The following is a 72,089-nucleotide window of genomic DNA, read 5'->3' as shown; positions in this document are numbered from 1 at the left end:
ATGGTTTAAAAATGGCCAGTTGAACATCAGGTTAAAATGATCCTGGTCAAGGTGACTTGGAGCTCACTGCAGTCATTCCAGTGAATATTCATTGAGTGGAATGGCTGATCCTTGTGAAATCGATGGATGTCACCAAATTGAAGGTCATATGCTTCTGTCTGCTGGAACTTTGAACACAATCACTAAAACAACCTGGTATCACCATAAATACATCATGTTGCTACAAGATAATGCAAGAGTGCATACTGCTCACCACACAACTTCCACACTACAGGAACTCAGCTGGAAGTTACTGCCCCACACCCCCTTACAGTCCTGTTCTTGCTCCAAATGATTTTCACATCTTTACACCCCTAAAGTAATTCCTCATAAATCAGTATTTCAGCAACAATGAAGAGGTTAAGCAAGCAGTCTGATCATAGTCTGATATGCTGAGTAATATTTCTACACTGCTACAATCACTAGTGAAATGCTTGGATAAGTGTGTATGCATAGAGGAAGATCAAGAACTAAAGTCATTTATAAATGTCCAAATAAATTCCATTATTCTGAAAAATCCAAAGTATCAGTTTGACTTGAACAATCCTCGTACATTCAGACTATGGAAGACAGCAACTGATCCACCGAAAAGTGTCTGTACACAACACCTAATATCATTTACATTCTGTTTTGCATCCTATGAAATGCCTTTCATCTTGGTGAAACTGTTACACTTCTATCACCTTTCTTTATGTGGTAGCTCTTTAGTTGGCAAGATAGTAATCTTCTGAAGGGTCTTGTCGAAAATTAAGCTTGAACCTGTCTGACAGTATGTTAGGTCTTGACTTAAATTAATGCTTCATGCAGAAGGCGTATTCTCACCTCTGGAAAGGTTCATACAAATACAGATATTTCAGTATGCATGCTCCAAAGCTACAGAATTCTTTCATTAATAATAACAGCTGACATTACTGGTGTACAACACAACATATTGAGGTTTTCTGCAGTTTATATTCACTTATTATTTAGAGTATATACAGTGTGATAGTTCATGTTTAATTGACTTTAATTTATCCTTTACTGGGTTTAATATACCATGAATTTGATCTAATAAGTTAATTGTTAGATAAGTAATTTGTTCTATTGTTGTGGATGTTAAAATTGCTATGGAAACAGCAGAGAACACCAACTGCCTCCCTAGATGATGACGAATGGTAGCAAAAATTCATCAGCTTTCTCACCTTACAGTACAATGAGGTTGACGTGGATGCCAAGATATTGCCTCTAATGAATATGACCTAGATTTCCATCCTATAAGTAGAATGGAAGAATAACATGATTTTGTTGAAGGTTAATCTTGTAAGTGTAGCTTTATTTAGAAAAAAAGATATTTTAGCTACTATTTTTCACTGGCATAATGAGCGTTGTGAGGCCTGGTCCTTTATTTACCACTTATTTTCTTATAGAACTTTTGTTAAAGTCAGGAATATATGTGTATATATATTATTGTATGCATATTCATATATAAAGAAGTTAAAACAAGAAAATAATCACCCTGTTGGAAAAGCATATTGAGTTGTCAAATAGCAATCTCACAAACATAGGTTCTGGAGTTGGGTTAGTGCTTGATACATGTTATTCCTTTTTGAGTGATCTTTCTTCAATTTAATCTAATCACCATTCATCCTTATCATAGTGATTAACCTAAAGAGGAAGAAAAACAATATAGAATACAGAAGACCTTAATAAGGCTGTGCATCAGATAGTTATGTTACACACAGACACACACTTGAATGCAGTGGCGGTGCCAGGATGTGAGGGAGTGGGGAAAAAAAAATAGGGGGTGCAATGCTGAAAGTAAGGAAAACATTAAAAATATGCATGCAACCTTTCAAAACTGGGGAAGCAAGGTGCCAAAACTTGGGAGGGGGGAGGGGGGAGGGGACAGGACAGTTTGCTTTCCCTTGGTAGATAAGGAGGCAAAAATAGCAAGAAGCGGGGGCCAACTGCACCCCTAATCACCACCACTGATTAACATAAATTACTCACTGAAATAACGTCGTCGCCTTGTAGTCAAGGGGTCCCGGGTTTGATACCCAGTGGAGCACATAGTGGTTCGGATCCCACATTAAACTGTAGGTCCAGTCCCAATTAGCCATTCTGTGCATAAAGTGGACTTAAAACACCAACTCAACCAACTCACTGAAATGAAATTATATTTGTGCAATACGAGTATATAACTTTTGATTGACATTCATTTTTCAGGGAGGCTGTGCCCCCCTTTCCTCTCCCCCTGGACATCCATGATAATGTGCATTAAGTCTTATACTCCAAGAAAGTGGTAATACAATGTAAACATTCAGATATAAACCGTTTATCAACAATAGAAAAAAACAACATAACTCATATTAAGCTATAGGCAATTATCGAAAACCACAAACATACCACTTCAAGAAACAAAAGAAGAAAAATTCATAACAACAATGCTGACAAAAGAAAGAAAAAAGGGTCGCTGATCTTTTTAGAGGCTGCCACCAGTAGAGGAAAGTATGTACTCATACATCGGCATCTCTTTCAGTGCTTGCTGTTACATACGATAATAACGGTCTTACTTCAGTAGGCTACCAAACAGTCTGTGCTCAATATGACGACATGACATAATATGACATTCTAAGTGTTAGTGTTTTCAGTTGAACATAGGAGGTGCTGAAGGGGTTGCGGATGAAAATTAAAGGGTGCGCAAGCACCCCCTGGTGCTGCTCCTGCTTGTATGAATATAAATATGTACATATACATAAAATACAGCAGATGATTGGCAAGATATGGGGAGCAAAAATTCATATAATAATAAAAACTAGCAATTATGTAATATTGAGTTAGGCAGAGGTGAGAATATCATCTTAGTTGTTATTTGTGAGTGCTTGTATGCAAATATTGCTCATCTAGCAGTTGTTTCTCTTATTTTGTTTTTAACATTGGAAAGATTGGGAGGAATTATGGAACATTCCCTCTCTAGCAGAGTAATAAGTAAAAGTGGTGCCAAAACTCACTTGTTAGTGCTTGAAAACCTAAAATGTTGATTATCCCCTTTTTTCATAATTTTGAATCTTCATTCTGAATATTGATTTTGAAAAATATATTTCCAGGAGTTTCTACTTGCAAGAACATATGAATAAATCAACATAGATGGAGTTTTTATTATCTAGTTATGTTCAGCATTTTGCTTCATGAGAAGAATCAGATTTGTTATGCAGTACACACAAAGTGAAAACATGTATTTGAAAAAAAAAAGCCTCTAATTCTTCACTTATATGCATATCTCATTAGAATTCATGAGAAAAATAATATCTGAGGAATTAATAATTGATAGTCAAAGTTTACTATTGTGGGTTTAATTTTAAATTGATAAGCTTGTACCAGGCACTCATGGTTTTTAAGTCGTAATTAAGTAATGTTTTCTGGCTGTTTCATTGAAAAGGGAAAATTTATTTTTGTCCGTTGTCTGTGTAAAAATGAACTGTATCATGTTTGATCACAGTTGGTAAATCTCCTTTGATAAATATAGAAGTGAGGCTTGTAGAGATTCCTGTGTGGTAGCAGACTTCAGTGGCAGTGTATTGGGGAAAAGATGGGATGTGGCTGAGTTTATTTATATGCTCTGTTGTCTGTTTTCATATCTAACATTCTTTTAACAAGACTAACCCCATATACTAATGAAATTATAGGTGATTATTAATGTGGATTTAAACGTAACAGATAAAGTACAGATATTTTTTTTTTCTCATCAGACAGACACTTGAGAAAAAGTGGGAATATAATCAAAACGTCCATCAGCTATTCATTGATTTCAAAAGAGCATATGATTCAGTCAAAAGAGATAAATTATATAATATATTAGTCGAGTTTGGAGTACCTAAGAAGCTCGTTAGTATGATAATAGTATGCACCAGTGAAACAGAAAGTAAAATTCGTGTGGGTATTAATATGTCTGACAAATTTACAATTCATGATGGGTTAAAACAAGGAGATGCATTATCTGCATTGCTCATTAATTTTGCCTTAGAATATGCTGTTAGGAAGGTAAAAGAAACTAAAGAAGGACTAAAATTAAATGGTGTGACTCAGTTGTTAGCATATGCAGATGATGTAGACTTACTGGGGGATGATATAAATACAATTAAGAATAGTTCTAAAATATTTATCAAAGCAGCTAAAGAGATAGGTTTGGAAGTTAGCAAAGAGAAAACTAAATATATGCTTACAGGCCAAAACCAAGTGTTAGGTAATAATCAAAATCTAATTATTGATAACAAGTCGTTTGAACCAGTTTCCAAATTCAAGTACTTAGGAGCAATACTAACAAATGAAAATTATATTAAAGAGGAAATAAAAAGCAGGCTTAATTCAGGAAATGCATGTTACTTTTCTCTTCATAAAATTTTGTCTGCTCATTTAATATCTAAGAAACTAAAAGTTAAAATATACAAAACAGTAATTTTGTTTGTATTATTATATGGATGTGAAACTTGGTCCCTTACATTGAAAGAGGAACATAAATTGAGAGTATTTGAAAATAAAATCCTTAGGAAAATATTTGGACCTAAAAGGGATGACGAGACAGGTGAGTGGAGAAGGTTACATAATTTAGAAGTACATAATTTGTATTCATGTCCAGATATTATTAGAATAATTAAATCAAGAAGACTTAGGTGGGCAGGCCATGTGGCACAAATGGGAGAGGAAAGAGGAGTTTACAGGATTCTTGTTGGGAAACCTGATGGTAAGAGACCTTTAGGAAGACCAAGACGAAGATGGAGGGATAACGTTGAGATGAACCTAAAGGAAATCGGTAGGGATGAAAAAGAGTACGTAGATCTTGCTCAGGATAGGAACAGTTGGAAGGCCTGTGTTTCTGCAGCCATGAACCTTTGGGTTTAAGAAGGCTAGAGAGTCAGTTGTCTGTTTTCAAGATACAATCCAAATCATCTGTTTTCTATTGATTGTAGCAAATCTCCAGCTAGGTGAGAGTATGCTGGAAATTTGATTGGTATAATGAAAGCAGATTAAATCACTTGTGTGATTGCAAATTTGTTTGTGAACATTTTTTGAGTAATTTGGCAAATATAAGTGAGAAACTTATTAGTCAAAGTTGTTGTTCTTTTGTATCACAACAGCATGCCCTGTTTTCAAACTGACTGAATATGGACCAGATTGGAATGAGAAATAGATGGGATGTGTCAGGGGATCTAAGAGGTGTCGCAGTAATAGTTTGATGACTTTGTATTTTTATTGAATCATTACCAGAAGCATGCTATCATACATGATTTATTGTTTTAATTGGGCCTGTCCACAACCAACTTTATTGGAGGCTGGAGCCTTCAATTTGGCAACCTTGTAAACCGTGACATGATGAAACGAACAAAAACTGGAGATTTTGCTCATTGTTATCATGTCTTTACTTGGGCAAGGGTTTGATCGACAATACATCTCTTGGTCTGCTCCTGTTGTGGTGTGCAAATTTTCTCTTTACCCACCACCACTAGGTATAAAATATTGTAGGAATTTAAATAGTGTGGAATTATTCCAATTTATAATCTTGAAGACAATTAATGTATGAAAACATTATTTTTAAATCTAAATGTAGATACTCAATAATAAAACATTAATTGATTAATTCATTATTGCTGTTCAATGCAAGTTCAAGGCTTTCGAATCTCACACTTATGCTCCATGTTGGCAAGGGATCCACATAATTTAATATCACCAATCATCATCTGATATCTTCTTCTTTCTCAGATCCTCTCTCTGATAATCATTCCATCCAAGTGTCCCAGTAAATTTCTTTCTTTTCTTGATCACTTCCAGCCAGAATTTCTCTTATTTTCGGAACTCCTTCCAACGTAATTTTATTTCTTGTGCTGTCTGTCAGTTCACATGCTCCATTGTTTACTATAACTACATTTCTAAAGTTTCTAGATGCTTTTTGTCTCTTCCATGTTATCTTCTTCCACCTGTTACTATCCCTCCTTTATTCTGAAAACAGTTATTTACTACTTATTCTAAATAAATGTTGAACAATGGGATGTGATAGGTAAGATCCTTCTTGTATTCCTCTCCCAATTTCACATCCCTCTTTCTGTCATTGCTTCTCCTACTCTCACTTTAACTCCTTGTTGCGTGTACAGGTTGCTTAAGAGTCTCCTATCTGTACAGCAATCCTTTTCATTATCTCTCTAAGTTTCATCCAATTCATTCCATCAAATGCTTTCACCATATCCACAAATATGAATACTATAAATATGTTTTCTCCTTTCTCTAGTTACATTTCTTCAATTCATAGTAATCCATTTGCATCCTAATACTACACACTTTTTCTTCAAACTATCCATCAACCTCAGTGTATAAGCATCTATTTAGTGCATACAGGAAAATTTTCACCATGTGATATCAGGTTGATTGTCCTGCATTCTGTACATATCCTGTTGATATATTTTTGTGCAGAAGAAATACAACAGTCATATTGAAATCTTTGTACCAAGCATCTTTCTTGTAGATTTAACAACATAAGCATAAGATCTTTCCTTCAGCCAGGCACTTGATTAGTTTGGCTGCAATCTTATTCACTTCCTCATTACATTCAGTGAGTGCTCAAATTATTTCCTCGGGATGGGAAGGCTTATCCCCTCTGCAGCAAATATGGAAAAACAGATTTTGATTTTTCATTCCAATGACACAGTGCACAGTGTCAAAACAAGCATTTCACACAGGCTTTCCAGAAATTTGAGGCATATAAATTATAATTATTACATTAAAAAATGATATTACTGTCAGTAAACTGAAGATTAGTTTTGCCTATAAGTTAATTAATTGGCTTAGCATTGATCAAAAGTGTATAATTTCCTCTTTCTTCAGATGCGGAAGATGTATTAGACCTAGGAGGAGACATAGAGATATGCTGACAATATTGCTGAGGGGCTAATTTCAGTCATCATGAAGAGCATCAAGAAGTCGAGTGTGAAAGGACGACACAACAACTCATGTGGAAGTAAGTAATAAACTCAATCCCTTTATGCATTCTTATCTTCCTTCCCAATCCTAACAGTACTTCTCTAATTCTATCTCTATCATTTCCTCTTTCCTCCACTTATCACCAGATATTCATATTTCCTTACATTCTCTCTCTTCATATTCCATATCTCTCTTCCCATTCTTCTTCGATACCAGAATTTATTCAGTCCACTTCAATTATCCATATTTCTCCCTCTGCTTTATTTTCAGACCTGATTTCCTTCTGACATTTTCCTTAACAGTTACCCTTCATTCATTACACTTGGAAACTTGGTTTCCTTCTGTCTCTCTCCATACTTCCTATTCTACTTCAAGGTTTCACAGCCTCCAATTTCACTCCATACTACCTATCTCTCTCTCTTCATTCTCCTTAGAGGACTGGCCTCCTTCCCTAATCTATATTTCACCATTTTCCTTTTAATACTTCCATCCTCCTATCTCTGTCACTAATCCTTATCTCTTCCTCCATTCTCCTTGAATACCTTCCTTTCTCCTATATCATTACCAACAATTTATCTCTCCCTCTATTCACTTTCAAGGTCTCACTTCATATTCCTTTTCTCTCTCTTTCTCACAGGACGTCTGATATCCTTCCCTAATCTCTATATAGGGACTACCAATTTGAATGTCAGATCTTTAAAATTAGATAGAATGAAAACCACAAGTGATAATGACATATATTTTTTTTATTTTCAAGAGCAAACAATTGAATTATGTTTTGAACAATATGTCATTCAAATGTCCTCCTCTGCTTCGGTGGGTGGAGTGGATTCTGAATGTCCAATTTTCCAGCAAATTTGCACACATATTGAGTGGTATAGCCTCAATGGTTCATTCGATGTTCCGTTTCAAGTCACGAACTGTGCGTGGCTTAGTCTCATAGACCTTAGAATTGATATAACCCCATAGAAAATAATCCAGAAGGGGCTAGGTCACATGATCTTGATGGCCATTTCACATCACCCTTTCTGAACAGAACTTGTTCGGGGAACTTTTCCTGCAATAATTCCATTGTTTGGCGAGCCATGTGGCAAGTTGCACTGTCCTGTTGGAAAAACACATTGTTAATGTCAAGATTTGCCAGCTTAGGCCACAAGAACTGCACCACCATATTCCTGTATTGCTCCCCATTGACAGTCTTGTGATTTCCATGTTGGTCCTCCAAAAAAAAAAAAAAAAGCCCCGTTCACGCCATTGGGCCAAAGAAAAAAAAACACCACACAGTCACTTTCTTAGGATGAAGGGGTGCATCCAGAATCACTTGCGGATCATCATCTGCCCAAATCCTACAGTTTTGTTTGTTCTGTTGGTCTATTATGTTGACCGTAATATACATTTGAGAACATGTTGGTGTAACAAATTCTGTTCTCGTGTTCTTTTACATTTACTTAAGGCAGAACACATAAACTCTTTTAAGTTTGTCTTAAAAGGTTGACAAATTGGTTCGATGTCTCCATACCGATAGAAAATATTTGCTCTATCGTAGGCATATTGAACAAATTTGTCTAGTATTAAAACTGGATTTTGCATTATATATGCTGTGAACAATTTGTGTTCTCTTCGATTCTTAGCGTTTCTTACTTGTTTATTTATATGCCATTTGACATATGGATCATTTTCAGCTAACATAAGCTGTATAAGAGCTTGAGGATCTATACCTGGAATACTCATATTTTCGTTAGTTCGTTCTTTTCAACAAGAAATAACGATCACTTCACAACCTTACCAATTGCATAATTGCACAAAACAAATAAAAACATAAAGTAATTAAACTCTACTAAGTAAAAATATATAAAGACATAACATATGTTATTAAAATACCTTTCACCTTATGTGATGTGTTAATAGTAAAAGATTAATATATATATAATGTAAATAGTTGATTAAGGTATAATTAAATGGTTATACTGATGACATTGAATATGTCAGTACTTATAGATATATTTGCAATTTGCTTGATTATCATACGTAAGATATTTGTAATATTATTTTCACATAAGTTAAGTTCATGTGTAAAAATAATGTTTACACTATTTTCTTTCTTTATAACTCAGTTCACTCAGTTCAGGTTTCACTATATTTTTTTCATAAGTTCACTCATGTCTGTAATTAACACTAAAAAATTTGTTTGTGTTAGAACGATTAACTCGTAGCACTACACTGTATGGTTTTTACTTCACCTTAATATTAACTTTGTTGAGTCCTCGTGAAATTTCACTAGAGAATTAATATAGTGACATGTTCCATTCCTATATAAAGGAATATACACACAATATATTAGTATATATATACTTCGTATATTTTATAACATGGTGTTATACTCTTACACTTTTGACAATATAATGTCTTTAGGATTTACACATTATGTAGCCTATTGGCTTGTTCAACAGTGATATACTCTGATTCGTTTAGATCTACTTGATTTACTACATGAATTGGTTCTTCATAATTTCTGTCAGATTCATAGCGAATGACAGGTGGGGAAGGTAATGGTCTTGAAATATTCATATTTCTTACTCTTAGCCTTCCATTATGAGACCGTGGTCTCTTACATTCACATGTGTTTATATACACTTTCCATATTATATAAAATACAAGTAGATATGTCTGTAAGGTTAATATGGTTAACCATAACATAACAGATATTTCATATCTTGACATTCTCCTTTATGGCATAAGTAAGGTATGGTGAAATTCTTGTTAGTTATATCTATCCATGTTAATGGAATTAAACGACTTATACTAGCGGTAGTATCTATGGGCAATATGCAAGGAAAAGTACTTCTTATATGAAGTCTTTCATCATATTGAATATAACATGAGCAACCTAAATGGATTAAAGTAACACCATATTGAAATTCTACCTGAAAATTGATTTCAATATCTTTACATACAATGCGTAAAGTACGATTATACTCTTTGTTTCCAACAAAAGCTTGGGTAGAAACGTTAAATTTGTAGAACTCTAGATTATTGTTATTTTTGGTGCAGGTCATATTGCAATAATTATACATCTCATGCACACTCTTTGTTATAGTAGCTATTATGCAACTCTCGAAATTACTCAAAAATCCATGTTTCGGGTGAACGAAACATAAAGTATCTTTAACAATATCACATTCGGTTGTTAATAAACTCTTAGAGTTATCATCATACGCTATGTTTATATCTTCATTATACACACTACAAATTTCCGTTTGTTTTCTGAAGTAGATTTGTTTTACAGAAAAACTACGTAAACGTCTTTGGTTTGACATAATCGGAATTTTTATGGCAAACAACACTTTGCTTTTTGATACTACGCATTCAGTTAAAGGTACATTGTAGAATTGTCCTAGATTCGTAACATCTATACTGATAGAATGATTAGTTTTTACAACCTTTTGTTGTACGTCTAACAAATCTTGCTGAAGCTTGGCAAATGATATTAACTTTGGATTTATGACTTTTTGTTGACAAGAATTTATTAATAACATCAAATTTTCATTCGTACATACTGATAATGTTTTAAAGCTTAACCATGATAAAGCTGGTGAATCATAAATTTTACTTCTTATAATGTCATAACCTTTTCTGTCTACAAAAAGTGTTTTGACATGCACTTTTTCAATTCTAAAATATTGCCAACCATATGTAAGAGGATCAGCGTTGAAGGTATCATTACCAACACGTGAAATTATATTCTCCCAATCAATTACATGTGGTTGTGGTATTGAAATGGTTATTTCATATATAAGAGGCAAAGATGTTTCATAATAAATAGGAGAGCTTAACTCTTCTATTTGCAATCCTGAATTTATATAATTAGGTATTTGTAAAGCTGACAACAATGAAAAATTCATAAGAAGTACAAACGTAACTAGTCAAGATGAAGGTGTTCTATTTAATGTAGCATATTGTGGTTCCATTGTAGGATTAGCACTAGCTTCGAATGATATACAACTAGGCTTTCCTTCAAAATTTGGACTATGAAATTTCATTTTCGTTTCATCGAGACTTGATCTTGCATTTGCTCTTCTTAATGCACTATCCCTGAATTCTCTAATCTCCTTACAAGTTGTCATCCATATCAAATATACTGTAACTATGATAACTAAAAATGCTATTACTACACATATGTAAACAGCAATTTCTTCGATAGTTGTTAGTTCACAAGCATGAGCTTCTACTTGACTTACTGGTATAGCACTCATAGGTATAGCAACATTTTGTACTAATCGATTCATGCGATTTAATTTAAAAATACACCATAATAATAGAATGCTAATTATTCCATTCCAAAGATAAAATACTAAATTATCTGTGGTATCTGAAGGTATTAATTCACTTCCTATATCTGTAACCATATTTTCAACTTCATCTAACAATTGTTTTCTATCGTTAACAGATTGATTTTCAGTTGTGGGTTTAATATATATATGGGGTAGTTTCTGTGTCCAATTGCTATCTAAACAGTCTTGAAATGATTTGAATTCTAACATTTCTTATTTCGTTTTCATATCTGTGACTTTTAATGTAGGTATGTGAGACCAACTTGCGGGGATAACTCTAGATATTTGAAAGTTCGTTTCAGCATTGTCTGAACATGGAAAAGTTTGAGGGATGAACACATCATCACTAATCTTAGCAGAACATGTACAAGGCAAATTTAACTCACTAGCTCCTGGCTGGTTTCCATGAGTAGGAAATTTACGTGTATTTTCATTACATGTAACTTCGATTTCATCTAATGCATTTGTTATCACATACTTATCGGGTGAAATTTCTGTAATAACTATTGGATTTCCCTGGGTACATTGGAATGTACATACTTTTGCTAATTCTTCTATGGTAGCTCCCTCTCTAATCTTCTGTGGGCAACCGGTGCCTATTACAGCATCGTGTCCATAACGTGGTAAGTAACATAACTTGTCGGTATGAGGGTTACATGTTGAAAGGAATGTTCCTGACAACATTCTAACACTCGTACTCGTAGTGGCTGCATAACTAGTAGAATGTAATAATATACATGTAGAATTATGCCATCTAAAGGGTACAGTTTGAAATTGTTCTAATAACACTTTGTCTCCTATCCTAATTATAGGAATCTTAATAAGATAAACTACGTTTGTATCTGAGAAAAGACATTGAGTTATTGGTAAACTATAATATTGACTTAGTTTATTAAGTGGAATTGCTAATGTAAAACCTTTCTTAGAAATTTTCTCTATTATATTCATTAAATCGTCTCTTAAAGTTGGTGGTCTAATAGAAGTCATGGGCAAAGTATTATGAAAACATGCGTTCTGGATTTCTTTATATTCCTGTTCTATTACTTGATTTAATACAATTTTATGAAGTAACATTATTCTCATTTGTTCTAACAATCCTTTATACTGTAAATTTTGTGACACATTCATTAATTCCGCCAAATGAAAATTTTCTAATGATCGAATTTGTTCAAGTTTTTCTTCGACTGCATCAAGTGATTTGTTTATCTGTTTAGCCATATCTTTTAATCCATATCTAATAGTGACTATATCTCTATCAAAATGTTTTAAACTTCTGGTGATCTTCAAAATTGCTTGTTTCAATTTACGATTTTCTACTTTAGAACTTTGAACTTCTTTGTCTGTTGCTACTGAGCAACACCATCCAAGGAAATCCCCTAAGAATGGGAGAAGTCCTCTTTTCTTTCTAGTTGGTTCATACTCAAAATATTCCTCTGTAGGAAATTCTAATGACGATTTATTCAAGTGGGCAAGAAAGGCTTCTTGTAATTGTCCTATGGCTTCATCTATAAAACAAAATAGTGAATCTGTTTCCTCATGTTCATTACATAAATGACTTCTTTCTGAATTTGAAATTTCCCATAAACTAGGTTGATACGGTCCAGATATGGCTACAAGGCTTGGTCTTCACGGCCAAGAAGAAGAAAAATCACCAGCAGATATATTCTGTGTAATGCTTGATATCATGGTTCAATGTATTTTGTATGTTTCGGACATAACGTCCAGTGAATATTAAATATGTTAATTGTTTACCGTCTGGTTATTAATCCACATTACCAAGTCCTTCACCCCGAACCCTATCAACTTGGCGCTGTGGACAGAGGATTGACAGTGAACAGAAGATTTGAAGGATTCTAATCATATCGGCACGGGATTATAACAAGTAAGATTTCTGTAGCAAATCAACAAGACGGTCTTACATGTAACGTTTAAGTTTGCTAATTTTCTAAAAGCAAGTTTCAGTTACACATCGTAACTTTTATATTTTCCAGTTATTTCTATTACTTAATGTAATTTGAAGTTTCGATAACATGGCTCTCAACATTACATTCAGCGAATTTGCTGAAGAAAATGAAGATATCGAGAGTTATTTCATGCGTTTTGATCAACTCTGCCTTGCACAGAATGTGGCAAATGAAAGAAAAGCAGCAGTTCTATTAGCAGTCATTGGTCCTAAGGCTTTCCAAGTTCTTCGCAATATTACGGCTCCTGAAATGCCATGTAATCTAACATATGCTGTCATTCACGACAAAATGGTTCAGCACTTCAGGCCCAAAACAAACAAGTATACAGAGAGGTTCAAGTTTCGAAAATGTATTCAGTCTTCAGGAGAATCAGTTACTCAATTCGTAGTGAGAATCAAACAACAAGCAGCCAAATGTATGTATGAGCAGTATTTAGATGAGGCACTTGTTGAACAATTTCTTGTTGGTGTACAATCTGACAGTACTCGGAAAAGATTATTATCTGAAAGTGATCTTTCCTTTGCTAAATGTCAAGAAATTGCTTTACATTGTGAATTATTAGAACGAGAAATTAAATTATTCTCGAATAAGTACAATGCAGATTCTGTAACTTTTGCCACCAACTCAAGAAATTTGACGCGGATGAATCCAGATCGTCAAACAGACTCTTCAACGGGTTCTCACTCGGGCGAAACGAGGCAGAAGAGCTACAATGAAAATCACAATTCAACTGCTACCAAGCAAAATCCTCACTCCCAGTGCGGCAACTGCACAAAGAATCACCCACAAGGTGTATGTCCGGCAAGAAACGCAATCTGTAGCTACTGCAAACGACAAGGCCATTGGAATATACGATGCAGAAAGAAGCAGAAAGCTAGAGCCGTGAATAGAACGTCCAGTTCAACCTCACGGAGCACAACATCCGATGAGTTGTCTACGTTCAGCTTCAACCATCTCAACACTGATGCACTCAGTCATCATTCCACTCTGGTTACTTCTACTCAACACATTTTGGAGCACCAAATCAGTTCGGATAACTTCATAATAAATCTCCAAATCAATAAGTGTATTGTTAAATGTGAAGTAGATACTGGGTCTGCTGTTACTCTTTTCAACGAGAAGTATTTTGACCAGTTGTTTCCACACTATGTTAAATGTAATTCTAGCCTACGATTACGAGGTGTAAACGAAGGATATGTACGTGTTACAGCACAAACATCCGTCAAACTATACTTAGACAATAGGGATTATACTTTACCTGTCTTTCTCTGTCAGGAGAAACTTTTATATCCATTGATCGGTCGTACATGGTTGGACATTATTCAACCATCTTGGAGGCGATTATTAGTTACAGCCAGTGTTCTTTCAACTAACACAGTACAAGGTACTATTACTAGCGCTGGTGCCGACGACCTAAGGCGAGAAATTTCTTCTAGATACGAGAAAATCTTTGATGGTGATTTGTCCAAGCCCGTTACACCTTATTTGGTCGATATACCACTAAGATCCAACTCTGCACCGATATTTCGTAGACATTACGAAGTTCCTTACGGTATTCGAGACCGTGTTCAGGATTCTATTCAAAATCTAGTGAAAGTAGGGTTATGGGAACCGGTCGAATATTCTGATTGGGCCTCACCACTTGTCGTTGTTACCAAGAAAGATGGCTCACTTCGTCTCTGCACTGACTTCTCAGGAACTGTGAATAAAATGACTGAAAACGTCAAGTTTCCCATTGCTAGAGTCGAGGATATTTTCTCTAAGTTGACCAGGTGTAAATACTTTACGGTAATTGACCTTCAAATGGCTTACGGACAGTTGGAACTTTCTGAAGCTGCCAAACGCATCACTGTCGTCAACACACCTTGGGGCTTATATAAACCTCACAGACTACCTTTTGGCATAAACATAAGTGGAGATCTGTTTCAAATGGTCCTAGCGAAGATTCTAGATGACATTCCCGGAGTTTCTTTCTACTTTGATGACGTCATCATCGGAGGTGAAACATTGCAAGAATGCTTCACACGCACGTGTGATGTCCTGAATCGTCTGGCCAAACACAATGTCAAAGCGAGCGCCAGCAAAAGCCAATTCCTAACCTCATCTATCGAGTACCTAGGATACAAGATTGACGTCACTGGTATACGGCCGTCAAACAAGAACTTGGAGGCCGTCCTAAATTCTCCACCACCTCAAGACAAATCACAATTACGTTCCTTCATCGGGATGATCAACTTTCATCGAAAGTTTGTACCGAACTTAGCTTCGAAACTTCATTTTTTGCTTTCTTTACTCAAGAAAAACGTCTCTTGGAACTGGGACGATAACTGTCAACACGAGTTCGACAACATCATGGCGGGACTTCGACAGGTAAATCCTATTGTACCTTTCGATCCAACAAAGCCAGTTGTACTTATCACTGATGGCTCTCCTTTCGGCTGTGGCGCACAATTGTGTCATCGAGTTGATAGCGGTTTACAGACCATCGCCTGCTCTTCTACCACCTTCAGTGAGACGGAGCGGAGATACTCCCAGGTAGAGAGAGAAGCTCTAGCCATAGTTCACGGAATCAAGCGATTTCACAAATTTTTACTCGGATCCAAGTTCGAGATTGTTACAGACGCACGTGCTGTAAAGTTTATCTTTTCTCCGGATCGAGCCATTTCGAAACATTCATCCAATAGATTGATGAGATGGGCTCTACTTTTATCTTCATACCAATATAATATAATTCATTCCAGCAAGGTAGAAGTAGCTGACATGCTAAGCAGGTTGCCTACGCAAACACGTGACACAATACCAGCTGGAGAAGAAGAACTTCATGCATATTTCGGGTCCATTGAAGACGCTGTAACTCCTCTTTCTCGAGACGCAATACAGAACGCCACTTCAGAAGACCCACTGCTCTCATTAGTTGTGTCCTGTGTAGTAAATGGTTGGCCAGATCAACTCAACACGTCTACTGAACGAAAGAAGCTCGCACCGTTCTTCGAAAGAAGAGCTCACCTTACGTACGAGCAGGGAACGCTCATGTGGTCGGGTAGATTTATCATTCCCACAGTTAAACGGAATGAAGTTCTTAGAGCTTTACACGATGGACACATAGGCTCAACTCGTATGAAAGAGTTGTGTCTATCCAGATTTTGGTGGCCAGGCATGTCAGCAGAGATTACGGATTTTGTAGCGAGCTGCAATACATGCCGAGCTAATGCTCCTAAGGTCCGCAACGGACCCGATTCTTCATGGCCTCTCGCTTCGTACGTGAACGAGAGATGGCATATAGACCACTTTTTCTTTGCAGGGCGTAAGTTCCTACTGATAGTAGACGCCTTCAGCAAGTGGACAGAAGTATGGCCTGTACACACATTGGACACAAAGGAAACGATCCGCTGGCTTATGCAATCTTGCGCCACGCTAGGGATACCAAATACTATCGTATCCGACAACGGCCCAACGTTCACTTCTCTCGAATTTCGTAATTTCTGTCTTAAGAATGGCATCAAACATGTTACTTCACCGCCTTATCACAGCCCTAGCAACGGGTTAGCCGAACGATACGTTCGTACTGTCAAAACCGCTCTTGTCAAGCTTATAACTGACAAACCCAATCTGAGCACGCTTGAACTTGATATGGGGATCGCCAACCTTCTTTTCATCCTTCGGAACACGCGACTGGGTGGAAAAGGAAGCCTACCAGCACTTTCGGTCTTGAAACACCAACCCAGATTTTGGTGGGAACCAAACAATATGCCTCTGTCGAGTGAATCTCCGTTCAAGCCGAGGAAGTCAGCAAAGTTTCGGAACGACTCTTCGTCGAAATATGGTACTTTCGCCATCAACTCAGCAGTTTGGGTTCAATCACCTAAGCACGGTACTCCAAATTACATCCCAGGAGTTGTCATTCGTCGAATTGGGGATAGCATCCTCTACGAGATAATGTTGGAAGATGGAATCAAAAGAGTGGTACATCCCAGGTGGTTGAAGAGACGTGTTTCACGTGACATTACAGATGACGACGACTTCAACGTTACAATATCAAATAGAAATTCAGCCAACCCCGGTGGAACAGTACCAGAACCTACCCCAGGCAGAGCCGGATACCCAGGACCAGGTCCTAGCACACCTCACTCGTCTCCGAGAAGGTCTACCAGGGTTCGCCGCCCACCAGATCGATACGGTCATCAGCATATCTGATTATTTTTTTTATGGGACACCTGGAGGGATGATACGGTCCAGATATGGCTACAAGGCTTGGTCTTCACGGCCAAGAAGAAGAAAAATCACCAGCAGATATATTCTGTGTAATGCTTGATATCATGGTTCAATGTATTTTGTATGTTTCGGACATAACGTCCAGTGAATATTAAATATGTTAATTGTTTACCGTCTGGTTATTAATCCACATTACCAAGTCCTTCACCCCGAACCCTATCATAGGTTCTATAATTGGAGGTTTGACTAAGACATTTTCATATACTAATGGGATCGTGGCTTCATACATTGTTATTCCACTAATGATATTCCAGTATCCTCCAGATACTAGACGTATTGGTGGTAATGGGTTTCCATAAACCTGAAAAAAAAATAGTTACCAGTATACCGAAGTAGATTTCCAAAACCAATTGGCGAGTCATCTTCTGGCTCGGTTTCATCTGGATCTATCCGGTTGATTGGTACCTTTGGAAATAGGTTTGGAACTTATACCAATTTGTTCACTGAGATTTCTGAAACTGGTTAGAAAACTAAAAATACAATTTATTAGTTATTACAAGGTATTACAATTAAAATTTGAGTTCAGTTACTATAGGAAAAATTTAACGGATACCTTGACTAAGGTGCATTTCTTTTAGGCAGACTAACAAGTCTTAGCTTAGCTATGGTTGGATCAAATTGGCAACTAAATTTCCACTGATCACCATACATCCATATGCTACGTTGTATATAAGCGTCTAATTGATAGGCATTTTGCTTAAGCCATATCTCTCTATCTATTTTATTTGGTCTCAAACTTAAACCAAAACGAATATAACTCATATAATGTTTTTCAACTGTAGATTTCCCTTGAAGTGGATTGGATGTTATTAAAGGTAAAACATTGGTTCCATACGTAATATGTTTATTTTCTCTTGCTATGAAACATTTCTTAAAAGGACCTTTCATAAACTTATGTGTAAGGCTAGCTATTTCTAACATATCCTTTATTTTTATAGTTTGGGCTGTTGATAAATTTGGATTTTCTACTACCTTGGAAATTGTGTTATCTCTACTTGTACTTGCTCCTTCATTTACCTTTTCAACTTTTTCCTTACTTTCTCTACTTTCTAATTGGGTTTGTCTTAGTTCAATTGAACTATGGGCTCTTCCTAAGTCAAAATAATCAGAAAATTCTGAAGATAGTGTACTAATGGACATTGTCGAACATCTTGATGTGACTTCGACAATATCACTTTCCTCGTTAGAACTTGTAATTATCTCTTTGGAAGAAGAGTCATCACTGCTTATAGTGATAGTCCCTCTCCCTACTGATTTCTCAATGCATGATGAATCTAAAATATCTATAATGGTATCATGATCTGATATCGTTATCATTTCCCTATTCACAGATGTTTTTGGACTAGAAGTTACTAATGGTAAATCCTTTTCAAACATACTATAAGTAATATTTGAGGGTAAAGTTTCATTAACTACAACACTTGCACTAGAGTCTGTACTAGAATCACTAAGAGTTATAGTTTCTTGGTGTAATTTCTCTAATTCTTTTTGGGCATATTGTTTCAATAGCTCTTCAATGGGAGTATCTTTACTACTTTCAGCCATTTTTTTTCTCTACAATCTATATTACTACTACTGTTTACTTTGAGGTCGGAATGTTTTTCTCTGGGTTGATATAAGCTATCAATTTGATAGTGTTTGTTTCCCTATCAAAAGTTGACGTAAATAACCATTTACTACCATATTTCTGAAAGTTCTCTAATACAAACTTCTTTGTATCACTGGCGACTTTCTGAAGAAAAACATTTATGTCCATATCATGTATAATAGCAAACTCTACATTAGCATCTAAGAATTGTTTCCATTCAAACAATGTTCCTTCTTTGATCATAAAATTCCCTCGAAAAAAAAAATGTTGTACGTCAAACAGAGCATAGACGTTCTTTAGAATCCAAGTCCATAAGTCGGGTTTGGTAAGATCCAAAGCCATCAAAATCTTGTGGGTTCCCCGGCTTGTGTCTAGGGAGGAAGAAAATATAACATTACCCGGTATACTTAAGTTCTCCTTTTACTTTATTGAATGGAAAAAGTTTTACTTTTGGGGTTCTATCCTTATAGTCCCTTATAAACAAGCAAATATCATCAACAGAATTTACAGGTTGATGCAATACCAAAGTAGGATGTTGTTCAGATAAGACATTATTGACAAGATCCTTAAAACACTGGACTACATGAACTTCGTCCTCATGTCGTAAGTTTCGTAATTCGTAAACATACAGGTCGTTATGTAAATTTTCCCCATAGTCGTGTATGACCTTCGTTGCTCTAATTAGAGGTTCATAGGGAAAAGTGAAATGTCGTCTCGTAGTATAAATTATTGATTCATGAGCTGGTGGACAACAAAAATATGGCAGAGAAAATCTACCTACATGGACTATTAAAGTACTACATTCATTCTCCCAATATCGAGGAGGTATTATGTTCCTCATAACTTCAATCATGTTGCTGGGTACTGAGTTCATCATTTGTCAAAAACACAAGGTCTTTCTTCATAAAACCTTAGGCAAGTTGTATATTGCTGGACACTTTTATGACAAAACTCTTTACAATGTCTGCAAAAATAGCTTCTAGGTAGTCTTAATGTGTATCGTGGTTTAAACAAGTACTCCTTTTCTTGTCTTAAGCCATAATATCTATAATATCGACAAAGCATATTGATGCAATACAATCGATTATATCCGAAATCATGAAATTCGGCTAATTCTTGTCTCTCACAACAAGGACAATAGACCTTACTTCTATCGTGTACAATAGCTAGAGGTTGAAGACTCATTGTTTAACTTTCGTTTCTTAAATGGTTTAGCCAAAGTAACTGGTTCGGCTCTGTTCCTTGTACTGTTTGTATGGTTACTAGCGGTGGTGGACCGTATGGTGTACACAATTCGAACAATCTTCTTATTAATACATAATATACATCTGCGAAGTTTATTACGGTAACCTTAGCAAGTATATCATTTAACACATACTCGAATCTAGCAATGCTCTGGTTTTCTAAGACTTGATCTATCGTATACCTTTTGGCATCAAAGAAATAGGGCAAAAATTCTCTATACTTAATCTTTCTATCTTCTAATTCCAATGGAATATGAGGATATTTCTTTGTATAGTGTAAGGACATTGACTCTCAGTGGTCTGCGCTTTTCTCAGCGGGATTTGGTATTCGGGCTAGCGTTATATGTCCTTGAGAATCGGCGGTAACTTTCAATTTCCAATTTAATCCGTACCTTTTTCTCCACTCTGATAAAACTATTATAGTGTTTCTTTTTACATTGAGTAATAGTCTATTCCACTCTAAATATGGAATTTCTTGAACTCCTCCACTGACTAATGGATCTATTTTATAATTTGCAAATACCAAATAATAGGCACACAAAGCTTGCGCTAAAAACACAAGGGCATTTGGTCCTATACTATTCTTAACTTCAATTAAAGAACAACCAATAAATGTTTCGATTAAAATTTCATCTATTGTTTCTTGTACTCGTCTTCTAACGGCGTCTGTTATTAATAACACTTCAAAAATATCTAATTCGCTTAATATTTCTTTGGATGCAGATTCAGACATTTAATCACAAAAACACTTTAAAACGAGAAAAGAGGTCATGCAAACACTCTATTCTTGGTGATATAACTCATAAAATTTCTTAACTCACCTAACGGCTAACTGTTCTCCGCGAGAAGAAACAGAAGGTCGATTCTATTCTTAAGTGAAGATATCCACTAGGTCAATCTTTAAGTAGAACCTGTTAAAGATAAATCCTGATATAGGTATGCCTTCGTCTGTATTATACAAATGTATATTTTCGATGAAGTAATAAATGAAAAAAAGATGATACTGAAATGATTGTCTTTTAAATGAATGGCCAGTTCATTCAATTGACGAGAAGATGATAATGATAATGAAATACATATTGAAAGAAAATGTATATACATTCTTCTTTTATGCATAACTGAAATACCAGTTTCTTGGATTATCTTTTCTTTTCAACACTAGTTCGATCCTTCTTTAAACAAAGGAACAAAATTACGTGTGATTAGGATGAGTTTCTTCTCTTTCTGAGTTATTTGTGATTTTGGTCTTTACTGATTTACATTTCCAAAATATAATAACCATTGATTCGGCGAATAATATCTCTTCAAACGTCTAACATTGACTTTCATTTCCTTTCGTCCTACTAACTTTCTTACATGGAATACATTGTTTCCCAAATATCTTATAATTTCCCATGGTCCATTCCATTTTCGTCTTAACTTCTCTGTTAATCCTATTTTGTGTGCGGGTTGGTATACCAAAACCAAATCTCCGGCAACAAATTGTACATCATTTACTTTTTCATCGTGCCGTTTCTTGTCATAGATCTGTCTCTGTTCATGTCTTTTTCTTGCTAATTGGCGTATGTCCTCCAAATGTTGAGATAAGTGCGTCGTATGCATGGTTGGATCTTGTGTCTTAAGTGATTCTATTCCCATTGTTTCCAAAGGGAATACCGGTTTTCTACCGTATACTAGTTCAAAAGGTGAATAACCAATTTGATCTACCTTTGAACAATTATAAGCGAAAACACATAATCTCAAATAATCACTCCAATCTTTTTGATGATGTTCTACGTATTTACTTAGCATTTGTGCTGACGTAGCGTTGAATCTCTCTACCTTACCATTTGTCTGAGGGTGGTAAGCGGTCGTACACACATGTTTCACTTTCATGAGTTCCAACAATTCTTCGGTTACCTTTGCCATATACACAGATCCTCTGTCGGAGAGTATCTCTCGAGGACATCCGTGTCGACATATCACATCTTCTAGAAGAAATTTGGCTACTGTTTTTGCTGTGGCTGTTCTTAGACATCTTGCTTCTATCCAATTTGTAAGATAGCATGTTGCAGTAATGACATACTGAAATCCTTTAGAATTTGGCAACGGTCCTAATATATCCGTGGATACACGAGCGAATGGTTCTCCAATAGGTATCGGGTGTAATAAACCTTGAGGTTTACCAACGTTACGGTTCCTTTGTTGGCAAGTTGGGCATCCTTGGACATATGAAATAATTTCCTTTTTCATATTAGGCCAGTAATAACGTTCCATGATTTTTCCACGAGTTTTACTTATTCCTAAATGTGCTCCGGTGAGAGGAGAATCATGAGCTTCTCTCAAAATTTCTCCTTTCAATTTCTCTGGTACCACTAACACGTATTGGTCTCCAAACTTTCGATACAATATGCCATCTTTAATTTCAAAGTATCGTACATTTAATTGATCGGGGTCGGTTTCTTTATCTGTTATTAGTTTAGCTATCACTGGGTCTTCTCTCTGCAATTTTCCGATATCCTTTTTTTCTTTTTCCATGTCATGTGTCTCCGTTCTAACCTGGGCGACGGCGACAATGGCTCCTTCTTCTATGCATTCTCTTTCTTGAGCTGATAGCGAAGTAGATGGAATACGGCTGAGACAATCTGGTGCGCAATGCAATTTTCCTGATTTATGAACAACATCATAGTTATATTCTTGCAATCTTATTGCCCATCGAGCTAATCTCCCTACAAGATCCTTACATCGTTTTAACCAACATAAGGCATGACTGTCAGTTACTACTGTGAACTTTTGATCTATTAGATATGTTCGAAAGTGTGTGATTCCAAACACTACAGCTAATGCTTCTTTTTCGGCAATAGAGTAATTTCTCTCGGGTCCATTCATAGTCCTACTAGCGTAAGCTATCGGATTTACAATTCTCTTCTTTGATGACGGATCCTTTGGATTCGGTCTACTCTGACATAGTACTACACCTATACCGGACTCTGAAGCGTCGGTGTGCAATTCTATAGGAATTCCTGGTTCAAAATGTCGTAATACAGGAGCATTCATCAAACATTCTTTCAGCTTCTCAAACGATTTTCTTTGCTCTTCTCCAAAAATAAATTCTTGGTCTTTTCTTGTAAGCTTTGTAAGCGGTTGTGCAAGCTGACTAAAATCTTTGACGAATCGTCGGTAATATCCACACATTCCTAAAAATCTGCGAATCTCGGTGACATTCCTAGGTTCCGAAATTTCTCTGATTGCTTGTACTTTCTTGGGGTCGGTTTTAACTCCGTCTCTCCCTATGATGAATCCTAATACTTCTGTTTCAAAGTATCCGAAATGGCATTTAGTTGGCGATAATCTTAAATTAGCACTTCTTAGCCGTTTAAAAACTTCTGACAAGCGATATACCATCGTTTCCCAGTTGTCTGCGAAGACTATTAAATCATCGAGATAAACTGCAAGGCTGTTCCACTTCATAGAAGCAAAAATTTGGTCCATGCATCGCTGATACGCTGCTGGGGCTCTGTGTAAACCAAATGGCATCCTTTTCCAATAGAAAAGTCCGTCTCCCGTGATAAACGCGGTCTTGTGTCGATCTTCTTCTTTAATTGGTATTGACCAATATCCTGAACGACAATCTAAAGATGTTATATACTTGATGTTGCCCAAAAAGTGTATGATATCATCTATACGAGGTAAAGGATAACTATCTTCTTCTCTAATCGCATTTAATTTTCTGTAATCTACACAGAAACGTATCTCGTTATTCTTCTTCTTTACTAATACTACAGGTGAAGCATAAGGTGATTTACTAGGTTCTATGACTCCTATGTCAAGCATCTGTTGCACTTCTTGCTTTATAAACTCACGCTGCTTCGGACTATTCCTATAAGGCGGTTGACTTACAGGAGTTTCCGTCTTCAATGGCAGAGTAAATTCATAAACGTCTGTTTCTCCTAGCTGATCGGCAGTCCATGCTAAACAGTCTTTATAACTTGTCACTAAATCGAGAACTTCATTCCTTTGTGCTGGTGTCAATTCGGGATTGATGTCTAACTCTTTTGCTAGGTCATGTTCATCTTCTTTCCCTGGAGTGGTTCCACTGTGTAAAACATCTAGATCCACTGCATAACAAGATTTCACTTGGGATTGCGTTAGCGGCGAAAGACATTCCAATTTTCCTATCACTGTTCCGGATGGAATATTAACACTGGCATAACCCATATTAATTATCGGCACAACTTTCAAGTCGGAAGGTTTCACTAACATTCGTGGCACTAAACATCTAAACTGATTGTACAAACCATCAGAAGGTTCTAGTAAATATTCACTATCACTTTCCTTTAACGTTGTATATGGATAAGTTACGGCGATATGCGTATGCTGACGAGATGGAAGAAATGTATTTACCATCACTTTAAACACTTTCTTTTCCTTTCTCCTCTTTCTCCTTTTCTCTTTTCTAGCCTTTAAACTGGTTTCAAAATTATCATCAAAACCTGAACCTTTCAAAGAAGTTATATTTACCTGATTATCTGGTAAAGAAGTTGGATAATCCAAAATGTCTGTAGCTGGTGGCTTCCCAATAGGTGCTGGATCACAATCACAACGTGAAGACTCACTAAGTTCAGACTCACTGTTGCTTTGCGTTGATTTACTCGAAACTTTATGTTCGGTGTTATCTGGCGTTGTTGTTTGCGTACGCACTTGGGTGCGGTCGGCGTTCCTTGAGATAGCTTCTGGTTGGCTGACTGGATCATGTGTTCCCTCTTGGCGACATGATGGCGTCACATGCGCGCGCAACTGGGTGCGGTCGCAAGACTCGACTATGTTCTCTGAGTGGCTAAATCCTAATCGCTGGTGTGGCGTCATTTCGTCACCACCGGACGTTATCACGTGTTTGCTGCTTAGTGGCGTGATATTTTGGCGTCGCTTCGACATCACGTAGGCATCAAAAGCGTTAGCTTGCTTCAACTTCTTGATAAGATTAATGAACCGAGTTAAGATTATCTTACTAGGCCTTTCTTTATTTTGAAAGTCACTATCACTCATCATTAGGGATCCGCACTCCTTATCTATGCATGGTGATTCTTGATTAAAACTTGTTTCTTGTCTTTCTTTTACTTGGGAATGAAAGCTGATAACTTTTATAAGACCAGAGTATGAAGGAATATTGCCGTCAATGTCCATTTTTACCAACGGAATTTTTCTTTCCATTCGCTGGAATTCTCCTGGGCGCTTTAAGCAGATTTCCTTTGGACTGATCCATTTCATATACTTATTAAAGAAATCACTACCAAGTAATACAGGGGAGACCTTTTCTCCTCTTTTTGGTTCCATAAATACGAAGTTTATCCACATTTTTAAGCCGTTTGCTCTAAAATACACCTTATGGACTGGATATAAATCTGAATCTGTATCAAGCAAGGTTCGAATACTCACTAAACCTATCTTTTTACTGTTGCTGACGAATTTCCTTGGCAATAATACAGGATTAATGATACTAATTTCCGATCCTGTATCTAACAAAGCTAATTCCTTTTTCCCAAATAAATGTACATATAGGTGTGGTCTCAGATAACGGTGAGACTCATATATCACAGATTCTAACGGTTTCTCTAATGGTTTTAGGGGTTTTACATAGTTCGCCTGATTTACGAAGCGATCCCCATCTCGCTCCGTCCTTACTCGTTTGGGGTTCGAACGGCATGGACAGGTGCGTCATTACCCTCCGTCAAACGCATTTTTCCAAGCAGTTCTGACACTAACATCTCAGCTAACATTTCGTTGACTTGATGTTCTACTGGTTTCTGTACTAACCCTTGTACACCTTTTTGATCTCTGAAGGAAGCTTGATTACCTGTGGGTGTTCGGTTATCGAAGTCAGACCTTCTCCTTTGTGGGCATTCTCTTGCATAATGACCGAAATTTCGACAAGAGAAGCACTGAATGTTACTCTTATCGTTGTTTCTAAAATTCTGATTTGAATTTATACCCCTATCATTGCGATTATACTGATTAGAACTACCTCCATAGTTATTACCTCGGTAATTGTTACCTCTATAATTATTCCCTCTAAAATCATTGCCTCTATACTCGTTTCTAGGTGGCGTGGCTACTTCTGCTGTGAAAGTACGCTTGGGAAAATCATTTCTAGGTGGATTCCTAAATGTCCTACCTGTTCCTCGCTGATACTGGTTATCTTGTCTTTCCGGCCTGGGCCTAAGATTATACCTGGTTTGAAAGAACTTATTCTGTGATACCTGTTGATTCTGAGGTCGATTCAATATTTGGCTCTGTGGTCTATTTTGTGCTTGATGAGACTCTTGATTAGTCTTAATAAAGGATGTATTTTGTCCCTTATTTTCGAAAGATGAAAGGACATCTTTCTCTTTTTGTTCAGTTACCTTTTTCTTTGATAACGCACTATTAGTTAATGAAGCCTGTTTTTTTTGCTCTTTCCATTAATCGAAGGTTATTTAACAAATCACTTAACGATTCCGGTCTCATGGGAACTAGTTTCTCAACTTGGTCCTCACTGAGTCCTCTATAAATATAGTTCATTTTGCTTTCAGTGTTCATATGTGGGTCAGCTCTCTGACACAATTTCAACATAGCGTCACGTATCTCTCATTTTCATTTTCGAGTTACGTGTAGCTAGGCAGCCTGACAGGAAGTATAGGAAAGTGTTAACTTCAGCACCAGCTCAGCGAAAAGCATTCGCCAATATTTGCAAAGGAAAATTGATGAGAGAGAAAAAGGGGAGGAGTTTTGATGAGGAGGGAGGCAAGTTGGATCTGGCTCGGGAGAGAGAAGGGAGTTGGGCTTGAGTTTTGGAAGAGAACAGGAGAGTGGTTCGGGGTTTTTGAGTTTTGGAGAGAGGAGAGTGAGTTGGATTTTGAAGGAGATTGAGGCTGGATTCAGACTTTCAGAAACTTGTTTGGAAGTGGTACACAGCGAAGCTGAGTGAGAATTTAAGAGGCTAACGTCAGCAAGTGAGTGAGAGTTCAACTTGGAAACTCATTGGTCTTCTCTTCGAGAACGAGACAGGTAATACGCTTTTCTCTCAAGCCAACCTTGCCTTTGCAGTCTTTAGGTCATTTTAACCGAAAATATGAGAGTTGCCATTCAAATAAAAGATTGTGTAGGTTAAGTATATTAAGGTACCTTCCTTTTGTTCACCAGTGTCACAAGACGTGGTGCAGGTGCGGAATTTCATCAATTTCTATACGAAATGTGATGAAAATTAGCGTCATTTACCCCCCTCCCTAACCCAACGATTTGGCTTTTCTTTTGACACAAAGGGATGTGCTGGAAATGTGTGAAATAACAGTCAACAGCGAACCCCTTTAACAACAGGTGATTCACCCTTTCTTCCAAATTAGAGTAATTAGTGTACTATCAACGGTAACTAATGTTATTTCAAATTGCACGAATTGGAGCTATCTAAACTTACATTGGTGAACGTGAAAGTCTTATATAGAAATTGGCAGCGACGATACGAATGTTCATTATGTAAGATGTTGAAATTTGAGTCACTTCCCACCCTGATAGGCTAATCACCGCCGCAGTCACACGCAATACAATGCGGAGGAAAATAAAATAGAATGTTTTCTTCCATAGCCGCGGGCGATCTGGGTACAGCCCTGCGCCCTAGCTTCGTCGCGGTTGTCCGCGTCGGGCTGGCACTGTGGTATCGGGAGCGTCCGTCATTCCGCTTCGCGGAAGATGTTGTCGGACTTTAGGGAGGCCCATTTTGCCGAAAATGCGGCCAGCCCAGGGACGTCCTTGGACGTTTCCCTATCGCTTCGCTCCTGGTAGCGCTGTGGTTCGCTCGCGAACCCGGTACCCTGGCTATGACAGATCTCCCATCTGGAAACTTTTCATCATTTCCAGGATTTAATCTACTCTTGAAAAGTGCAAATTCAAATTTGATGATCCTTTGACGCAAAATTTAGAATGAATTTTTTACATTACTTTTGTACGTGATTTATGTGATAAGTGATATAACAGTGCAGTAAGCTACAGAAATTATGTGAACGATTTTCTTACATTTTATGTTCCCGATAATTTTGCTCAGATCATGTTTCAGTTTTCCCTTTCATGTCTTTTAATTAATTATATCCTTAACTAAAAGTGAATAGTGAGATTATCGCTAAGGAGGAAAATAATTTAGTCTTGACTCCGACTCATTTGCATTATGTATTCACTGAGTCCAGCGGCGAGTATGCTGATTCGATTTGTTTTTGTTGTTTATTAATTAAAGTTCTTTAAAGTTTAAATTTATTTTCGTTCAAAAATTACAGTAAATTGTCAATGATCTAAAATGCATGAGCTATAAACTGTTCAGATTATTGCCAAGAGGATATTAATTTTAAATAAATGTAGTTTTGGGAACGAACAAGGTTCCGCGGTCGACTCATTTATATTCGTAATGACACAATGCTCCTAGCTCCTCAAAGAAGGATGCTTAGCTTCAGGAGATAGTCGAGGAATTCACGAGTCAGTCGTTTTGCCTTACGTTACCTTAATTAAGGACTAAATTGTTTATATCTAACTATATGTTGACATGTGAAGAAATGAAACGCTTATTATACTTCTGGCAATGAAGCAGCAATTATGTCCGCTACTGTACGCCGGTCGTACGTAGTTAGAGTGACGCTACCATTAGTTCAGAGTATAAACCGCTCGATTAATTAGTGGATTCTGGTTTAGAAATAAAAGGTGCTTTAGTTATATGCATAAATAGATCGAGAAATGAATAATGGTGAATAAAGCGCATATATATATAAATAAAACAGTCTGCTATGGCAGAGTGTAAGATGTTTTAAGCCAATGAATAGGCTTTAGTGATATGAATCAGTACGTACACATATTATATAAATATATATTTCTGTTTCAAGCACCCAAAAGTTAGGCAAAGCCAACTTATAATGATTTAACTGGACACAATTAAGAGAGCACGGCGCGGATGTTTCTCACATGTTAGCGAGATTTTTTTTTGTTGATGTTATATTTTTTACCCTCTCTGAGCTATTGCTTTGATGGACAGTTGAATATTCCTCCTACGCATTCATTTTATAGCTCATGACAAATTTTAATACCTTAAATTTCATGTGTATTTATATTATATATATTGTTCAAAGTTGACGCGCAATTACGATATTTATATTTCGAGTTACGGCATTCATCAATATCAACGTTCCTTAGCGTTAATTAACAGATTTGTGCTTCCCTAATCACGACGTTAATCACTTACTCACTGAATAACAGATACACGTTAGAGATTGTTTAAATTAAGGTAAAATTGATTATCAATTTTCATTAAATAATGTTAAAGTTTTGCGAATTTGTACCTATATTTAGAATTAATAAAGCAGAATCTTGTACGCCTTTCGCCTTAAGACCTCATCGTGTTTACATTCAGTCAGACCCTAAACAAGCGGAGAATACGTAGGAAATTGAGCAACCACTAACACATGAGAACGCGTTTTAGCAGTCACAGAGGTTTTGTAACATCATCTCTGTCCATCACAAGAACACGAATAACAGGCAACAGCTATTTGGGCGATTTTACGAAAAGTATTAATTTTATATGTGAATATTTATTGGTTATTAAACACATGGATGTACTTTAGTCAATTTATTTGCCAATTATGCACACTAGTTAGGCGGAAGAGTGTGACGTTCACAGGGCGACGTTAGAAGTTTATGAAATGCGCATTTATACAGTGAGATTTATCAAGTAGCTCCACATAATGAAGAAATGGTGAAAAATACGAAATAATATGTAAATGCGCTCAGTGAATACCATTTTCTCCAGTTACCCAGGGATCCCAAATAACTGGTGAAAGTACCTTCTGCTATCGGCAGAATGGCGAAAATGTCCAGTCTGAATAAAGACTTTAGTAAATGTTACGTATATATAAATATGCAAAGCATATTTTAATAGAGACCCGTGAACAAAATATTTTCTTGACCCTTCGTGTGTTATAAAACTAGTAATGGCTGAACTATATTCACATAATTAAGGCATTATATTTTTTTTTCCCCTTTTTGCCCATCCACCCTACATATATTTAGTTCCAAAGTGAATAGTTGTAATTTGCATTAATATAAAAGAATAGGAAACGCATAGCTACGATATCCTTTTAAATATGTCAATATAGAGATCATATCACGCCTAATTAAAGAGAATTCAGCGCACTAAGTGGTCCAAAAAGGATTGCAACCTTTTCACTTTGCATAGTTTGTTAGTAAATATAATATTATATCTTCATTTCCCGTCAGTTCAGGCGTTATCATTTTCGGAAATATTTTTCGCAGCGTTTCAGTATCCGTATGAACTTTGCATAAGGTATTAATAATAGCGATCTTTGCCATATGTTTTCTTAATACGATTATTTTATTGTGTTCTCGTTTCCCGTGCTCCAAGCCTGTAAAAGAAAGTTTGAAATACAAGATTAAAATAGTACTGAATGACCCAGATAACGATTTCATTTCATACGGAATCATTGTTATGATCAAGTTGCATAGAACTCGAACAAGATACATTCACAAATGTGTAGTCACGTTTGTTACATAACGACACGCGCTTGGATCTTTGGCGCATGTATGTTGCGCATCCACTATTTCTTTCTGTCCAGAGCGCCGCGATGAATCCGAACTGCAAATAAAGAATCCCCCCCTTCCCTTCCTTTTCCACTCCAGATTTCCAGTGAAGCTTCGTCCCATACCGGCGACTCACATTTCTTGCAAGTTAATTTCCTCCATTCCCTTTTACCGGCGTCAGTTAATTCTAGCAAACTCCGAAGGCAGCAATTCAGCGTTCCCATACATCCAGTAACCTTGGACAGTTCCGGCCGAAGGTGAAAATTGATACAATGACAGGATTGCAATATGACAATGCACAATGGCTAACTCCGCTCCTTTTCCAAGGAACTGACTATGAGCAGAACAATACATCTCTTGTTACCTTTTCCTGACTTCGCATAATCTGTTGCCTAGCGGCGACTCTATTGCTCTCGCAGCCGGGAAAGATCGAACCATGTTCCAGCATGCTTAGCTTTTAGAATTTCCCCACCCCAGAATTTTCCCCCGAGAGTTATTCTGACGTCATGACATTCTTGCACTTCGGATAATAACTCGATCCAGCGTTCAACGACGAAACATCAATTCCAAGTTGGCACTTCAGAATCTTCATACAGACAAAAATTCAGTACTAATAATGGTGAACTATTGGAGTTATTTAAATAAAGTATTCAGATATATAATGTAGTATGGATATGACAAGTACTTTGACAATTTATTTTTGCTGATGAGATTGTTCATATTCGTCAATCAATGGACACGACAATTGAGATGAGGCATGTTCAATTACATTTTTAGTTTGTTTACAAATTCCCTTCTACTAGTACCTAAGGGATACTACGTCATTATTGCGTCAATTCAATTCCTTTTACGTCACCTACATAATTAACATTTGAAGATAAATTCAAAAATTTGGTTCCGCTCATTTACTTTGTTTATTATCACCTCTTTAGATTTAGAGGCAATTAGTGCAATTTTGTTAGCCTTCGATCAATATTTTCACCACGTTTACACTCCCGTAATGGTAAAATAATGTCTCACATCGTAATCCTTCACATTTTTAGCATATCAGTTATTTAAAATTGATTTACTTTCTTTATTGCTTTTTATTATTAGTTATTATATTTTATTTGACATTAGGCCCCATTTTTAGTGATATTGTACCTTTATTTGAATGGCATACTCTGGGTTATTGTGATTTTAAAGAATGTATTTTGAAACCTTTCCCTGTTCCTTTTTTAATTGGCCACCTCATTCCTATCCTCACCTAATAATGTCTCGTATCTCCATGACGTCTACATCGCATAGCAGAGATTACCTGAGACGCCTTCAACATTGGAATTCTACGCGCCGGTGACCTTCTGAGAGCAGCTCCATTTACCATCGCCTCTCAGTTCGTGGAGTCAACAATTTCAGTTTTCACCCGGCATACATAAACCCGCCGAGTACTTCGCATTACCTCCTCGAACTCAGGACTGCACAGCGACCGTCGGCCGATGGGATTTGTGCCAGCCACCAGAGCACACCTACAATTTTGTCCCATTTCTACGCTCCGGCCCTCAAGATGCAGCGGATACACGCCCCCTTTTCCTAAAAGTACTGTCTTTATTTCCGCTGGAACTCCAGTCAGAACTACATTCCAGCTCAAAGTGATGCAGTGGATGAAAACTTTTCCCGTCATGTGTCCCAGCCTACAAGTTTCAAGTGGCCAGAAGAAAACATGACACCTTTTACCCCATCTTCAGTCTCCTTCGATTTGGTTATCATTCAGACGCCCGTACGCAGCAAGACCAGCTTTACTTTCATGTACGGTCCCCACCACAAGTGTGTTACCATCTTCGAGTGCAGGCATATGCAACCCGACAAGCACACCTACTTTAGCTGTTACTTCTACAGCGAGGCAGACTTTACGAGACTAGGTTCCCTAGTCCGGTGAACAGCATTCTCCCCTGGATGATTAATTTTACAGTACAGTTAGCAGCACTAATTACTCCAACTGTTTCTTCCTTCTGTTCACCCGCCGATCATCAAGATTTACCCCCCACCCCTCATCAAACGTCCCTCACCCAGAATTTTACATCCAGTGGTACAATCATGAACACTTCTCGTTCCTTAAGCTACAAAAGGACCGATATTCTCAAGTGATGATTGGGATGTAAATTTTGACACCCTCGTTCCGGTTTTCGCAGTTGCAAACACTTTTGCACGGACTCCATGGAATGCAGTGGATACTACACGCAAGTGCTTTCGCGTGTCTTCAGAACATTTCGGACCTTACATAGGAACTTTTACGCCATACAGCAAGGACTGTAGGATTTTCATTTTTTTTTATTAACCAAGATATACACATATAATGGACATTTGATTTTAATATTCCACTCATTATGTATTTGTAGTGGCCTAAGTTGGGTTTCTTTATTTATCACGTGTGTATTCAAATTTCTACTCATATTTAATGGACGGTGTTGGACAATTTTGGTATTTTAATACGTAATGCAGTATATATATTTTCAACAATCTTTTTTTTCTCTCATTTTTATTGGAAGATGGTACTTATATCTTCTATACATATATTATTCTCTCAGAGAGATTCAATGGACGGAGAACCTTGCGTGTGCTTCGATACAATATACATTCACCAGGATCCTCTTATATTAGTGCAAATTGTCTTGCAATTTATTGTGGCGTGAGCAGTTGCTCCCATATTCCAAGTGTTTTGGTGTCAGCCCCCCCCCCCCCCCCACATGCTTAGTGGGTGGAGCCACAACTTATGGCTTTGGCCATTCTGACGTCAGTTCAGCTGACAAGTGAGTTCAGTGGTGTGTGTTTGATGTATCAACATCTTTTTCATGGTTCTCTGACCCGAGCTGACATTACCGCTTAGCTCGTGTTGTTAAACATTTCTTGGAAGCCAATGTATGCGTGCTCAGCATAAATATTGTAGTACGCACGCGTTCATTTCATTCATGCTAGAGACGAACGAAATATGGCATTGGACTTCTCATTTTTGATTGCCATCTCGGCTCTTAATTTTCGTTTGCTCCCACAGAGCTTTTGTCTTGATCTTCGATAGTCCAAATTAGATTACGACTTGACACCCGTCAACCAAATCTAATTTTGACTGCATTTTTTTTTCCTTCCCTTTAGTTTTAGGGTTAGTCTGTAGTGTTTATTTTCACTGATGTGAAATGTATTTTTAATTTTCTTCACTAAATAAATAGACCTTCTAAGGGACTGCATTGGCATAACCGGCACTGTACCTGCCACTTGTCTAAACGTTTTAAAAAATTCAAAGGAATTTTTTTCGCCCAGCTGGATACCGTCACGTATCTCTCATTTTCATTTTCGAGTTACGTGTAGCTAGGCAGCCTGACAGGAAGTATAGGAAAGTGTTAACTTCAGCACCAGCTCAGCGAAAAGCATTCGCCAATATTTGCAAAGGAAAATTGATGAGAGAGAAAAAGGGGAGGAGTTTTGATGAGGAGGGAGGCAAGTTGGATCTGGCTCGGGAGAGAGAAGGGAGTTGGGCTTGAGTTTTGGAAGAGAACAGGAGAGTGGTTCGGGGTTTTTGAGTTTTGGAGAGAGGAGAGTGAGTTGGATTTTGAAGGAGATTGAGGCTGGATTCAGACTTTCAGAAACTTGTTTGGAAGTGGTACACAGCGAAGCTGAGTGAGAATTTAAGAGGCTAACGTCAGCAAGTGAGTGAGAGTTCAACTTGGAAACTCATTGGTCTTCTCTTCGAGAACGAGACAGGTAATACGCTTTTCTCTCAAGCCAACCTTGCCTTTGCAGTCTTTAGGTCATTTTAACCGAAAATATGAGAGTTGCCATTCAAATAAAAGATTGTGTAGGTTAAGTTTATTAAGGTACCTCCGCAGATAGAAGATGCAGCCAAGCGAGAGCTTACGAGCTACCGCTAACCCCCAATAGAATAATTACTTTAATCTAAAAGAGACCTGTATCTCAAGACGATAGAGTAGTAATACTGCTCTATTGTTTCATCATCACCCTTCTTTCGTGCACTAAGTTCGATTAACGCGTCGCCTTCTGGATAGACAGGTGAAAAGGCTTCTTCTAATTTTGCTTTTAGTTCTGAAAACAAATTTAATGCCTCTAAGGTACTCTTATGTAATTCCCAAAAATCAGATGCGCTGTTCTTTAAATATGCTGGAAGGTACTTTATTTTATCCCTTTCGGACCATCCCAATATAGTTGCTACCCTCTCATAGGTCTGGATAAATTGTCGGACGTTTTCACCTTTATTTCCTGAAAACGTGTCGGGTTGCACGGATGGTACTCGCCCGTGACATGGGACTGACGTTACCATTGTACTAGTGCTTTCTGAGTCGGTCGGCATTGTGACTCTTTGTGGTTTTCTTTCCGCTATAGGCTGGTTACATTCACTAAGGATACACGGAATTTCTATTTGTCTACGTGATGCAATTCTTTCACTACGCCTTGTCTCTTTTATTTCTTGATCAGACATCCAAGTATTTCCACAGTCATAGTTTCAACAATGTCAATCAAATTTGTCTTATTTTTGGTGAGATGCCTTCTCACTTTTACTACTACTTTTGGTGAGATGCCCCGCACCTCCACCATTTAATATGTCACGAACCCTGACTCGAACCATAGACCTCCTAGTCTACCACTGGGCTACCCTCAGAGTCCGTGGGACATATGTTTGCCGGGGCTCACCAGGGATCTCACAGCCACTGCGCTCACCTGACACAGAACTAGGTTCTTGGGCTGTACACTCTTTTCTCATCTGTACTTCCGGCAGAAGAGTACAAGATACAAAGAGAAAAGGGCAATTTGGGGGGGTTCCACCACTTAACTTCTAAGAGTTAAGAATATCTACGACAATTGGCATTCACCATTACCAAGTAGGCATCATTATTATAGCTATGACTGTTGAAAAGGAACTTACATGTATTACATCAAGAGAAATAAAAGAAACACAAAGATGAACTTAATAAACATATATTCTTTGGTTAAATATTACAATGTTGGGATTTATACAGACTTTACTGTATTCACTCGCCATGAGTGATGGTTTAAATTGTACACATCGATCTGTTTGATCGAATCTCCTTTCCTTTGGAGTTTGACGATGAACATTCAAGTTACATGGGCCCATTAGGCCTACTAGTATACAAAAACATATAGAAACACATACATTACCTTACAGCTGTGCTTCTAGTGAAGTTGGCTTCATAGCTCAGACCTTAAATCTGAACTCGAACTAAGGACTGAAGAAAAGAACTCTACTGAACTGGACTCGACTCTCTCTCTGTCTCTGGAATCTCTTTCCACTGACTTTCTGCGGCAAAACCTAAGCTTTTATATTACTGAAAAAGGCTTGTCACTGGGTGGGGTTATCTACTGGCGCCCTCTGACTGACGTCTTATTCTTTGAACTCTGATCTATGTTAAAACGTAAGAAATAACCATTGTCTGAAGAATTACCATATATGGAAGGTTGGTATTGTTGGCGCTTTGGGCTTTGGAAAGTTGGATAAGGAAATCATGGTAATTTAATCATTCACACGAGCGTGAATAGCGTGATCTTATCAACTCTACAAACAAACAGGAAGCTCATTATTCCTTTCTGCGGCTTGGCTGGGATAACCCTTGACACAGCGTGCTTCCCTCCGGAAGACAAACAATGCAGATTACCAACCAAATGCGGGCAGACCTCTGACATATGAGATAAACGGTATCCTGTTGTGGCTTCTTGCCAAGTTGATAAACAAGTGTTTTCCTTGTCGAAGTAGCTCTTCTAAGCCTCTTAAAAACTTACCATTGCTAGCTGGGCAATGCAAAACATAAAGGAAAGTTATGGTTAAAGGGATATGGTAATCGAAATAAAGTACTGAGTTCGATTCTGATGGGCGACAAATTCTAGGTGTGACATTTCTCTCTTCCTTTATTTTCCTCCAAGATCTATCATCCTCCTACTTCTCGACATACTCCTTTTCTCTCTCTTCATTCTCCTTGGAGGGCTGACTTCCATCAGTAGTCTACAACTCTCATTTGATGCCTTATATCTTCCAATCTTCCTCACTACTCCTTAACTCTTTCACCTTGCCTATCTTTGATTCTCCTATCTGCCTCCCTGCTTCTTATCTCGACTTCTATTATCCTTCAAGGCCTCACATCTTACTCCATACTTTTTATCTTTCTCTTCATTCTTCGTGGAGGTCTATTCTTTCTTCTACCCTAATTTTCATCACTTCCATGATTCTTATTTAAGGTCTTGCATTCCCCTATCTTCCTCCATTATCCTTACCTTACCCTCAATTCTCATTGTAGGTCTTGTTTCCTCTTATCTTACTTAGTACTTCCTTCTCTCCTGTGTCCTCCTAGCTCACTCCCTGCAACTCTTCCTTTCCTCTATCCCACTTGAAGGCATGACTGCAGGTGACTTCTACCCTGAAATCTACCTCTTCCTGTACTCCTAATACTTATTTCTTCCCCTATTCTCCTATTCTCAAATCCTCCATCTTCCCCATATTCTCGTTCCCTATCTTCATTATTCTTGTAGGCATGACTTCCTTATGGCTCCTACCATAATCTTTATTTATTTTATATTTCTCCATAGAGAGCTGACTTCATCCATATCTCTCTCCATATTTCATTTTCAGTCTCAAATTGAAGACCCCGGTGCAAGAACCAGACAACTCCAAATTATAAAAGTTTTCAGGAGACACGAAAACTGAATAAAAGAATGAAATATCGAAGAAGTAAGGGATATACAAGTGCAATAGCTAGAAGCAACAGTAACATACATATTGAAGTGTGCGGTCTCGATAGCAACTGCTACACGCCGCCGAATGGCTGAACACTGAACTATAGCCGTTGCAAGAACCATACTAATCCAGGAGCTGTCTGCGATGATGCGCCAGCAGAAACATGCCAGACAACTCCTTTTCCTTTCCTACTAAGCAACAAATCTGTGGAGCTGTCTGATTCTTGCACCAGCAGATAGAGCATTTTTTCATGATAGATTACAGCAGAAAAACAATTTTGACCAAAAAGTGGAGCTGTCTGGTTCTTGCACCGGGGTCTTCAATTTCCTTTCAGGCCTTTTAATCTTCTATCTCTCTCCCTACTCTTTATCCTACTGCATATCTCTCCCATTATTCTATCACTGTATCTCAGTTTCTCCTATCTCTCTCCCTATGTTTTTATCTCTCCCTCTATTCTCCATCAAAGCCTTAATTGGAACTTAAATAGTGGCAACTATTTATTCACAACCGATACACAAGAGTTACATGTTTGTACCTGTTACTGTCCTTCAAAGTAGTCACCAGCGTTGTGTAGAACCCATTGCCAGCGATGTGGAAGGCGTAGTATACCGTTAGCAGAGCCTGTTCTGTTGATGGTGCGAATGGAGCGGTCTACTGCCTGTTGAATCTCTGGAACAGTTCTGAAGCGAATGCCACGAAGTGGTTCCTTCATCTTCAGAATCAAATCAAAGTCACAAGGACTTAAGTCCGGGGAGTATGGTGGATGGTACAGTACTTCCCAGTCCCATCGACTGAACAGAGCAGCCACAGCTTGCACTGTATGCACCCGTGCATTGTCATGCAAAATGATGGGGGGGGGGGGGGTTGCGCAGAAAGTGTCGCCGCTTCTTTCGCAAAGCTGGTTGCAGTTGATGCTCCAAAAATGAACAGTAATACTGGGCATTTACAGTCTGCCGTGGAGGAACGTAATGCGTTAGGATAACACCATCACAGTCGTACACGAGAATCACCATAACTTTCACCACACTGGGGCTCTGACGCACTTTCGACTTTCGCGGCGACCCATAATGATGCCATTCGTTGGATTGGCGTTTCAGTGTTGGGTCGTAACATCTGGCCCATGTCTCATCCAGTGTTACGATACGGTGTAAGAAAGCCTCACCTTCACGCTCATAGCGCTCCAAGTGCATCTGAGCAGCATCGTAACGCATCCATTTCTGAATTTCCGTCAACTCATGCGGAACCCATCGTGATGCAATTTTGCGCATGACCAGGCATTCCTTCAGGATGCGAAGCACAGTCATATGCGCTAATCTGGTTTCGTGGCCGAGCTCACGAATCGTCATGCTTCGATCACAGTCCACTAACGCGGCAACAGCTTGCACTTCTTCAGAGACACTAGGACGACCTGCCTGATGCATGTCTGCCACAGTTTGCCGACCTTCGTTGAAGGCTTTTACCCACCATGCCACTATCTGTACGGCAATGCCGATTCCCCGCACGCCTCTTGAAGCCCTTGATGACACTGTCGTGCTGTACGACCTCTGGCACATTCAATCTTGATCCAACTCCGTTGTTCCTGTTTGGAAAACATAGTGACCTTCACGTTAGACCGCTCGCTCAAAAGTGACTGTGTTTCCCTCGCTTGTGCGCCTGCCTGTGACGTGGGACGGGCGAGTCCATTTGCTCGGAGGTAAGGTAGGTATGTCAACAACGTGTGCTATCAGCGCCACTACTACATTCCATTGCATAGTGTCTCCACAGCAGTGTTGCCACAATTTAAGTTCCAACCCTTGTACTTCTACCTACTACCATATTGTCTCTCTCTCTCTCTCTCTCTCTTTCTCTCTTCATTCTCTTTTGATATCTGACTTTCTTTGTTTCCTAACCAAATATTTATCTCTTCCACCATTCTCCTTTGGGGTTTTACATTCTCCTCTCTCCCTCCGTACTACTTACCTCATCCTCAATTCTCATTCTAGGTCTGGTTTCTTCCTATCTCACTCTGTATTTCCTTCTCCTCTCCATCTGTCTTTTAGATTTTGCATTCTTCTATTTACCTCCCTGATACTCTATTATCCTCCATTCTCCTTTGAAGAAGGGCTTATTTTTCTCCTTTCCTAATATCTAACCAATCCTGCTTTGTGGCTTTTTATCTTCGTATCTCCATCCACATTACTCTTTCTTCCCCCAATTCCACTTGAAGGTCGGATTTCCTTCTGCCCTCTATCTAATCTTCATTATTCCCTTACCCAAAACCTTACAATCCATAAAAATGAGTATGCATGTCGATATGATATAAAACAATAATTATGTATCATTACATGACTGGTATTTACAAAAGTTCGTGTCATTGTATGATATAACTTTCGATGTAACAAAATTTTGCGTACGTAAGCCTTTCATGTAGGATTGCTCATTCCTACTAAGTCGCAAGCGCTCGTCGTTCGTCTTTTGTCCATCGCCAGCGCGATGCCAAGGCTTCACTTCCAGCAAATGTAAACAAAGCCTACATGCAAATGGTATCACTGGATTTACTCTACGTCATCTGCAGTAAATCTCCTGCAGAACTTTCACTGTTGTCAAAGCAGTATTGCTATGTGTAAACCATTGAAAGGGCTACACGATGGTCCATAAAATGGAACATGAAATCAGAATTTACATTACAAAGGGTATTTGCATATTGCCATCTATTTCAACAAATAGTCGTTCTCTCACGTTGTTATCTAGTTCAACAGACCACATTGATAGTAACACGATGCAAAATATAATTGTTAGCTTGTAACTTCAGAGGCTGCAAATAGCAGGCAATGCTATTTACAAATTTCAACAAAAAACGACGTAATAGGAAACCGAGAGAAGATTTACGATTTTAAGACCACAAAAGTGACATCATCTACTTTCTCTTTCCCCGTTTGCCTCATAGCATCGGGAAAGTGACATAAAATGAACAAAACACACAAGCCTATTTCAGGTCCTTCAAGACAAATTTGGAAAATATGTGGAAGTCGGTTTGACATAATAATGAAAGTAATTTGAGAAGTTACAAAATCTAACAGTTATACTTAATACAACCTCAAGGAACCTTCGACTAGCAGAATTTAAATATCTCCATGCGTAGTGCAATATAATGGCCAATGACAACACTGATAGTGCTGCTCGTGTGTGACTGCAGGAGCTACATCGAGTCTCAGGTGACTTCTTAATACCCAGGTAAAGAGACAAACCTAGCAGTCATCGAGGTCTGTGCTCAGTTGTGGAGGAAAATTCGCTCGCGCGATGTCGAACACCTGGCTTGACGTGTGTGTTGCATATTTTTGTTGGCACGCCTCCTTGCAGAAGGGTTTCTTCCGGGTGTTGCAGACCTCTGGAAGAGAACACGTGGTGCATATCGTAAGGTTAGCACTCCAGGGAACATCGAATCAGTTCTGGTCTCTGTTTTGAGGAGTCGTTCAAAAATGAACTGTCCTTGTCAAGAAACTGCAGAGAAACTGTCACTCATGCTAAATTTCCTAAAATACTTCGATATGTAGTGCAACATTTATTAAATTGACTTCGTTGCATGGAAGAATTTGTCTTATTTGCTTCTGCTTCAGTGCCAGTGTTTTTCAACTGCTGGGCCGCAAAAATCCATTGCACCCAGGTATTGACAACAAATTTAAATCTATTAAATATTTGACAGCAAGTCTACATAATTGAACCATGATTATGCCAGAGTTGATATATAAATATTAATTAAGGGTGCATATTAATTTCCATATAAACTTTAAAGATCAGAAATGTATTTATCAGTGAAATTGTTGGGATCAGGGCATCGACTTGTGAGAAATAAATTTACTGGGCTGAGGTCTCACAAATGTTGAGAATTTTGCAACAAGCAGCGAAAATACACCACTAGTTGCTCTGTGACCAGGGTTAGCAGCCATTTATCCAAATTATACACGATGTACTGGAAAGCCAGAATACAGATATACATATTTTACTGAACGCAAAATTTAATGTAAAGAGATTTGATACTAGACTTTCTAAAGGTAGAGCAGTATTTTCTTTTTTGCTTCATGTACGTGTTCGTATAACAATTCAAACATCGTAAATAGTATCGTACTGATCATACTATTAGGTTATATTAAAAAAACATACAAAAGTACTCTAATTATGTGAATATGTTTATACTACATAGATTTATTTAATAAGCCAACCAAAATATGAAGATAACACTCGGTAGGAATCGTTTCAACAATGTTTATGTCTAGCTACGAATTTCATATTGTAAATTGTATTTTATATTTTGAAATGAGTGTCCACTTTACAGTAGGGAGCTAAACGAAAACAATGAAACAGGAAAAATACTGGCAACTCCAGTATTTTCATTGATTTGACACACTTTTGTGAAAAAAGCCGCAGAAAAAAACCCAGGTTTCTTTTTTTAAGAAAGCCACTTTTTCCCGACCATTTCCAATTCTAATTCTGCATGGATTTTTCTCTGTGCATGTGAAAATAGCAACTTTTGTGAATCAAAATTCCATTGAATTTATACATGTCTATAAATTCACTGAAGCATGTTTTTCACAGTTCAGCTTTATTTTTATCAAAGAAAGCTGTGTGGAAAATAGAACAGAATTCTCTCAATCCGTTTACTTTGTTAGTATCCTTTGCAGAACAATCTACCTGACAGATGGAAGAATATTGCAAGATAAAATATCTCGAAGTTGATGTTAAATTGAGTTTGAAATTTTTATACAATTAACAATTTTTCATAGATTACTATATGCCATAACATTTGTGATTTATGTTTGTAGATGCATTTCGAGTGTTAGTATGTTAAATGGCAAATGTAATCTCTGCACCATAAATTAAATATTTTTTTAAGTATGTACACCATTTAATTGAATTAGAATTTTTGGATACATTGGAATGACTCAGACCCTTTATATTGTTACTATATCTGTGTGTGGATGGTGAGAGATGGTACTAATATGTAGGATTGAAATAGAGAGAACATCTATCTGCATGTACCCTTGAATTTTTGGAAAATTCACGTTTAAAACTGGAAATTATACTTGAATATTATCATGGTCCTAAAGTTGCCATCCTGCAAGATCACTTAAACAAAGAAATAAATATTTAAACAAAAAAAGAATTTTTGTTATTTAGTATCACTTTTTTATCACTTTTGTCTATTCTTGATGATGAGAATGAGTGATGATATGGTGAAGAGACAGTCATAAAGAACACCCATGTCCAGCCTGGGATTCGAAACCTGGGTCACCCGCCATCTTAGCTCACTGTGGTCACCCGCTGCCACAGAGGTCAACTAAACAAATAATGAATACTATTTAGGAACAACACAGCAATAGAATTATCCAAAGGTACCCAGAAAATTCAATAGTGGTTCTTTACAAACAATTTTTGTCTGACAACAAGGAACAAGGAAAAGGATGTTATGGTGAATGATGCAATGGCTAAATGTAATGAAGACAACAGTATTGAGCCATGAGAGATAACACAGGTCAATACAAAAGAAGTAAAATAGAGGTTTGTGATAAGGGATGGAGTTAAATCCAAACTTAACAATTGTAATGTGGTACAAAGGTGCCCGCAGGATTTTTTCTCAGGGAGACTCAAAGTAAGATTTCATATCTTGACCCTCAGTTACAGAAGTTGTTACCTTTTCTTGTTATTATTATTTTACAAATTATAAAATTGAAATTGAGTGAAAATACCTTGGCGCTGTTGACAAATTCTAACTTGAGTCCACTATTTAAATAGAATTTGGATTCGCCTTGCTTCCTTTCCATAAATATCTATCACTTTGATGATGAACAATTCTTTATCATTTTGAAATTTTTCATGATGCATTGATATCAAGCAGAGAGCACTTCATCTGCTCTCCATCGTTTCACCAATGTTTTTATGCATCAAAGGTTACTGTATAAAAGAAAAGTAATTCAAAATGACAGCATGTGAATTGCCAACTTGGGGAAATGATTTTCGACTTTTCAAGATCCCGAGGAATCAAGAACTTCCAAAGGATTGTGTTGGGAAATGGTTATTTCTTGGTATTCTTTCTGCTAAAAGTGTCTAAATTTTTTTGAAATTAATGTTTTTTTATTCCAGAAGTGCAAAAGCAATCACTGAAGAGGGAGGGGATAGTGTGTAGAATTCAAGATTTTCACCGTAAGATCTCTTCGTCAAGATGGGCGAGGATTTTCTCTTTATCGTTAATCAAATAGACATGTGTACCAATTTTTGCGAAAATAGTCGCATACTCACAACCAATGACTCCAGCTCCTACAGTTCACAAATTTTGTAAGTTTACCAAAACATGATTGGGGAGGGAAATCCTATCATACGGAACTGATGAAATTTGCCATTTCTGGACCAGTTTCGGGATGGGAAACTTGCAAAATTTGTGAACATGGTGAAAATCTTGAATTTTACACATGTTCTCATCACAAATTTTTATCCTTGGACACCCCTAGTTATGGCAGTCAAATGTTCTTTCCTTATTTTGTTCGACATGGCAGTAATTGCTATAACTTACAGTTTGCAAGTCACAAAAAAATATTATTATTTATCATAAAATGTCACCACTTGAATTACATGGTATTTTCTCATATCTTAGCTTTTAACAAGTTGGAATATTTTAATATTTTAGTAAAACAACATTGCAATTATGCTATTTTTGTTATGGTAAGGGCTGGACCCCGTATAACGTGACAGGTGCAAAATAGCCTAGGTGCTGACTCACCCAAAATTTTAAGTTCAAATTCAAAAAAATGTATCTCAAGAGTTTTTTACTCCTTAAACCACTCTATTCTTGTGAAAAAAATGTTGCGATTGCTGTACAGAAATCTGAACAATTTGATTGATTGATTGAGTTGGTGTTTTAAGTCCACTTTATGCACATTAAGGCTAATTGGGACTGGACCTGCAGTTTAAAGTGGGATCCAAAACACTATGTGCCTCCACCAGGTATTGAAAGTGGGACCCCTTGATTACGAGGTGACAATGCCATCGGGGAGGCCAGAAATCTGAACAAGAATTCATAAAAACAGTAGGAGGGAGCCGTGTTGGTATCGATAAGTATCTTTTGAATTTTCTCGCCAAAATGATCTTGAGTGACTAGACGAGCAGCCAAGAGAAACAACTCTTTAGTCAAGAAATGTCCTTTTCAAAGGTTCATTCACCCTTGTGACTTGGGGGTCCAACACAGGAAGTTCCACGTAGATTTTCGAGAAATGCTGTACCCTTCTGGAAAGCAGATGACAAGAACCAAGGCAGAACTGATGTGCTGCACCCAAATGTAACATCGAAGGCATGTAACTGCCTAGTGGTTAAATCTATGTGGAAAAATGAAACAAATCATCCATTGCCAATTCTTGCTTGCAAACTCTTGGGTAAGAACGTGGACATTTTCAAAACCACCATTATCATGATGCTGGGACGATTCCAGAGTTCTTGGGAAAGGAATGAATGTCACTGTGTGGAGGGAGGGTTGTGGATTCCTACCCTTCTGTGTAAGTCTTGTAGGACTGCCGACTGATACCTACACTGCAGCGGCTTGTTTTTATTGCACATGACAGAAAAGTATGGGCAGCAGGGGCATAAACAGAGCTGGTCAAATTAGCATTATTATTTTTCCATATTTGTATATATTTCTATGCCATTTTCCTCCCTCTCCAGGTTAACCCAACAACAAGAATCTTGATTACATCAAATTGAAGTAGGGACGCTCATATAATCCACCAATTTTTTGGTGTAACTTTAAAAAGGCTTGCAACATTTCAAAAACTTCTTCTTTTTGCATCCTCTGGGTCTAGAAAGAAGTTCACATAAAATGTCACAAGACATTTTAATGTGCTATAATGCTACATGAGAACAATTTAGGAGTTATTTAATGTGATGTGATGAGTTTTCATAACTCAGTAACTAGACTTTCTTATTTTAAACTGCTACAATTATATAATCACACAGCCCTCCATTTTGGGGGAAAAATTTGGATGATTTCAAATCAGTAGTGTGACGTTTTTCCTACGCTTTTGTATTTTCGAGGTGGAAAAGCATCACAATTCCTCATTTCTTCGTACGCCTTGCGTCTTGTCTGTTTTTGGGTTGTTTATAATAGTCTCCGCTAGAGGTCTCCACCGACCTCTCGCTCCGTGCTCGCTTCTCGAGCAGAAGGCTACAGCAGTTCCGATTCCACAATCTTCGCGATAACAACGACGTGACTTGGGTCACGGGGGGTGAGAGAGCCTTTCAGTGCGTTGCATGGTTAAGTGTGCAAGTGGCCTCGCGGGCGAGACTTAACCTCTTTTTCTGACTTCATTTTTAGCATGCACTTTACGATATATTCTCTCTCCGAGTTTTGGACGATTCACGCGAAGCAGAACTCATTTTTCCTGATTAACTTTATACGCGTGAATGGAAAGTTGCATTTGACGAATGCGTGAACTTTATCGCCGTCCAGTTTGATTTGGGTGTTTTTCCCATGACCCGAATCAGGATCCAGATTTGTGACTGAGAATGAATCCATGGACGTTTCTAGACGTGACGCCAATGTTCTGATGACGGAACGGGAAGGAAGGCAGGACTTGTTTCGACCAATCGTCCTTAGCAGTGTTGAATTGGGGTGTCTGGTACTTCATGTGCAACTTAATGGAGGTATGTACAGTGTCGTCTTCTCCCCCTCTATTTCTGCAAAAATCCAAAGATCATGAACTGTGATAGATTGGCATATCTTTAACTTAACTGAGTCAAAGGTTTAAATGAGTATAAAAGGACTAAAAGTGGAACCGACGAAAACACTAGTTGTTCCAAATTGCTATTAACGTACTTTACCTAACTAAATAGCAACGAGTAGCCATACTGATTGCGTGACAATAATGACGCGAATGAACTTGCGGAGTTTGCTTGCTAATTATTAATGTTTCCCAAGGCATACGCGAGACATTTGAATTGCACCATTGCGACTGTTTAAATGTTGAAATACTAATAATAACGAGGCTGGCACAAGTAAAAATTAAAATACTTGGAGCATCAAATAGGAGTAGGGAGTATAGTATTACTTATTGTCAAAAAGGAACGATATGTGGCAAAACCAGATCATTTATTGATAAATTGTAAATGTTTGAATTCTTGGCATGTTAAGTTTTAAAGTGGTCAATTAAGAGGGTTCAATTGGAACTCGTGCGTGTTCTAGTACTTGTTAGAATTTTGTAACGTGCATAAATGTATGTATATATTATCGTCATGCCAAATGATAAATGAAAGAACGACGGTGAGAGTTGTTAATTTTGCAATTGAGATGAATTCTCAAATGATACGTAAAACTAGATTTGTACACGATAAGAATATTCTTCATGTTGTTGTTATTTGAGAAGTTAATTGTTCTTCTTTCAAGATTGAATATAATAAATTTGTGACTCAAAACAATCTTCGAAATTTGCGTACTATTCTGTGCCACCCTTTTGCTTATAAACTTCGCGCAAAGGAAAAAGGAGAAGGAACAAAGTTATTATTGGTAAGAAAAAACTAGTTACAAAGTATATGGAGTGATGTAGATTTATACATGCGTTTATATTGGATTATTGTGCATATTTTTCTAAATTGCAGGATCTCTTAAGAATTGATCAAGCCTGAGTGAAATTTTCCACGATATTTCGTGACCACATATTTTTGTATATAATCCCCCTTTGATTGTGCTTTGCGGACAATAACCATTTTATTCTCCTCACGTTCGCACAACAATAATTATTGGTTCTCTTTTTGAGACTGAGGCGGCAGCGCTAAACGCAGGCCATGACCCTCAACAAATCGAATTTGTAACTGTTGGTTGTAGCTTAATTTTAAGCGCGTACACTAAATTGATCCCGGACCTTCCTACGCTTTCCACAAGGCTATTTTGCCCCTTTATTTCCACGTACTCAACCAGCAGGTTACAGTAGGTGATTCTGAAAGTATAATAGTATTTTGAGTGCAGATCACAGAAATTACATCCATTTTTTTTCCATCATGTCAGGATTTTTCAAAATTTCACAATTAAAATTCTCACATTCACCATTCCATTACACTTATTACAGAATGCAATAAACTAAATTTAAACACGGGAAATTTCGGTTGTTTACAAACCAATAGGCGATTCTGGAAGTATTATGAATGCTGATGGCGGATATGACAAATTTCTTCCCATCATGTCAGATTTTTCTCCATGTCATTAGGTTTAATTAAGTGCCACCGTATTATAACATTCTGTTTTCAACACCTTCCCAAACACTCAATGTGCAATGAGAAGAAAGTAACACATGCCAATAATGTTTTCTCTTTGGAACAGTTCTTCATGTTATGAATTGGGTATAATATCACATCTTTTTTATTTAAAGTTCTTCATCTTGTTTCATTTATACATACGTGTATACATATATGTGTGTGTGTGATGGTGTGTGTGTGTGTGTGTGTGTGTGTGTGTGTGTGTGTGTGTGTGTGTGTGCGTTGGTTTACCCGTGTAAACGAGGACTTCCATGTGTTAACACATCAGCAGTCCGAGGACATTTTTTGCCGACCGTATATGCGAGGACGTCCTCGGATCGTCTCGACAATATTTTCAAGCATCCCAATGCTTTCTCAGTGTCTGGTCCTTTTCCCAGGCGTGTCTCGGAACGTAGGTCTGGTGCCTGTAGCGATAAACACACTCACACAAATGTCCCTATATTAACGGTCTGCAGGGATAAGTAACACATCTCGGATTTCACACTCCGCTCTCCTCAAGGTCACGAAAGCCCGCCAAGGGTCCGGGGCGAGAGGGGGTGAAGTCCTCGGACTGAATGTCGCGTGCCCGTCACAGTACTTCTCTACCGCCCCCACCTCCTCTCCACGCAGGGGACAAAGACCTCCCAGGGTTGACCGTGGACATGTGTTTACTATAATTTCCCCTCGCTTCTGGAAAGAAAGCTTCCACCGAGTCCATACCCTTTCACGCTTGCCTTTTGGTCATGTCGACGAAACCACTAAAAATGTCAATTTTCCAGTTTTACTTCTCTTTGTAATCTGTTCCATGATTTTTTTAAAATAATTTTTCTTTTATACCCTTCTTTGTTTTCTTAGTTTATCTTTGCTTTTCTCTCAGACGAATATGAATTATTCAATTGGATGACGCAACAAAGAGAACAAAAGCATTCATATCCTACCAGCAGTATGAACTAGGGATGGCCAAAAAATTTCCGGATCCGGAAAATACACTATCCGGATTTCGGATTTCCGTTAAAATCTGGATTTCGGATAAAATCCGGATTTCGGTGAAAATACGGATTTCGAATAAAATACGGATTTCGGAGCGAGAAGAATTACGGAGGCAACACAGGTTCTGAAAGGATAACGGATTACAGAGGGAAACCGAATTTTGGAGTGAAAACGGATTTCGATCGATATTTTCAATAATTGTCTCATGAATTTAACAATATACTCTAATCTACCAACCCAATGTCAGACTGTCTTCCACGTAGTACATCCTGGACTGCATTTAGCAGACTAACGAAACTATGGCGTCTGGACTCACAGCCAGTACAATCCTAAATGGAGCTTTTTTGTGGTTTTGTGATCTTCTCATATGTGTTTGTGATTGTTCCTCGCCTGCTTCATCCTATCAATATTCATCCTCATCTTCGAGATTAGCCAAAAGTGGAAGAAATGCGAAGTTAAATACAACAAATAAATCAAATCAATTAATGTAATATGTCGTTCAACTAATAAAGTACGGGCTATGATTAATGTCTTCTAAATTTAAAGGGATAAGATAAAATACCTCCTGTGCAGTCACGGATACTTCTGGGTTATAACAATTCCATTAACTTTCAATGGAATCGTTACAACCCAGGCTGTACAAAATGAAATACATACTGAGCAATTGAAGGGAATCAGGGAAGGGACACATAAATGAGAGAGGTAGGGAGGCCATATCAAGATTCACACAGGAAAGATGGATTGATTGAGTTGGTGTTTTGAGTCCACTTTATGCACACTAAGGCTAATCGGAACTGGACGTATAGTGTAAAGTGTGATCCGACAGAAAATATAGTAATGATAGCCAAAAGGCCTTACAACAAGTAACGACATCGTTTACTTTCGCTACTTTTTCTAGACTGGAGGGGATGGAGAGAATTTTAATCAGAAGATCTGGTGAACGGATTACCCATGCAATTTTACCATGTGTCTTTTAAAACACAGAAAGAGGGGAAGGGGGAGTAATACAAGCAGAGAAAAATAGTGGAACGCAAAAATAAGACGTACAATACCAATGAGAAAACGTGAAACAAATGCAAAGGAATTCTGGAGAGGGCGAGGGAATATGTGTTTGAAACTCAAACTTTATATCTGTCAACCCTAATTTATCAGTATTTGGCTCCTGCCCAGCCGGTCAAAATTTCTGGCGCCGCGCATGAAAGAAGGATCGAATTCGAAATCCCGATTCCATTCAAAATTCGGATTCCATCCGAAATCCGGATTCTTCGTTTTTACTATCCGGATTCCGGATTTGGCTATCCCCAGTTTGAACGCTTGATTCGTAGCTCATTAGGGGCGTATGACATAAGTCAGGGGTCGCTTTTCTCTCGCTATTTATGTTTTTCTTCCCTCCTTTTCTTCCTCCTTCCAATAAAGCAGTTTTCACCATTCAATTAAATACATAGCGCATGAGTTCTAATATCTGATAGAGGAAAATCACTTTCCTTCATCCAGTTTTCCGGAAAATTGAAATTAATTAATATAATCTATTTTGGACATATTGTATTTTTAGTAATGTATTTTTCATATGCGTGGCATAGAAATCAATTCAGAACGTCTCTTTTGCACGTAAATTATAGTGTAGAAAATTCAACGATCTTTCAATTTGCGAACAAGACGCATGGGCGGTAAATTGTACAAATCAATTGGGTACCCATCTTGAAACATTGGCAGGGGTCTCCAAGCTTGTAGTTAAGCCTCTGTAGCTCGTACACTGTACACTTCCATTTCTTCGTGTTCTAGATCGCTTTCGTGTTTAGGATTTAATTGTCTTACGATTCTGCGACAAATCAGGAAGCCAAAAGCATATATTTTTAGTAATTCCTGATATCCGTAACCCTTATAAATATTTTCCAATAGAACATGCACTTTTTTTTTAACCATCTCCATAATTAGAATGAGTTGCTTCCTAAAAAATCCAACAATTACTCACTCTTCACCTGCGCGCCCAGTTGCGAACACAGCGAGTGAAAGGATATCTAGACAACTTCCCTTACCTTCAGCAACCACAGCACTAATTCTGACTGGGCACATTTCTCTGTTGGCTGCATATTTTCGCAGATAATTTGATTTGGAAAATAAATACACAAATTGAATCACAACTCAAAGCCTTTAGCGTTTTAGTGTGAATAGGGTTATTAAGCGATTTTAAATGATCAGAAAAAGAACCACACCTATTACTGAAAATCACTATTTTTTTTACTGAACACATTACTTTGATCTGTCTCACCCGAAATTCTTCCTTTTCTTCATGTAACGGATTAAATATGATGCATCGAGTAGAAAAAGTAATGAAGTACAAAGGAAATATAATCTGCTTTCGTCCTCTCCGCCAAATTGCACATATCGCGGCATTCTGCAAAGGTGTAAATGTTGTTATGTGTATGCTTGCTTTCAAGTATTCCCCGAAATAAGACAAATTATTAACGTCGCACAATTGTACAGTTTACTTTGCTGTGAAATAATGCAACTCTTGAAGTTAACAAACTAAACTTTACCTTTAAATAAATCTACCTACCGTGAGGGCCACATTTCAGGTGATGTGATCAGTGCCATCCACCGGTTTTCGTTACCCTCCAGGGAAGCACACGGGTTCGTCGCAGGAAAGGATTAGCTGTTCTCCCCCACTTTCAAGAAACCTGCGAAATAGCCTGCAGTGCTGAAGTACCCAATTATTTTAATTCGCCGAATCAAAAAATCATTCCAGGGACGTAACTAAATTCGAAGAACCCTACACCCAGTTACGCAGCGACATTGCTTTGAAAATTTCCATGCGACGTCACCCACCCTGCGAATCATATCTCTGTTATGTTATAGGAGAGTTAAGCTACATTGTGTTCTCCAAACACGCAACTATACCATACTAACTGAAATATTCATATCTGTACAACACCGTGTGTAAAGATCGGCGCTCGTACTGGAAATTGTTAGGTGAGAGAAGTTGTTCTAGCCTTGGGGGTTGCTGAGATATTCTTTATAAAATATTCCATTGTGGAGGGGGATACAATTCCCCGAATACCTCACTTAGAGCATTGCTAAAGATATAATAGCAAACATATTTATATCAGCGGCGGCTGGTGGATCCTAATTAGGTGAAGGGCTAGCAGGAAATACTGTTATAATAGAGAAAATTTTCTAATAAGTATGTGTAAATATTGATGTAATTTCACCTAATTCGGACTCACCAGCCGCCGCTGATTTATATACGTATATGGATATACACTAACACAGGGTGTCGTTGTGAACCACCGACAATCTTCCACAGCATGGAAACGACATCAATGTGAACGACATTTTTTCGATAACATTTTGTTCGTTGAGGTCTCATTATGACAGTACGAGCCCTCAAAATATACCACTTTTATCCTGTATGCTTACAGCCATGCATCACATGACACCAGTGGCGTGCATAGGATTTTGGAAAGGGAGGTGTTATGCATAGCTACTTCCTCTTGGTAGTCATCCCTCATTTTGTCATATTTTCTTACCTTTGACGTTCTCTTTTTTATGAACATTGGGCAAAGGGGGGTTATAACCCCCCCCCCTTGGGCACGTCACTGCATGCCACTAACTTTTTTATCTAATGTGAAACGACAAAATTTATTAGTACACGCTAGTGACAGACAAGGAAGGATAGCCCTAAGGATATGCATATCTTTTAATAAAAACTTAGAAAATTTGTAAGGTAAAGGTATCAAACACGATAAGCAACGTGCTTGAATTGAACGAAATTTAAAATCAAGAATGTCGTTCTGTCAGATTCTCTGCTAGCATGATTCCGCTTCATGTCTTTAGTATGTTGGTAACCATGGTTATGCAGTGCATGGTTTAGATACACACAAGATAAGAATATTATGTTTTTCGAGGGCTGGTAGACCTGAAATAGGTCCTAAAGTAGCAATAGTTATTACGGAAAATAGTTCTGTTGATATCCTCTACACGCAGCCAAATTTGGTTGATGTTTGAAGGGAAATTCTTGTTATGAAAGGGGGAAGGGTAATAATTACGAGATATTAATAACTCGTGTGCAGATTTTTGCCCATTTGCGTTTTCTATTCTTCTGCAGTAAAACGTAGGCTTCAATGTTTTAAGTTCGTTTCATGGCGTTTCTAGTTCAAGAACGCATTTTTATCGTGCCTATAAATGTCTAATTTGTGTGTTACTGCCTATTTTGCATGGTCGTGCCTAAAGTGCCTATTCTGCAATTTCTGCTTACTTCGTTTTTTTTTCTCCCCTTTGACTTACCCTGCAAGAAGGCAAGCCTTTGATTAAGTTGAACTGACTGAAATCTGATATTCGACAGATTTGAGGGAACGTCAGATCTTTGCAAATTCCAAATGTCGCTTAATCAGGGTAAGCAAACTGAAAATAGGTTGTTGACTCATACTCCGACAAAACGAAGCTGACCCACCACATCTTCTCCTGTTTTATTTCAACTGGAAGCTTGTAGGAGTCACAGTACTCAGTTGTGTTGTTGTGCTTGTCAAAGGATACAAATTTCTGACGATATCCTTTGTTTCAAAATGTCAAAGGACTAGGCGACCCAAGGTTCCACGTGCGATTCCTGGGCTCGATATCTCTTTGTCAGTGTCATTTCAGCAATTTCATTAAATCATCCTCCATCCTCATCGTCGCGATTCAGTAAAATGGCGGAAAGCAAGGTAAGACTAGAAGCGTATGAAATAAAGGTTCACAAAGAGTGACTTTTTTAAAGGCCGAAATTTTAGCCAATTTTAGTGTAATTTTTAATTTTAGGATGTCTTTAAAGTGCCTATTTCAGTACTTTTTCTTTAATTTTATAGTGCCTCTTAAGTGCCTATTTTGATCCTTTTGGGCGCCTATTTGCCTGCCTATTTTAGATATTTCTAGTGCCTACATATTCACACCCTATTAATAACTATGTGAATTTTAGTTTAAAATTTTAAGAAGAATTGAAGGTGTATACATATTCATTTTTTCAAAATATAAGGGGCTCGCGCTTCCTAACAGCGGCCCTGGTGTCAAACTCGCTGCCTGCAGCATCTCTTGATGCGGCTCGTCTTGACCCTGCCTACATTTCATGCATACAGGACTATACGTTATCCCGGTTTTTTCCTTCATGAAGCAAGCGTCTACTCATCGAAACTTCACCAGATTAACCTATTTCCCTATATTCTTGCATTCCATTAAAAAGTGGGAAGTGGCTGCCTATTAAGCAAGTTTATTCACAGGTTGGTCCTGAAGTATAGAAATATCTTGCTGGCTGGTGGAGATGAGCATGGATACTTTCTGTCGCCAACGAGTCAATTGCGAAGGTTTTGCCTTGAAGAAAATTCAGTTTCTGGAAAAGTTTCACACAACCTTGTCGCTGCGTAATACTTGTGGCAGTAAGTAAGAAAATGACTATAGAAGAGGAATGTAGATTTTCTCAAACGAAATAGAAGATTGCGTATTTTTGTTGTGAAAAGTGTTGATATTTTGTGTCCTGAACGTGTATTCACTCAAAGATATTTCTTTGTTACGAAATAAAGTTGTCGAGCGCCTTGGTGGAGTGGTTATCTTATCACAGTGCGGCGGTGCGACTCGAGGGTTCCCAAGTTCGAATCCCGGCCTGGACATCTTCCATATCATCATATTGTCACTCATCATCGCTGTCGCCATTAGCCAAAAGTGACAAAAAAGCGATGCTAGGTAACAAAAATCGAAACAAAATCAAAGGTTAAAATACCAGAATTACAGATGACGAGAGGATTGATCGATCACTTAACAAGCTGTCAAAACGAACAATTGAAATCATAATTTAATGGTTTTGTTGCATTTTCGCTTCAAATAGATGAAAGTATGGACGTCTGTGGGGTTGCTCAGCTGTATTTACTCGTGGATTCGAGCCTCATCTCAGTGTGACAGAATAACTGCTTGTCATGATTTCCCTCCGTGACACAACAGAAATATTTTCAATGACGTAGAGGTCGCAAAGATATAGTATTCATTTATCTAAGTTAGTAACATATATGTTTTACAATTTACACATACAAGTAATAATTTCAGTCATTTCCCAACTTGTAAGGAAAACGAACTTTCAGTATGTGCTCCTAATTTAAGTCAATACTGGTCCAAAGTAACTTTCCACTTGATTAATTTGATTGTTTATTGATTTGCTTCATTTTACTTCGCTTTTTGCTTTTGGTTAAATAGGAATATGAGGATGAGCGATGATATGATGAAAGGGACGCTCACTAAAACATTGATACCCATGCCGAGATTCGAACACAGGACTCCCAGCGTCGTAGCACTCTGTCACCGAGATAGACATTGATGAATTTGAAAATAGGTTTCAAGGCTTCTGAGGGGAATTTTCTTATTCACTAATTCCTTTTCCTTTGATGGTGCGTATGACAGTTCCGAGCTTGAAATCGAACATTTTGAAATACAACGCAACTCAGCATTGAGAGAGAAATATAATCAAAGTTTAGTGTTTCTAGCCTATTCCTATGTCTCCCAGAGCAGCGTCCTCGAATAAGTCATTTTGATGGTGGAATTTTAGGGATGTTTGAAGCACTTTACTTTGTAAACACCTGCTCTCCATTATGAAAATAAATGAAAGAGCCCAACGATCAAGAATGACTGATAAACATTTCTGCATTAAGAGTTTTCTACTCACAAATAAATTAGTGCGAACATTGGGACATTGAGAAGCTGGCTGGTTTCGAAAAACAAAATGTCAAATCTGTAGTACATGAAACTAGAATGCCCCCCCCCATTTTTTTATGTTTTGACAATTGTAACCGATGTACATTTGAAACAAACATGTAAAACACTTTCACTAACTACCAAAATATACTTCAGTTTGATTTTATTTCAATAAAATATATAAGAACTAAAAAATATTTTTCATTACAATTACATACGCGCGTAATTATGGAGTCATTCAGGTCTAATCAGGGTTATTTATGAAGGAGATGAGGGGGAATTTTTCCTTCTCATTGCTAATTTTTGACACCTGGGGGGGTGGGACACTCTCTATATAGTTTATATAATATACCGATGCTGGAACAGTAATCCCTAGAATCCTCCCGTCTGGGCCAACCTCCAAGATATGCGGCTCTACTTACAATCTGAATTTGACATGGTTGATGTAAGTGAAAGTTTCTTTCCTCTTTTGTTCGTGGATTCGCCTCTGGCCTCACCCTCGCCATCCCTGTCGAAGCAAACAATGTGTTACCCTCGACAAGGGTGAAATCCAAAGGGCAACAGTCATTGGCCTGGCTTTACGATGGGGGCTCCGCACAACAATTGCGCTCAAGGTCACCAGAAGAATATTCCCAACGAGCCTAGTATTCCAAGGTCTGTGGACCACCCATCCATGTTGATTCAAAACGTATGTCACCCAACGGCCGTACCACGCATAATGAACGGTCGGATGAAAGCAAAAACCAGACTGAATATAATTCCAGTCCATATGGTTTTGTTCAATTTTATTTTTACCTACAAAGGATGTTGCGAGGGAAGTTACAAGGCGACGACGGTACCACTGCGCCATCCGGGAGGCCCTCTCGTCCTTAGTGATAGACAGTTAATTATCAGAAACCATTCACTCAACGAATAGTCTCGTCAGAAAGAGAGTATAAGACAGTGCACTGTAGTCGAAGGAACACTGTCAGTAAATAAACACCTCCTTTTAACATCATTATGTTCCACCTGGAACTCCCCTGGGTAAAACCTCGTTCCTCACATCATTCCACACAAACAGACTCAAAATTCCTCTCAGAAGTTTTTATGTAGTATTTCATTACTATATTGACGTTACGTCTGGTGACAACTTCTATCTTGTTACTGTATCCTACTCTTAATGTACAAAACAGTAAAAACCCTTCAAGCTTTATTCCTTGAACACTTGTGACAATAGAGTAACGTTGACATCGGTTTGTCTACCACGGTGTTTTCAAAGAAGCCAAACCGGAAAACACCACACATGTAAATTCCACAAACTTATAAATTTGAAGATTTGAAGTAAGCTCAAGTTGTAAGTCTGGTAATTTCCAGTTTAATGAGGTAATTTTTAGTCTACGTTTTTCTACTCGTAAATGGTGATATATATAACGAAAACTTGTTAATAAGTGAATTTTTTAGTAAATATAAAATTTCTTGAATTGAAAGAACTCTGTATTATCAAATGCTTTGATATACATATTTTCCCTTCTCCTGTCAATTCTTTTTCGTAGACAACAATCAGAATTAATTCCCATCGCCGATCATTAAGAAAGTACTCGAAGACTCGAACTGATCGATTCAGACTATATTGATTACTCACAACTTCTAAAGGCGCAACCGAAAACTGTCTGATGAATAGACCTCGGATTTTAAGTTTTTAACCTAATTTTTTGATTCCTTTACATTTATGTAAGAAATAATAAGTTATGTCAGCGTTTCGTTACAAAACGCAACGACTGGTGAAGTTTTATAGGACCTAAAAAAAACTATTTTGCTTGTTAAAACCTATTTTAGATTTATGTGCCTAAATCAAGCCTTTTTTAGGTTTTTATATATTTTAAAATGTTTTACATGATTTTTATGTCACACAGAGGCATTTCCTTTGTTTAGTTACGAAAAAACTCAATGACGAACGTGTTCAAACGTACTCTCTGCCGATTTCTCTTTCTCCAAGTCCATTGTGATTTTTCAAAGCTCTAAACAAAGCAAAATGTCTGGTGCCCCTGATACCTGTACAGTCCAAAGTGCAAACTTCTGATATGTGTGGTTTTGCTCACTTTCGCGTCACTTTGGTGCTTTGTGGCATTCAATGTTTCCAAACTAACATTTCAGCATTGAAGTTTACACCACTGACTATGTTTTTGTTGAAAGATTATTTTCAGCATATAAGATGATCCTCACAGACAAAATTGCAGAGTTTGACTGTGGATAACATGAAAAAAGATTGTTGCCTAACTGTACGGCGAAGAATGGATTTTAATAGCAAATTTCCAATGGTAACTTCTGCCATCGCCGTAGGGTTAGGCAACACACATAACGTTATACAAGATAGTGCGTATTTCAGGATATAGGTGTCCCATTTTCATTGCCGGTGACTATACCTAATCAGTATTTTTCAGGAATCTTGAACTAACTTGTTTTTTTTTCAGCCTACTTCAGGATTTTTTGAGCCTAACTTAAGATTTTTAATACCTGTTTTAGGATTTTTAGAACCTAGTTTTGAATTTTCAGAGCCTATTTTAGGTACGTAAAAGCACACTTTTTAGAACCTAAAAATCTGTGGTCTACTGATGAAAGACCTATCAGATACTAGATTCTTATGATAACAACTAACGTCATTGTTTATAAGATGGTTCCAGAATCTAAAAGCAACTAAGTTACGACTTGTCACTTCCTCATCAGATTCGGAGAATTAAATTTTGCGGCGGTTACATGCGGAAACTTTAACTACTTTCTTTACATTAAATTATATCTCGACTCAGTTGATTAAAATTGGGCAATCAACAAGATTGTTTTTTTCTAAATCACTTTGGTTTAAAATAGAGTTTAAACCAATGTTTGAATAAAGCTTTTCTAACCAATGTTCCTTATTTTGTTATTTTGTGTTTTTTCAATATAATTAAGAGAAAGGAAAATGAAGGAAATAAATTTTCACTTAAATAACAATGAACTGAGACTAGACTGAGTGGGATAAATTCAAGAAATAATCTGAAGGACCAAAAGGAATAAGCGTAACGGTACTTACAGTCAATGGCGTACGCAAAGAGGGTTAAAGGGGCTACAGCCCCCTCCGAAATTTTGAAAAATCAACAATTTAAAATAAAAGCACTTAAATAACAAATCATAAATTCTTGACATTTTCATGACCTTTTATTCTTGTTCTTAGCATTTATTTAATCGCCCGCGACTTACCTACAGTTGGAAATTAAGAATATTTACATTGTTGTGTACCTGTATTGTGATTTTATAAAAGATTTGTACAAATATTCAATTTTATCAAATCCCAGTACAGGTATGTAACAATGTCACTATACTGTAAAAAATAGCAAAATTTCTTGACAACAAGAATATTTTTTTGACTTTCTTTACCTACCTGTTGATTTCTTGACTTTTTTGACATTATTGACTGGTAGGCACACTCGGGAAAAGCCAGAGTGGTAAATGCAAGCCCCATAAATTGACCCCCAGTTGCCATTTTTGATAACATTGGGTTCTAAGTTAAGAAAATATCTGAAATTCTCCTTTCCATCTATTATGATATTAATGCATCATACTCGCTATTTTCAATCTGTTATTTACTGATTTCAAAACCAAATACATAATAAATATAATAATAATAGTAATAACACGACAAATTATTAGCTGTGCTATGTTCCCACGGGCCCCTACAAATTCGCGCCACTGAAAGCATCCACTTGTTCAATTCCAGGCCCCCCCCACCTCCCGAAAAAAATCCTGCGTACGCCAGTGCTTACAGTACATTTAAACCATTCGTTGTCAGAAAATGGGGGTTTACCTCCCTCCCCTTCTAAACTACCCATTTTTGTCTCAAAGTTTGTTACTAATTTATATTCCAAGCAGCATGCTAAACTTAAAATAAGAAAAAGTACTGTAGTTCCATTGATTCACGAACATCTCAAGGCCCTGTGTTATTTTTTAGAAATAATTTTCTAATATACAACATAAATTAAAAATTATAATATAAAATTTGTTATTTTTCCGCCTCCGTTACGAAGTCATGAGTGTAGCAGGCTTGGACGCCAGAGGTTCTCTGTCATGTTGGAATCCTGGGGGAGGTATTGGATTTGTGTCTATTTATGTTTTTCAACGCTTCATCATTCATCCTCAACTTTCGATTACCCCAGTCCTTTTTCGCGTGAAGCGGTCGACAAAAGCAGTGGAAGAACAGACGAGGTGTCTTCCGGGAAGAATGGTTGACAAAGGAACAAGGTTTCTGATGACAGTTTTATGGGGGTCGCTTCAACCCCAGGTTTCCAATGCCGAAATACCATCACAATTGAATTGTTTATTTAAGAAACCCCCTACCGACTACTTTTGGCCAAAACGACATTTTTACAGTTTAATTTAGCTATTATCAAGATGCATAATTTGATGTAGAAACCGCTCATATACCGTAACGCAGGTAAGTGGCCATGAAATATCCGTTTACTGCAGAAACTCCTCAAGGGTCGCAACATAGAGGCTTTCTTCAGTAAAGATGTAACTCACTTGGTACCAATTAATTCAATCGCAAGTTCCGTACAGTTGGCAATACTACATTGTATCCAAGAACAAGTGTTCTCCCGTGGATTGGCGTGTTTAACACTGTCGTGAATTCAGTGGCGTGCCCAAGGGGGGAGGGGTTGGTGAAAGTCATACCCACCCCCTTTGGCCCAGCATTCAAGAATAAAAGAACATCAAAAGCATGAAAAAGTGGCAAAATGAAGGCTGGCGACTAAACAAATATATACGTAACCCCCACCCCCTTTTCGAAAATCCTGAGCACGCCACTGCATGAAATGTTGCCTGACAAAGTTCATCTTCAGCCAAATTCACCAAAAAACTAACAGAAAAGGTCCCCATAATCAGGAAGAAACTGGACGATATTCGTAAGTTGCTGGATTACACACGAGAATATGACAACTTCTACGACAACATTCTGCTGTGGCCAACAACACATGCCGAATGCTTCAACTTGGTCTAGAACAGTGGCGTAGCAGCCGCCACCCTCAAACCCCGCAATGCGGGGGCGAGTTCTGTCTGTCATCCTGAAATTTTATATAATCCCAGAAATTCAGCAGTTACTGTCGCTTATTTAAGAAATGGATTTACGAAACAGAAAGTTGGTTCCCAGTAACATATCATATGATGACGTCTGCGATAATAAGCAGAGGGGCCCGAGCAACTTGACATTATGGGTCTCCTCCGAAATTCAGAATTAAGTTACTTGCTCATAGATGGCAATCGATAGGAAGCTTCTCTCATCTCGTACCTTTATACCTACGTGGTTTTCGTAATAGTAGTGTAGTGTAGTGTAGTACAGTTGTGAATCGGGTAGAAAGATTCAGTTGTTCAACCGGTCGATGTCTTATTGTTACACAATACCTAAACAAGCAAACTTGATAATTTATGACATTTTTATAACCAGTAATATTACGTGATATTTAAAATGTAACTTCCCACCAAATATTTTCAAGCGTTTGTTTTCTCACAAACGATATTTGTGGAGATTGTGGGGGTTTCTGAAATAAACTATTCAATTTCTGTCTAGGCACATAAGCAAGATTTATTAGTTCCTCTTGACAGTAGTGTATTTCAAGGAAGGGTGTCGGGATGGGATTTTTAGAGAAACGTTTCTAGTGCGAACTAGTAAAGAAAACTTTTATGACTTTCTTAATTAGCAAGTCAACTGCAAAATTACTCAGGTTTTTTTTTAAAGGGAGACAAAATACAATGAAAAGTGTAACGAAAGGTGACCTAAGAAAATTATAGCTGAATGAAAGTGAGAATGAATAAATGCATTATCGATTGTTCTTTGATGTCTGCAATGTGTCAGTTATCAAAGGGAAATAGGAAAGAACATAACGTTTTTTAAATGTGTTTAAGAGGCATTATTTTGAAATTCGAACCAAAAAGTTATATTTGGATAGTTGTATTTTTTGTTCTCCGTGATTTTCTTATATGTTGAAGTAGGTCATGAAAAATGAATTTTGTGCAATTTTCAGACGCTGGAAAAATTTTCCCTACCCTGCAGAAAATGTCATACTTCAAGGTCAAACCGTCCACTTTTCATGAAAAGTGAAACATGAGTACGTTTGGAGTGCTGTATCTTTGGAAAGCAACAACACCCCAAACTTTTGTTTTGATATACTGTTATTATAAGACTGCTTGTATACATTCAATTGTTTTGATGGGGTATTGTCGCTTTCCATTGTTATGCGGCAACAAAGAGGATCCAAAATGCAGTTTTTGCCTATTTTCGGCCCTTAATATCTTGGTTAAGTAACACTACCCCATATTTTTTACTGGGCATGGACACTCACTATTAGGACAAGCTACCTGATATAATAGCACATTACTTGGATATTGACGCAGATTTAAACACTCAAAAACTGCGAAATCGGCAACTTTAGATTTAGGCTTATCTCAAAACAGCGGAAGGGTAGCAAAAAACGTGGTATGATATCTTGTAGCTGAATACATGTACTAACACATGGAAATAAAAAATCATTGGGGCTCGTCCCATTTTCGAGAAAAAAAAATCAAAATGTTAAGAAATGTCAATGTAAATTATCACGCTTCCTCTCCTATCAGAAAGTGGAACAGCCATTTCTCCTCCCTTTCTTTGTTCCAAATGGAACACTCCATGTCTTGAAAAGTTGTAGGATAGTTTTAGCTTTTATTTCTTTGATGGATAACGTAGTGGTAATGTCACCTCCTTGCAATCAAAGGGTCCCGGGTTTTATGCAGGGTGGAGGTACAAGTGGTCCGGATTCCACTTTAAACTGCAAATCCCCAGTCCCGATTAGCCATCTTGTGCATAAACTGGGTTTAAAGACAAAACTCTAGATACAGTGGCGTACCAAGGACTTACGAAATGGGGGCGGCACTTATACATTTTTACAATAGTCAGTCATCATTTCGCCACCTTTTCCTGCTTAGACATTCTTTTTACTGGGCCAAAGGGGGATAATAATCTCCTCCAGCCTCCATTTTTGGCACGCTACTATATATTTTTTTGGAATTCATGCGATGAGAGTATGTTTGTAAAATATGCTGTATCATTATACCAAAGAGAACATAACTTTCTTGTAAAAGTCTGTACTTGTAACACCATATTATGTGAGAGATTCCCAAAATAAACCAATGTCAATTCAGGTAAGCTTAGGACCAGACTTCCTGGCGTAGTAGCTTTCAGAGCACGCTACGACGCCAGGGGTCCTGGGTTCGGATCCCTGTCTGGTGTTGATTGTTCTTTGTGAGAGTCCCTTCATCAATTTCATAAATCATCACTCATACTCACTGTCTCGATTAGCCAAAAGTGTCAGAAAAGCGACGTAAAATAACCTAGTAATCTCAAATAGGTCTAGGAACAGCAGGTTTAGGATACTTCCATCATCTTTAATATTGTTCCTTCAAGAAATCAATTTATTTTTGTCATAATCATGGCCATTGTTTCAAAGGAATTTCAAAATATCAGACACAAATTTATATTTTCGGGTGCTTTACCTTGCAAGCATAATGGTGTACTCCAGATGCACTTAGCTTTCTTTGAATTGTAGTGCGGTGACCAGTTTTTTTTTTTTTTTTTTTAAGAAAAAATAACGTGTAAGTAGAGAGGAATCCAGAATTTTTCTAGCAACATGTTAATACAACCTCAGCGACAACTGTTACCGTTGCACACGGACATTGGATTTCGATTTAGAAACCATTTGTTTTCGTAAATCCGTTTATCTTCTTTTGAGTTTTGATTGAGTTGGTGTCTTAAGTCCACTTTATTCACAGTAAGGCTAATTGGGACTGGACCTACAGTTTATAGTGGGATCCGAACCACTATGTACCTCCACCGGGTAGCGAACCTGGGACCCCTTCATTACGTTTCTCTTCTTTTGACTGATGCCAAGTACAAGGGACGATTATTGTGTTGGGCAAGGGGAGAAATGCATTCTTGTCCCAATAGCCAGTCCGTCCTACGGCCGTATAGTATTTTTCACATCTTTGATACGGCCTTTAATAGTTACGTACACTCATTGAAATGCGTTTGTAATCACATGTGATTGAAAAATTCAGATGTTTTTCACAGCTTCTAGAGTTCCACTTCATACTCGTCAATGTGACATTTTATTATTATTACGTGCCACAATCCAACTTGTCAGGTGCAATCTTCGAAATTCGAATATCCTTGAAGATTGATTGATTGATTTGGTGTTTTAAGTCCACTTTATGCACCGTTAGGCTAATCGGGACTGGACCTACAATTTAAAGTGGGATCCGAACCACTATGAGCCTCCATCGGGTATCGAACAAGAGACCCCTTGATTACAAGGAGACGACACTACCACTGCGCCATCGGGGAGCCCCTCAATCTTTCAAATAAAAGGTCAAGTAATACCCAAGCTAGACAGAAATTAAGAAGTAGGAGTTGTAATGGTCGGGTTGAAGCTACGGGGTTCACGTTCACGGACATTTACCCCGACTATAAAAAAGGGCCAGTTGGGCTTTAGAAAAAAAAACAGTTTTTTACTACCTTCACAACGACGAAGACCCTTCGAAAGTCTTGTCCACTCAGGGTGGCTAGACTGAATGATTGAGAAGAAAATGTAATACTTGGCAAATGAACAGACAGCTTCGAGAGTCTTAGTCCATTTATGGTGGCTAGACTGGTGATTGAAATTAATGTATCATTTGGCCAAGGAACCTACTTCGAAAGTTTAGTTCACTTATGGTGGCTAAACTAATGATGGAAAATATATGTAGCATTTGGTAAAGCTAACCCCTGTTTGAAATCCCCAAGATTCCCAATTAGCAAAAGATTTGCATTTGTACGATATTGCCGAATCGCATCAGAATGCCTACCTAGCGGGCTGAATGAGGATGCTGCGTAAGGAAACGCAAGACTAGTCGGAATATCAATTAAGTCGAGGGTAGGCTACAGAGATAGTTAGGCTAACTCTGTGTTAATGAAAGTACCAATGGTTAGGCCATAGGTACGAATTTGCTTGAATTAAGGCAATTGGTTGATTATGTAAATGCACATAAGTATGGAAACACTTTATAAATATGTAAATAATACCAACGTATAATAAATCCATATAATCCTACTAGAAATGTTATGATTTTCTGAAGTAACTCCAAGAACTACAGTTACTGTCCATTTTTAACAAAATATTTTTTCACTTTCTGTACATGTGTAACAAACCAGGGACTAAAAATATAAATGTTATGTGACCCCCCCCCCCCCCCTTCGTAATTCCGGCGCAAATATAATCTGCTCGCTTGGCACGCAAGGTGAGGTGGAAGGAGAGATTGAAAGGATAATACAAGGGAAGGGAAGTAATCCCGAAGGCCGGAGTTAAACCAGGGATTGGGGAGCCGAACTTTCGCAGAGTCTAGTGGTGGTGTTTTAGCTGTGTGTTAAATTTAGCAATCCCAAAATTTTGTCTCTCTGGCTGTTGTAGTTTCTGAGATACTCACTTATGAGTGTCTCAGAAGCTATGGTTGACACGGAGGTACACGATGGATCTCGATGTTAATGTAGAACCTAACATTGTGACTTTTAAATCAAGGCTTATCGAGTTTGATCCCGATGGAGGAACATTGCACATTGGTTCAGACCCCGCTTTAAAATACAGATCCAATTGTGACGGTATCCAGGGGGAAGGGGACATTACCTACTTTCAAAAATAAATATAATGGCTAAAGTTTTAATATTACTTCAAAACTTATCACTCATCATTTCGTTCGTTGCCTCATTGACTTTTCAAATTTCACCCCTAACGATCCAAAAGCAAGTAAATAAAGTAGATTAAAATAGTCGCAATCTCGTACTATATGTTCCCTTAAAATCTCATGCCAGTGACGTTCTCTGTGCCGTCAAACAAATTCCGGTAATTGCACTTCCGTAATTTATTACTTCATCTTTCATTGTCATGGTCAAGCGAAACCTGTAAACATTGATGTAAAATAGCCAGAAATATAAATAAATAAATCATGCAATTCAACATTTAGATTTAAAGATAATCAGGTTGCACATAAATACCGTCAATATCAATATAATCTATAATCTTTGTGGCCCTTTGAAGATCGTTGAATATCTTAAAAGAAGCCCCACGAAGTGGTTCACCCACAGGGTAAAGTTCGTACCGCCTTTGTTCGTAGAGTGCTTACTCCAAGAAGGGAAAGTGTTAGAACTAACAAGGGAAGTACAATAAATCTGAAGAGAGTGACGGTTTTCACTTTCTGAAGGGGGAGATCTCTTCACTTTCTCTTCTTGACCCCAGCCTTCTAACTCCACACGTGCCATTATGTAACCCCTTAACCATCTGAGGGATGTTTCTCTCATTGAGGCCAATTCTTAAAAACAGGCTCCTTTTTATTGTGTTTTTCCGAGTTTATGTGCAACACCCCCCCTTGTTCCCAATCCCTCTGCACGCTTTCTCTGCCGACCCTTCTCTCCTAAATGTTTTAACATTTTCATCCCTATCACAGTGTCATCAATTTTACCAGAAGGGTTGGACATTCTGGTTCGAAAGATAGGTAATTTATGACAGCTTTCCCCATCTTTAGTGAGTTTTCGAAAATTACTTGATTGACCCCTAACGTATTTCGTTTGAGTCGCACCCTTTTTTTCCCTTTTTCACTGAAAACAATATAAAGTTGAAAGGTCTGTCTTCAGTGTCCCTATACTGACCAATCGCATGACTCTAAACTGCACTAGAGTTTCTAAAGTTCTTGCCTGAATTCATTGAAACTAATCAGTATTTGCTCACACATTGGAGTGTTCAGAGGACGGAAGAATCCTACGTGCTGAAGGGTGAGTATTCTCTTGAACAACCACCACTGAAAATATTCATGTTTTTATATACTCCAGTGCATATGCTATTTGTTCCAAATTGCTTAGCTTTTATCGCTATTTTTATTAGTATTTTTTTTTCAATTCGCACGTTCAGAATATTTCCTTCTGATGTTTTTAAAGCAGTGGCGTACGCAAGGGGGGGGTTACCGGGTTTAAACCCCCCCCCTTGAGCTTTTGAAATATTATGAAAAATGCTGTAGAAAAAAATTAAAAATGGCTAATTTATCACAGTCAAAGATCTGCGACAGTAATAATAATAATAATAATAATAATTTGAATTATTATTCAATTCAATTATTATTAGTTTCATATTTCGATTATTTCAATAAATTTAATATATTTGCTTGTTTTTATGGATTTTCTTCACACTTAAAATGCCTCACTTATCATATACAAATAACCGTTGACTAGACAATTATTTTGTAACAAAGAAACAAAAGAAATGTAATTTTGTTCTATTTCTTTCATAAATAGCAGCTGCATTAGTAGTAATTAAACTAATTAATTATAAGAATTATTAATTAATTTATTATTATTAATTAATTAAAGTATAATAAAACAATGGTACTGTGAATTTGTAGAAAGTTTTCGAAATAACACCCCCCTTGATGAAATCCTGCGTACGCTACTGTTTTAAAGTATTGTGAAAGAGTTTTTGCAGACCAATATGAATATGCAAACGGAAATTATGTCTTCGGTAGTGTTTCTGGTAAAATACATGCCAAACTCTTGACAACACGCAGGCCTGTAGCTTGGAGTGATCTCTTGAGGAGGCGTTTACGGGTTACTGGTGAGTGGCGGTGAGCTTGTTTCAAATATGTAAAACATGATACTTTTACTTTCAATAGTTAAACAGAAATGAAACATGAACTGCAACTAGAGATGTTTTTAACTTTTTTTTGTTCAAAGTGAGAATAGAATTCGGTGCTCCTTGAATTCATACACATAACTAAATTCTTCTATCAGAATTGTATTATTTTTTAGAAAAGTTGTTATGATGGTTTCAAAAGCACTATCATTGCGAGGAGAGCAAGTGAGAAGATTTTTACTCTTCTTTCTATTTTTTAAAATGGACAACAATATTAATTTTACCGGTGAGAGGGCTAGTTTTCATAGTAATAAGTATGAAGTTGATATGACTAATATACAAATCAACGTGGTGATAGCGTATTGAGCAAGAACAAATTACTATTTTTTCTTTTAAACAAATCGATAATTTAAACTGAATTATTAGTTAAAATTTTGAAATTGAATGGAATGCATTGTACCTCCTTACTTGCCCCTAGTAAAGGTTCTCGTTTGCGATATAGGCTAAGAGATGCAAATTTATTAGATATCAACAAACTTATAAATTATTTCTGACATGCATGAGAAGAAGAAGGATGGAAGGACATTGTGAAATACGATGAAAGGGGTCTGGGTTCAGGTTAGGCTAAGCCTCCCTCGCCCATGTCTGACAATACGACATTAAAAAAAGTGTAGAAACCCCAGTAAGTGGATGGCGAAATACATATAATTTCATTTGGAATGGTTCCATATTCCATACTGCTTTTCTACTATTTGCTACCTACCCTATAATACGTCGTTTTATTTTCCTGCTTGCTGCTATCGTGCGATTGTAATAGTCAGTTTATACTCGGCATATGCGTGTGCTAGCAGTGCAACTATTTTACCAAAGTGCTTAATTTCAATTTGGACTTGATCTTTTTATACGCCGATTTTCTACCAATTTTGACTAATCGCGACGATGAAGATGAATGATCATCAGATGAACTGCATGAAGAGTCAGTAGTTTACGACTTTTGAGGCGAGTTTTGTCACAAATAGAAGTCCCCAAAGAGCCAGTTTCCACTTTCTAAGCAGGGGTGAGTTTTCTCACACTAGTCTAGGCTTTGTAATTATTCCTCTAGAAAATGTATGTGGTGAATATGCTTACCCTGGCTAAGGGAGTGTATTTACACCCTTTCATCTGCATACAGTGCAAATGCACTCCCTCAGCTTGGGTGAGTATAACCATCCATCATTTCGCGGGCGTGTAAATGCGCTTCCAAGTTCATGAAGGAAAACTCACCTTTGTTTAGAACGAGGAAACTTGCCTTTTGTGGACGTCTATTTGTTACAAACCAAAGTCACCCCTGTAAGGTGAATTTACAGTGTTTGTTTATCAGTGCACTCAAAGCGCTCTGATACTACATATAATTGTATGTAATAATAATAATAATAATTAGAAATTCAAATGAACGTGTGTCGTGATTGCAGGGGTTTGGTGAAGGGCGTGGTCAGTAAAAAAAGGTTGGGAACTACTGCATGAATATATCCAAAAGCTTCGGAATCAGAATTATGTGTACATTCTGTGTCGTAATAATACAACTGGGATGGCGTTTTAAATAATACCATGAACTTTGGGGAAAAAGACCCCCTGCCCCCTAAATACGTCATTTACAATGAAACCATTAGTTTTATATATTATTATTAATGTTATGATTATAAACTTGGTGCATTTCTCTACTCGAAACAGCCGGCCCCCGTGGCGGAGTGGTTAGCACATTGCGCTACGACGCCAGGCGTCTCGGATTCAAATCCCGGCCTGGGCGTGGATGTTTGTGAGTGTCCATTCATCAATTTAATCATATCATCACTCATCCTCATCTTCGCAAATTAGGCAAAAGTGGCACTAAAGGCGAAGTAAAATAAAGCAAATCATTCAATCAATCAATCCACTCGAAGCACCTGATGAGCTAATATCTGGCATAATTGTATTTTGTCAGATGACAATGAAGGACAATTTTATTCATGAAATTTATGTTGTTTTATCTTTAACTTTATCGGATTTCGGTAATTTGATAAACCCTTTCATGTAACAAATTTTCATCATTCATCATCATCGTCGCGATTAAAGAAAAAGGTGGAATGGCGACGCAAAATAAGAAAAATAAATTAGAAATAAATATATTTTCCTTCTGACAGGCACTACAATGTATTTTCTGATGATTGTGAAGTCTCATACACATCAGTACGAAATAAAATATCCATACAGTGCAAATGAATGGAATACAAGTAGAAAGGAAGATTTCTACTTTCGCTAATATTTCTAAGAAAGTTTCCATGTAATATTTTTGGAAAAGTCATACATATGTAGAAAGTACAGATGGCCAAATCCGTTTTTTTTTTTTTAAAAAAAATCTGGAATCCGTATAGTAAAAACGGAGAATCCGGATTTCGGAGGGAATCCGGATTTTTAAAGGAATCCAGATTTCGAATTCGATCCATCCTGGCTCACGCTTATTTTAAATGTTTAAATAGTACGTAACTAAGTCTACTGAATATGTTTGCAGCTAATTCCAAACTGAGAAAGAGGAATAGTTGGCTAACTGAAAAGCAATGTGCAGTAGTATTGTACAACAGTTCTCTCTTTCCGCCAAACATGCCCACATTGCTCGATGACTCCTTATCTGTCGTAGCAGTTTCACAAGAGCGATATTTTGATAGATTACAAAGTAACCGATGTCGTCCGTCACCTGTCGTAAAGCCTCTTGGCTATCATTCCTATCTCTCCTGTCGGATCACACTTTAAACTGTAGGTCCAGTCCCAATTGGCCTTACTGTGCATAAAGTGGACTTAAAACACCAACTCAATCAATCTATCTTTCCTGTCTGAATCTTGATATGGCCTCCCTACTTCCCTCATTTATGTGTCCCTTTCCTGATGCCCTTCAATTGCTCCATTGACGATGAATTGTGATAAGATGAAGCAGACAAAAGGACAATCACAAACACACATGGGCAAATCACATAACCACAAAAAAGCTCCATGTAGGATTGTACTGGCTGTGAGTCCAGACGCCATAGTCTTGTTAGTCTGCTAAATGCAGTCCAGGGTGTACTACTTTGAAGACAGTCTGACATTGGGTTGGTAGATTAGAGTATATTGTTAAATTCATGAGGCAATTATTGAAAATATGGGTCGAAATCAGTTTCCCTCCAAAATTTGCTTTCTCTCTGTAATACGTTATCATTCCAGAACCTGTCTTGCCTCCGGTATTCTTCTCGCTCTGAAATCCGGATTCCCTTTGAAATCCGGATTGGATTCCCTCCGAAATCCGGATATTATATTTTCCGAATCCGGATTTAAAATTCTCCGAATGAGGATTTTTTGGCCATCCCTAGAGAAAGGTGGCTGGTTAAAAGTACGATTAAAAGAGATATACAATTTATTACATAAGATTAATTAGATTAAATTAGATTACAATTAGAAACAGTATCACGTTATACATTCTGAGAAGGTTCAGTGAAACTATCTGGACAACTTTTTTTCTTGGATCAGAAATTCCATTTCTGGCATTGTTTCTAAAATGGAACCCAGACCCTCAGGAGTCTTTTCAAGTTGTAAGTTTGCTAACCGCAACACGGTTTACTTCAAAGAAGGAAACATATGGCTTTCATTTAGAACAGTTCCCTTCGCGATAGCCACATCCCTCCTTATCGGACCCTCTCCCTGCCCCCTGTGGTGCACCAGCTGCGGCAACATACATACACTCAGGTCCTCATTTCGTTTGTTGCAGAATCTACAGTTCGAGGACATCAATGTCCTCGCATCGTTGATAGAATTATGTGCGATGCGAGGACCTGTGCACACAAAACACAGGTGTACATTTGGTTATACAGATGACCTACAGTTAGAGGACCGTCCTCGTAATGTCTGTTACATGCCTGTAAGGAGAAAAGTTGTCATATCTTCGTTATTATTTAGCCATTTAGTATGCCGACGCGCGTGGTGTTTCGTCTCAATAAAACGTCTTTCTTGAGCGCTACTAATTGCAGTTGAGCCATGTCCTCGTATTGTATGTGATCTGCTCATGTCCTCGCATGGTACGGTAGACAAATCTGTGTGTGTGTGTGTGTGTTATGAAGGAATTGGGAGCATAAAAATTGAAATCTCCATTTGTTAAAGCATAGCTCTGAACCTCATTGGTTGAATGCTCATTCACCCCAATTTCTACCGGATGAAGAGTCTAGTAATAAGAAATTTCCACTCGGCTCTGCACAGTCAGCAAGGCAACGGCCCTTACCAGCAGTGATTGCACCTCCACTATAACTTTCCACCAGCATCAGGGGATACCCCAGGTGAATATCTTGAGGTGCAAAGTCCACCAAATCTCAAAGGAATTCTGAAGTATAAAAATAAACCTGGAGATGGTAAATAGACACCATCGATGCTGATTGACAAGATCACATCATCACGAGGTCGCAACAAGCGTGCGGTACGATTGCGGCAGTCTGGACTACAGAGAGCCAGAAGCCAAGAAGCCAGCCCAAGTCCGGAGAAGTCGCGGTCCAGCGATAAGCCACCAAAACTCCTGCCGCCTCCTATCGCTGTCAACATCTAGGCCAGCAGTCTCCAGCATCTCCCGCCATCTCCAGTGCACCCATCTCTGCCCAACTGTCCCCGGCGCCAATAGCCGAGGGCTAAATCATCAAGCAAGTGGTGAGTATCATTCAACCGACTAAGGCTCCCAACACCCTTAGTCCACACCATTCAGGGTAGAGGTGGTCAAGCGGGACCCAAA

The 72,089-nt window shown here is 37.8% G+C and overlaps 1 protein-coding gene across 1 annotated transcript; it reads right to left on the bottom strand.

Moving 5' to 3' along the window:
• Positions 1-38,536: 38,536 nt before the first annotated feature.
• Positions 38,537-39,253, bottom strand: LOC145998662 (histone-lysine N-methyltransferase SETMAR-like). The gene has a single exon (XM_083135127.1). The coding sequence runs from the start codon at positions 39,251-39,253 to the stop codon at positions 38,537-38,539; it is 717 nt and encodes a 238-aa protein (XP_082991253.1).
• Positions 39,254-72,089: the final 32,836 nt, after the last annotated feature.

The sequence above is a fragment of the Lepisma saccharinum genome, chromosome 14, assembly GCF_977018435.1.
Source record: "Lepisma saccharinum chromosome 14, izLepSacc3.1, whole genome shotgun sequence".
Lineage (NCBI taxonomy): Eukaryota > Metazoa > Arthropoda > Insecta > Zygentoma > Lepismatidae > Lepisma > Lepisma saccharinum.
This window is presented reverse-complemented; position numbering and strand designations above follow the sequence as displayed.

Excerpts from the sequence above, each read along its gene's own strand:
- LOC145998662 (XM_083135127.1), bottom strand. The coding sequence starts at position 39,253 with ATGTGCCAGAGGTCGTACAGCACGACAGTGTCATCAAGGGCTTCAAGA.